The sequence below is a fragment of the Rattus rattus genome, chromosome 7, assembly GCF_011064425.1.
Source record: "Rattus rattus isolate New Zealand chromosome 7, Rrattus_CSIRO_v1, whole genome shotgun sequence".
Classification (NCBI taxonomy): Eukaryota; Metazoa; Chordata; class Mammalia; order Rodentia; family Muridae; genus Rattus; species Rattus rattus.
In genome coordinates, this window is record NC_046160.1 from 3119465 (window position 1) to 3191553 (window position 72089).

Here is a 72089-nt window from a genome sequence, read left to right on the forward strand (position 1 = left end):
CTAGCCAACGGCACCAGATTTTCATTGTTGATTCCCTCATGTGTCTATAGAGATGTTTTATACACAAGCACTTATAATTTTATGTCCTCCGAAACCTGTGGTTGAATAAAAGCATTTGTAGCCTGATCTCGAGGGTGTGAGCACCAGAATGGTTGCAGGAGTCTTCTGGAACGTGGGTTTGCGGTAGATGCCACAGTCAGCTTCATATTCTTCGACTCACATTGGGTCATGAAATCTGATATTTGGAATTGCTGCTATTTTGTACAAAAGTGCTTTAATGGAGTACAAAGGACACACATATAAAAGGGATATGGAAGGGAAAATTTAGAAGCCTCTTTTTCATAAGCTTGATTAAAGTTCACTTCACAAAGATACATGATTTTAAAAGAAGACCCAACATATTCAATTCTCTTGCTTATAGAACTGCTAAATTTTACCTTAAAGAATTGTTAGCATGTAATACGAAATGTATTTGGTACATTTTAATAAATCAACATATTTATTAATATGTAAATAGATCTTTAATTCCTAATATGGTCTATTCTAAAACTATCAAGACCCAATAAATAATGCTTTTCTGTAAGTTTATACTACACATCAAAATACAAATACAACTGTGTCAAATGAAAGCAGGGAATGACAATAATCTGTTATGAGCCCATAAAATATTAGGTTTTATGATATTTCTAAAAAGAATACACTGAACATATGTTTAAAATTTCCTTATATGTAAAACATTCTTGTCCACAAGAAATGAGCAAGAATGAGTTTATAAAGCTAAAGTAGAATGAGTCACTTGCATTTCCTTTACTTTCTTTATTTCAAAGAAAAGTTCCTTATAAAACTAAGCTTTCGGGGTTGGGTATTTGGCTCAGTGGTAGAGCGCTTGCCTAGGAAGCGCAAGGTCCTGGGTTCGATCCCCAGCCCTGAAAAAAAAAAACAAAAAAAACTAAGCTTTCAAAATATAGCATTGCTGCTCTGTCCACAGTGGCAAAGCATAAAAGATATCATTCACTAGGACGAGCTGTAGAGTTGGCTCAGAAGATAAGATCACTTCTCTTTCAGAGGACCTGGGCTCGGTTCTCAGCATGCACTTGGCCTCTCACAGCCATTTGTGGCTAGAGTCTGAAGGGAATCAATAACATTTTCTGGATTCCAAAGGCACTAACCCAGTATATAGGCTAAATAAGCGTACCCATAATTATTTTTAAATTTAAGGCTCACTGGAAAGAAGTATGTCAGTTTTGAAACCAGACATGGGAGGGCTTCAAGGGAGGGGCTGGAGGTAGGAGAGGGAGTGTTGAACCTGTTAGAATGTGTTGCAATTCTGTTTTAATTAAAACATTTTAAAGAAGAATTTCTAAGAGAAATAATCAAACAATAGAACATTTTCTACCAAAAATGCGTACAGATCATGTAAGTTACAGGAGCTTATGGGAGGGAGAAATCAGTGAGGGTTTGCAAGCTGTCATCCATCGGGCTTGGGACAATGAACTGAAAGAAGAATTCAGATCTCAGTCACATGAAGATGTTTAAAAGTGGAATGAGAGCATGGCTACCAGCTTGACTTGACTTTCCTGTCATACTCCTCTCTCTCCCCGCTCCAGGCCTTAGCTGGCTATAAAATGCAAACTGAGTTAGCTTTGCAAAGCAGAATGGGTGGGGACATCTGTTTCTATTAATAGTGTATAATTCTCTTTATATTTATAAACTATTTCAAATGTCTTGATGAATGATGTAATGAATTGGGATGGGTTTCAAATACGTTTGTTCTTTCAGAATGAGCCATTGTAGAAAGTGGGAGTCTACCTCTGAGACAGATGGCAGTCAGAGAAGACATGAAGTACTGCATTATTAAAATGGAGTGATTGCAGGCCATTAACAAATGAGCAAAGGGTTAGAGGGATGGCTTAGTAGTTAGGAGCACTGTAATTCTTCAGATGCCCCATGTTATTTCCTAGCAACTCAAAACCTTCTGTAACTTTAGCTTCCTGAGATCTAAAGACTTTTACCTCCTTGAAACTCATACTTACACACACACACACACACACACACACACACACACACACACACACACACACACTTGAAACTGAAATAAATATTTTTAAAAATGAGTAAAAAGACAAAAGGAGCACCTCAAATTAGCATCCAGAGAAACTAATATCTCTGAACGGGCTAGTTAGAGGGAAAAAAGATAAAACAGGAAATGTGTTGAGGAGAGAGGGCCCACTAGAGCTTATCATGTGCATTATAAAGAGCATTGCTATGCTCATAGCAATGTTAATGTGATCCTGTGGCTGCTAATGCTGAAACTGTTTTTTAAAACACAAAAATGAAGGATAAACATGATATATCATCTTGATTTTCCTTTCAGCTTACACATTAAGCAAATGTCCTTTATGGGCTTGCATGGATGACATCTAAGTTTATGCAATAGAGTTGCATTTTTTTTCAAAGTCTACTCCAGTCACTAGCTCTCAGTAAGAACCAGCTATTTTAAAGGTGTTTCTATATTAGTAGTTTTAACTTTAAAATGAAATATCTTAACTCCAAATTTGCATTGCCTCTAAATCTAATGTAGGTGACACAGCAAACCCTGTCCCTGGCTCTCTGCTTTTTGGCTAACTGAGTTTGTATTTTTTGTCTCGTGGAAGCAGTAACAGTTCACAGTGCAGGGAATACTCTGCAGACTTGTGAAAAGCAGGATAGGAACTTCTCCTTAAATAAAGAGTTGCAATATGGATGTTTAGTAGGAAGCTGAGAAAGGGAGTTTCAATAATGTTGGCTGGTTGGTTGAAATCCTAATGGGGATGCCAGATACTTCAAATAATGAAAAAGATGAATCAGATAAGTGACAGGACAAATATTACTTTATTAGGAGTCCAGTGACAGCTTGATCAATAAGCACTGAGACACCAATGGTTTATAGAAAGACTTAGCTTAGGTAAAAGGAATTCCCCCATAGAATAGCTCATGTACCTATGTAACAGAGCAGAAAGTGGTATCCATGTCTCTGTTACCAGGGTATCCGCCTGTCTGTGTCATTGAGGCTCTTCTCATGGCTGACATGGAGAATGAGGCAAAGGGGAGAATGCTTGCTTTCAAAGCTGTGTGTCAGCCTCGATTTCCTTATCTCTGTATGGCATTGTGATGGTTTGCATCTGCTTGGCCCAGGGAGGGGCACGATTAGAAGGTGTGGCTTTGTTGGAGGAAGTGTGTCACTGTGGGGTGGGCTTAGAGACCCTGTTCCTAGCTGCCCGAGGATGCTCAGTTTGTTCCTGGCTTCCTTCAGGTAAAGATGTAGAACTCAGCTCCTCCTGCACCATGCCTGCCTGGATGCTGCCATGCCTCCACCTTGATGACAATGGATTGAACCTCTCAACCTGTAAGGCAGCACCAATTAAATGTTGCCCTTTGTAAAACTTACATTGTTCACGGTGTCTTTTCACAGAAATAAGACCCTAAGACAGGCATCATGAGTGTCTCACTGCCAATTTTGACTGGCAATGCTATAATGAAACTCGTCTCCAAGCCAAGCAATGCGTCTGACAATTGCTAGATAGTCCCCACTACCCCATGACTGTGCTGTTGTGTTTTTTCCACTTATCTTTAATCAAAATGTATTTTAATTGAAAACCGACCATAGAGGTAGATAGTAGTTGTTCCACAGTCTCAGCCCCTGCACTTAATAGGACAAAAGTCAATATCTCACTTATTTTGAACAACTGTAACAATCATAAATGAAGGCAGGAGGGGCAGAAAGTTCATGAGATTAGTGGGACTGGAATGGATGTCGTCTTTACTCAGGCAATCTGCAGCACATGACTGAAATGCAAACCCATGAGCACATTTCCTCATGGCCTGGAAATCTTCCATGGGCCTCATCATCTCAGAGCAGATTTATGCAGAACTACTACATGAGACTCCCTTGGGTCTTGTCTAGTCTTAGCTCCCTTCACTAGGACTCACAGCTTCAACTGTCCGACTCTAGTGTGTTTTGAAGGCACAAAATTCTCTAGACCTTTTCACAATGTGTCTTTCAAATGTGCATTTCCCTCATCTTTTCTACAGACTCCTTTTGACCTCCTTCTGTCCTCTGATCTTGGACCTGCCTGTCACATTTAGGTCAATAAATTATATTTTATGTGTCCACTGGGCACTTTTCTTACAGATTAGAAAATAACGTTTCTGGAAGCTCGTTGAAGATGGGTGGCTCATAGGTTATGCTATTCTTAGTTTGGTGATTTTATTTCCTTCAATTTTAATGTAAGTGTTCCTAGATATATGCAAGGGATAGCGCCCCTCAAGAAAGTCTGCTCCTACAAGTCCCCATCTTGGTGCATTCGTTGCATCAGGCACACAGCCCTGCTCATCCACATTAGCTCTTGGCGTGTTGTGCTTCCCCTTTCTCTCTAACATTTCCTTAAACTGATTTGAGTTGAATGACCCTTAAACTCCCCTAAAACTGTTGTAACCCTAAAACGATTGACTAAATGAAGCAGCAGATGGGAAGAAGAGTAGTTTCGAGAATTCAGGATACACCTATAACACAGAGACTTTTAGTCTAGTATTCAGCAGAAACACATAAATTAATAAAAATTCAGAATATATTTCACTATCTCACATTATTTTTATTTGTTTTAAAATAGTTCTTCACATGCAATATTTTTAGAGAAGCTGTATACTTGTTATATCTAATAGTATTTTCTGGTGCATTTTTAGTTTAGATAAGTTTGATGTCTAACATATTATGCCATCTATAACTGCTGACATGTATATTCAATTTAATGAGCTCGAATAGAAATACAACAATGACTGTAGAATGTACTTGAGATATTAGAATATTAATGCAGTTTTATTATAAGCTACATTCTAGAAATATCTTCGAAACCAATATAAGCAATGTAAAAATGCTAAACCATTTTCTCCAAAAGGTAAAAGAAGTAAACAGGAAGCTACATAGAAGGAAATGAATGGTGCTAGCGCCTACATTGGTTGACAATAATCTACATAGAAGGAAATGGGTGATACTAGTGCCTACATTGATTGACAGTAAATGATATGAAGGGGACGTCCACGGAATTTCCTACCTATCTGCTTCATTTATTCCTTTTGCTGAAAAGAAGCATTTTTACCCTGCAGTACTGTAACCTGATGGTGTTTCCGGCACCCACACCTTTCTGTTTCTCCCTGCTTTTCCTCCTATTAGGATATACCCCATTTCTGTCTCTCATTAGAAAGACAGACAACTAACCAAACAAAAGTCTTCTAAGCAATGAAAATAAAATAAAGTATAATAATGAAAGGAAAAAATCTAATAAATCAGAGTAAGAAAAAAAAACCTAAGGGAAAAAACCCTAAGAAAGGGCAGATAAACCAGGTGCAGTCATAGAGACCTACTCTTTCCACACTTAGGAATCCTGTAAAATGACTAACTGAATGTGGATGATATATAAGCAAAGGACCTTCAGGGTAAAATTGAAAAAATACATAAATTCAATAAAATGAAAAATAAAATAAAACACAAGCTTTGACGTGGCATTTTGAGACATTTTGAATTTCCAAGGTTGTCCTTTCTGATGCAACTTTGTATTGGCCATATACTACTGAGCAGCCTGCCAGGAAGACAAGTTTCTTTCTCCTAGTTAGACTCCCTTGGAAAAATTATTTTTCATGTGCAAGTTATAAGGTTTTTGGGATAACAATGTGACATGTTTACCCGACCTTTTTTTTTTTTTAGCTCAAGAACCCCATCTGGTATAGACATGTGCATGTTGCTTCAGTCTGCTTTGATCCTGCTGATTTTTAGGGCTTTGTTTTCTTGGTTTTCTGAATCCTCTCTGTTTTTTAAACTCTTTTGACCTCCTCTTCCCTGAAGTTCTCTGAGCCCTGAGGAGAGGGATTTAGTTGACACATTCCACTTAGATCTGAGTGTTCTACGGTTTCTCATTCTCTCTGTAATGTCTGTCTGTTAGTCACTGTATGTACTCTCATTTCCTAGGAGGAAGCTTCTCTGATAATGACTGAGCAAGCAATAAACTTTGTGTATAGCAGAATATCATAAGGAGTTACTTTATTGAATATTTATTTATTCATTTATTTATTTTAGAACAATTTTATTTTAGAATGCTTTTTTATTTTATTCTAGGTCTCAGGTTCTAGGTCACCCAAGTAGTGTCAAGAATAGGCTTCCTCTCATGGAGGGAGCCTTAAGTTAAATCATGGTTATATCCATTAGCTATATGCCACCATTGCTCTAGAATATCTGGCAGGCAGTACACCATTGTAGATAAAGGGTTTGTGGGTGGCACTCTGTTTATCTTTCTCTTTTGATCTTGCAGAGTATCTTCCTATACCGAAGATAGGAAAGTGTGCCTCTATGTAGGCATCGGCTTGATTTCTCCATGTTTGTTGAGATGTGCGTGTGTTGTCTTGATCAGAGGAGTCTTTCCATCAGTTTGTGGAGACTAACCTATAGTCTTGGCAACAATCGGGAATATTTAGCGTTACCACAGAACACCTGTAACCCACCTCCAGTACTTCAAACTTCATATGGGGCAAGAAAAGTCCAGCTGAGGCTCTGCCTCCCTCATATTTTAGTGAATTCACTCAGATCACTTTCATATACCTACATATTTTATTTTCCAGTGTGTATTATTGGGTTCTTTATTAAAATCACATGTTCACAGATGGGTCAATTTCATTGTCTTTTATGTTCAGGAGTGTTTGAGCTATCCTGGGTGTTAGTGTTTCCATATGAAGTTGAAAGTTGTCCCATCAAGTTCTGTGAAGAATTGTATTGTTGTATTTTTTGTTCTGTGTGTATTTGTAATCTTGTATATTTGTAAATTTGAAGAATTTGTGTGTTTTGATCAGGATTGCATTAAATCCGTTTGTTGCTTTTGGTTGGATGGCTGTTTTACTTTGTTAATCCAATAGATCCATGAGCATGAGAGATTTTTCCATCTTTCTTCAATGTTTCAAGATTTTATCATATAAGTCTTTCTATCGCTAAAGGTTTCATATTATTTGCAGTTATAACTAAAGGTATTAATTCCTGGATTTCTTACTCAGTTCAGTTGTCAACAATATGTAGGAGTAATATTGTTTTTTGCTAGTAAATTTCGTATTCAGCTACTTCGATAAAAGTGTTTTGTGGAATAATTTGAAAACTATTATTAACTCTTGTTTGTTTGGAGTGGTGTTAGTAGACTTTTAATTATGGCTTCTATGTTACTGGGGCTGATTGTTCTGTTATATTGCTTCTTTGATCTTGATTTAATGTTAATAAGTTGTATGTATCAAGAAAATTACCCATTTGTTTTAGATTATACAATTTGCTGGAGGTCATGCTTTTAAAGTATGTCCTTAAGAATTTCCCAGTGTCTATTACTATGCCCCCTTTTCTTTTCTATATCTGTTCATTTGGATCCTCTCTCACCACTTTTAGTTAATTTATGTAAGGGTTTTACAATCAGTATGATTTTCCTGAATGGTAAACTCCCTGTTTCATTCTTATTTCTTTTTAATTTTGTATGTTTGTTACTATTTTATTGATGTTAGCCCTCGGGTTGATTATTTCTTGCCATCTATTCTTATTGGATATGATTTCTTTTTGTTATAGAGCTTTCATGCATGTGGGGAAGGTCCTAGTATGAGACATCTGCAGTTGTTTTATGTAGGCACTTAATTTTATGAACTTGCCTCTTAGTACTGCTTTCATTGTGTTCCATAAGTTTGGGTATGTTATGCCTTCATTTTCAATAAATTCTCAGAAGTCTTTAATTTCTTTCTGTCTTAATTCAGTAGTCAATCACTAGAGAATTGTTAAGTTTCCATAAGTTTGCAGGTTTTCTGTTGTTTCTCTCATTACTAAAATCAGATACTCAGTCTACTATATCTACTAAACCTTTCAATCACAATAAATGGGGAAAATAAGACCTTCCATAACAAAACCAATTTTACACAATATCTATCACCAATTTCATCTTTACAAATGGTGCTAGAAAAAACTTCCAATATAAAGAGGCAATTCATACTGAAGAAGAATCAAAGAATAATCCCAGGCATCAAAGCAAAAGAAGGGAGACACATACACACACAAGAGAACACACAAATGCACACCATAACAACAAAATAATAAAAAATCTACAAACACTATTCTTCAATATCTCTCAATATTATTGGTCTCAATTCACCAATAAAAAGATAGACAAATCTGGTTGGTGTAAGGTGGAATCTCGGAGTCATTTTGATATACATTTTCTTGATGATTAAGGACACTGAACATTTCATTAATTGCTTCTCGGCCATTCAAAATTCCTCTGTTGAGAATTCTGTTTAGCTCAGTACCTCATTTTTTAGTTGGGATATTTGTTTGGTTTTTCTTTTGTTGAAGTCTTCTTGAGTTCTTTATATATTTTCGATGTTAGCCCCTATCATTTGTAGGGTTAGTGAAGATCTGAGATCTTCTTTGATCTCTTTCTTCAAGGACTTGAAGTTTTTGTCATACAAATTTTTCAGTTACTTGGTTAGAGGTACACCATTACATTTTATATTACTTGTGGCTATTGTGAAGGAAATTGTCTCCCCAATTTCTTTCTTAGCCCTTTTATTTTTTATGTAAATTAAGGCTGCTTATTTGTTTAAGGTAGTTTTATATCTAGCCATTCCAGCTGTAGGAGTTCTCTGGTAGAATTTTGGGGTCCACTTATGTATTCTATTATAACAGCTGCAAATAGTGATCAAAAATTCAAGTGACAGCACATGCTGGTGAGAATGTTGAGAAAGAGGAACACTTCTCCATTGCTGGTGTGATTGCAAACTGCTATAACCACTCTGGAAATCAATCTGGTAATACCTCAGAAAATTGCAAATAATTCTACCTGAAGAACCAGCTATGCCACTCCTGGGCACATACCCCAAAATGTTTCACCTTATCACGAGGACACGTGCTGCACTATATTCATAACAGCCATATTCATAATAACCAGAAACTGGAAGCAAACCAGAGGCCCATTAACTGAAGAATGGATATAGAAAATGTAGTTCATTTACCCAAGGGAATGTTTTTCAGATTTTAAAAACAGGGACATCATGTATTTTGCAGACAAATGGATGGAACCAGAAAGTATCAACCTGAGTGAGGTAACCTAGACCCCAAAAATGCTCATGGTATGTACTCACTGATAAGTGAATATTAGCCAAAAGGTACACAGACAGCAAACTCTGACATCATTACTGGTGCCATGTTGTGCTTGCAGGCTGGAACCTAGCATGGCTGTTCTCTCAGAGACTTTACCTGCAGCTGACTAAGACAGATGCAGATACTTACAGACAACCACTGCAATGAAGTTGGGGACCTCTATGGAGGAGTTATGAGAAGGATTGAAGGAGCTGAATCGGACGGGATGCCCATAAGAAGACCAACTGTTTCAACAAACCTGGAAATGTACAAGCTCCCAGAGACTAAGCCACCAACCAAAGAGCATACACGGGCTGGTCAGAGACCCCAGCATATATCTAACAAGGAACTGCATTGTCTGGTCTTAGTGGAAGAAGATTCACCTAATTCTATAGAGACCTGATGTCTCAGGAAAGGGGGATGCTAGAGGTGAGGAGCACCCTCATGGAGGCAAAGGGGAGAGGAAGGGGAAGAACTCTGGGAGGAGGGACTGGGAGGGGCAATATTTAAAATGTAAATAAACAAAAGATATACTAATAGAATGGACCCAAAAGTGGGATCCATCCTTTTGCTACATTCAAGAAACACACACTTAACACCAATGATAAACACTACCTCCGGGTAAAATGGTAGAAAATATATTTAAAGTAAGTGGACCTAAGAATAAAGCAGGTATAGCCATTTTAATGTTTGACAAAATAGACTTCAAAACAAAAATAGTCAGAAGAGATAAGGAAGGGTACTATGTACTTATCAAAAGAAAATCTGCCAATAGGAGTTTGTAGAACATCTGTACAGGCCTTTCTGTCCTTTAGAATCTCCAATGAGCTGTCAGGTGTTATTCTAATATTTCTGCCTTTATGTGTTTCTTGATATTTTTCCCTTTCAGCTTTTAATAATTTGTTGTTCTGTACACTTGGTATATGGTTTACCATATTCTGAGGAAATTTCTTTTCTCGTCCAGTTTATTTGGTGTTCTGTATGTTTCTTGTATGATTTTAATGCAAATATTTACTTCTTTTCCATTTTTATTATTTTATGTGTTACATGTCAAATGCCTCCCTTCCTGTTTCCCCCCTGCAATCCCCATTTCATTCCCCCTCCATTTTGCCTCTAAGAGGGTACTCATACACCCTCCTACCACTCATGCCTCACCCTTCTAGCATTCCCCGTTGCTCGGGCAACACGCCTTCACAGGACCAAATACCTCCCATCCAATTAATGCCAGATAATGCAACCCTCTGTTACATATACAGCAGGAGCCATGGACCGACTCATGTATATTTTTTGTTTGTGGTTTAGTCCCTGGGAGTTCTGAGTGGTCCAGATAGGTGATATTGTTGTTTTTCCTATAAGGTTGCAGTCCCCTTCAGCTCATTTAGTCCTTCCCTAACTCTTCCATTGGTGTCCCGGGGCCTAGTCCAATGGTTGGCTGTGAGTGTCTGCATCTGTCTTAGTCAGCTGCTGGCAAAGTCTCTCAGAGGTCAGCCATACTAGGCTCCTGTCTGCAATTACTTCTTGGTGTTGGGGTTTGGTGGATGGAATGGATCCCTAAGTGGGGCTGTCTCTGGATGGCCTTTACTTCAGTTTCGACTCCATGTTTCATCCCTGCATTTCCTTTAGACAGGATCAATTCTGGGTTAAAATTTTTGAGATGGGTAAGTGGTCCCTTCCCTTAACTGGGAGCACTGCCTATCTACTGGAGGTGGTCTCTTCAGGTGCTATCTTCCCTCTGTTGGGCACTTTGGCCAAAGTCATCCCCATTGGGTCCTGTAAGCCTCTCACATACCTGATACCTGCAAGTGTCCAGTAGTTTCCTGTTCTCTTCCCACACCCACCCCCAACCCCCACTGCTACATATTTCTATTTATTCTTCTGGCTATCTGTACTTTTCTCCTGTCTCTTTCCATACCTGAACCTGGTTCCTTCCCTTTCTCCCTCTCCTCTCCCACCCAGGATAATCATCTCCCTCTACCTCCCATGATTATTTTATTTCCCATTCTAAGCAGAATTGAAGCATCCAAATTTTGGCCTTCCTTCCTGTTATGCTTCATACAGTTTGTGAGTTGTATCGTAGGTATTCTGAGCTTTTGGGCTAATGTCCACTTACCAGTGAGTTCATACCATGTATGTCCTTTTGGGTCTGGGTAACCTCATGCAGGATGTATTTTCTTGTTCCATTCATTTTCCTGCAAAACTCATGAAGTTTTAGAATCATCTAAAAATGATTACATTATTATTAATTATTATATTAAAATATTATTATTTATATAATAATATAAAATATTATTATATTAAAAATATAGCTAAGTAGTAGTCCATTGCATAAATGTACCACATTTTCTGTATCCATTCTTTTGTTAGGGACATCTGTGTTCATTCCAGCTTTGTGTCCCTGTTATATATTGGAGCATCTTTTGGGTGTATGCCCAGTAGTGGTATAGCTGGGTCTTCGAGTAGAACAATTTCCAATTTTTTTATGGAAACAACAGATTAATTTCAAGAGTTGTTGTATCAGCTTGCAATACCTCCAGTAATGTAGGAGTGTTTCTCTTTCTCCAAGTCCTCTTCAGTATCTGCTGTCTCCTGAGTATTTGATCTTAGTTATTCTGACTGGTGTAAGGTGGAATCTTAGGTTCATTTTGATTTTCATTTCCCTGATGGCTAAGGATGTTGAACATTTCTTTAGGTGCTTCTGGGCAGTTTGAGATTCCTCAGTTTTGAAATCTCTATTTAACACTTTATTTATCCCATTATTAATTGGATTATTCGGTTTTTGCAGGTTAGCTTTTTGAGTTCTTTATATATTTTGGATATTAACCCTCTATCTCTTGTGGAGTTGGTGAAGAAATTTTTCCCAATCTATGGATTGTCTTATGGACAGTGTCTTTTGCCTTACAGACGCTTTTCATTTTCATGAGTTCCCATTTATCAGTTGTTGATCTTAGAGTCTAAACCAATGAAGTTCTGTTTAGGAAATTTCTCCCTATGCTAATAAGTTCAACGCTCTTTCCCACTTTCTCTCCTATTCATTTCAGTGTATCTGGTTTTATGTTGAAGTTCTTGATCCACTTGAACTTGAGCTATGTGCAAGGTTTTGAATATGAATTATTTTCATTTTTCCACATGCAGACACCTGTTGAACTAACACCATTTGTTGAAGATCCCTTTTTCCCCCATTGTATGATTTTAGCTTCTTTGTTGAAAATCAAGTGTCCTGAAGTATGTGGACTTTTTTCTGGATCTTTAGTTCTATTCACTTGATCAACCTGTCTGTCTCTGTACCAATATTATGTAGTTTTAATCACTAAAGCTCTGTAGTACAGCTTGAGGTCAGGAATGGTAATTCCCTCAGAAATTCTTTTATCGATAAGAATTATTTTTGCTACCCTGAGATTTTAGTTTTCCACATTAAATTAAGAATTGTTTTTTCCATGTACGTGAAGAACTGTTGGAATTGTGATGGTATTTTTGTTGAATCTGTAGATTGCTTTTGGCAGGATGCCCACTTTTACTATGTTAATCCTAGCAATCCAGGATCATGAGAGAACTTTCCATCTTCTGTGGTCTTCTTCAATTTCTTTCTTCAAGGACTTGAACTTCTTATCATACAGATCATTCACTTGCTTAGTTATAGGGTTATTCCAAGATATTTTATATTATCTGTGGATATTGTGAAGGGCGTTGTTTCCATAATTTCTTTCTCAGGCTGTTTATCATCAATATAAAAAAGGCTACTGAATTGTTTGAGCTAATTTTATATATAGTCTCTTTGATGAAGTTGTTTATCAGCTTTTTATGTTCTCTGATAGACTTTTTGTGACCCTTATATATGATATCATATCATCAGCAAATAGTGATATTTTGACTTCTTCTTTTCTAGTTTGTATCCCCTTGATCTCCTTATAGTGTGTTATTGCTGTAACTAGAATTTTGAGTACTATATTGAATAGATAATGGAGGGAGTGGGCAGCCTTGTCTAGTCCCTAAATTTAGTGGGATTGCTTCAATTCAATTTGATTCTCCATTCAGTCTGATGTTGGCTACTGATTTGCTGTGTATTGCTTTTATTATGTCTAGTTATGGGCCTTGAATTCCTGATCTTTCCAAGACTTTTAAGATCAAAGGGTGTTGGTGTTTGTCAAATGCTTTTTCAGCAGCTAATGTGATGATCATGTGATTTTTTCCTTTGAGTTTGTTATTTAGTGGATTGCATGAATGTATTTTCATAAATTGTAATAACTTTCATTCTTGATTGTGGTGAATAATTATTTTGATGTATTTTATTCGGTGTGCCAGAGTATTTTGTTAAGTATTTTTGCATCAATATTCATTATCACAATTGGTCTGATTTTTTTTTCTTATTGGTGTCTTTGTGTGGTCTAGGTATCAGAGTAACTATGACATTATAGAACTAATTATGAAGTGTTCCTTCTGTTTCTATTGTATGGAATAATTTGAGGAGTATTGATATTACCTGTTCTTTGAAGGTCTGGTAGAAATTTGCACTAAAGCCATCTGGACTGAAGTTTTGTTTGTTATTTGATTGGGAGATTTTTTTAATGACTTCTTCTGTCTCCTTCAAGGATATGGAACTAATTAGATAGTTTATCTACTCTTAATTTAACTTTGGTACGTGGTATGTGCCTAAAAAGTCATCCATTTCATATAGTGTAGATTTTTCCAGTTTTGTTGAGTATAGGCTTTTGTAGTATGATCTGATGTTTTTTTAATTTCCTCAGTTTCTGTTCATATGTCTCCCTTTTCATTTTTTATTTTGTTAGTGTGGATTTTGTCTCTGAATGCTTTAGTTAGTCTGGCTAATGGTCTATCTATCTTGTTGATTTTCTCAAAGAACCAGCTTTTGGTTTTGTTGATTTTTAGTATTTTTCTCTTTGCTTCTAATTGGTTGATTTCAGTCCTGAGTTTGATTATTCCTCACTGTATAGACCTCTTGAGTGTGTTTGCTTCTTTTTGTTCTAGGGCTTTCAGGTGTGCTATTAAGCTGATTGTGTAGGAAGCTATGAAATTTGCTCTTAGCTTTACTTTAATTGTGTCCCATAAGTTTGAGAATGCTGTGTCTTTGTTTTCATTGAATTCTAGAAAGTCTTTTATTTCTTTGTTCATGTCCTCCTTAACCAAATTATCATTGAGTAGAGAGTTGTTCTGTTTGCACAGCTATGTGAGCTTTTTGTTGTTTTTGCTGTTACTAAAGTCTAGCTGTATTCTGCGGTGATTTGATAGGATGCAGGGGATTGTTTCAATCTTCTTGTATCTGTTGAGGCTTGTTTTGTGGTGAGTTTTACAGAAGGTAATGTGTGGTACTGAGAAGGTATAGTTCGTCTTAATGTGAAATGTATATGTCTGTTAAATCCATTTGATTTATAATTTCTATAAGCTTCATTCTGTCTCTGTTTAGTTTCCATTTCAATGACCTGTCCATTGTTGAGAGTAGGGTGTTGAAGTCTTTCATTATTATTGTGTGAGGTTCAATGTGTGTCTTGAACTTTAGTAAAATTTCTTTTATAAACGTGGTTGCCCTTGCATTTGGTGCATAGATATTCAGAATTGAGATTTCATCTTGGTGGATGTTTCCTTTGATGAATATGAATTGTCCTTCCCATCTTGTCGATAACATTTGGTTGAAAGCCTATTTTATTGGATTGTAGAATGACAACTCCCATGGGGCTGGAGAGGTGACTCTGCAGTTAAGGGTACTGACTGCTCTTCCAGAGGTCCTGAGGTCAAATGCCAGCAACCACACGGTGGCTCACAACCTTCTGTAATGAGATCTGATGCCCTCTTCTGGCCTGTCTGAAGACAGCTACAGTGTTCTTATATATAATAAATAAATTAATCTTTTTTTTTTTTAAAGCATGGTAACTCCCACTTGGAGTTTCTTGGAAGCATTTGCTTTGCAAACTTTTCCTACCTTTTACTCTGAGGTATTGTCTGTATCTGTCACTGAGATGTGCTTCTTGAGTACAACAAAATGCTGGATTCTGCTTGTGTATCCAGTCTGTTAGCTTATGTCTTCTTATTGGGGAATTGAGTCCACTGATGATGAGACATATTAAAGACATGATTGTTAGTTCCTGTTATGTTTGTTGTTGGAGGTAGAATTGTTTTTGTGTGAGTCTCTCCTTTTGGGTTTTCTGTGAGATGATTAATTTCTTGTTTTTTTCTTTGATGTAGATATCCTCTATGTGTTGGAGTTTTCCTTCTAAAATCTTCTGTGGGGCTCATTTAGTAGATATACTTTGTTATATTTCATAGATATATATTTGATGGAATTATTTGGTTTCTTCATCTATGATGATTGAGAGTTTTGCTTGGTATAGTAGCCTGTGCTGGCTTTCGTGTTCTCTTAGGGTCTTCATAACATCTGTTCAGGAACTTCTGGCTTTTAGATTCTCTGTTAAGAAGTCTGGTGTCTCTCCCAAATTTCCCTGGGACTAAACCACCAAAGAGTACACATGGAGGGACCCATGCCTCCAGCTGTGTATGTATATAGCAGAGGATTACCTTGTCTGGCATCAATGAGAGGGAAGCCCACAGGTCCTGTGGAGCCTTGATGACCAAGCATAGGGAAATGCTAGGACACTGAGGCAAGAGGGGATGGTTGGGCAGGGGAGTACCCTCATAGAAGATGGGGGAAGAAATAGGGCATTTAACTGGAAAGTGGGATAACATTTGACTTGTAAAGAAATAAAATAATAAAACAAAACGATGTCGTGTAATTCTGATAGGTCTTCCTTTATATGTTACTTTGTCTTTTTCCCTTAGAGCTTTGAATATACAGACTTCATTCTGTGCATATAATATTTTGGTTACTACAAGAGGAATTTCTTTTCTGGTCCAATCTATTTGGTGTTCTGTAGGATTCCTCTGTTTTATGGCTATCTCTTTCTTTAAATTAGGGAAGTTTTCTTCCATGATTTTGTTGAAGATGTTTTCTGGCCTTTGAGCTGGGAATCTTCTCTCTTCTATTCCTATTATTCTTACGTATGGTCTTTTCACTGTATCCTGGATGTCCTGAATGTTTTGCATTAGAGGTTTTTTTTTTATTCTTTGTATTTTCTTTGCTTATTGTGTCAATATTTTCTAGGTATCTTCTGTGCCTGAGATTCTCTCTTTCATCTCTTTTATTCTGTTGGTAATGCTTGCATTTGTAGCTCCTGACCTCTTTCCTGGGTTTTTCTTTTTATTGGCTATTTTCTTTATCTTTTCCTATTGATCCCAACAAGGCCATCTTCTGCTACATATGCAGAGAACCATGGGTCCCTCCATGTGTACTCTTCAGTTGGTTTAGTCCCTGGGATCTCTGGGGTATCTGGTTGGTTGATATTGTTGTTCTTCCTATGTTCTTCAGCTCCTTCAGTTCTTTCTCGATGTCCTCCATTGCAGACCTGGTTCCCAGTCCAATGGTTGGCTACAAGCATCCACTTTTATATTTGTCAGACTCTGGTAGAGCTTCTCAGGAGACAGCTATATCAGGCTCCTGTCAGCATATATTTTCTGACATCCTCAATAGTATCTGGGTTTGGTGACTCTGTGTGGGATGGTTTGGCAGTCTCTGGATGACCTTTCCTTCAGTCTCTGCTCCACACTTTGTCTCCATATTTCCTCCTGTGAGTATTTTGTTTCAGAAGGACTGAAGCTTCCCCACTTTGATCTTCTGTCTTCTTGAGCTTCATATGGTCTATAAATTGTATCTTGGGTATTACAAGCTTTTGGGCTAATATTTACTTATATCATAATATGTTTATGCATGTGAGGGCATATCATGTGTGTTATTTTGTGATTGGGTTGCCTCACTTAGGATGGTATTTTCTAGTTCCATCTCTTTGCTGAAGAATTACATGAAGTCATTGTTTGTAATAGCTAAATAGTACTCCATTGTGTAAACATATGACATTTTCTGTATCCATTCCTCTGTTGAAGCATATCTTGGTTCTTTCCAGCATCTAGATATTAAAAGAAAGCTGCTATGAACATAGTGAAGCATGTGTCTTTGTTATATGTTGGAGCATCTTTTGGGTATATGCCCAGGAGTGGATGCTTGGATAGCACTATGTCCAATTTTGTAAGGAACCGCCAGACTGATTTCCAGAGTGGATGTGCCAGCCTGCAATCACACCAACAATGGAGAAATGCTGCTCTTTCACTACATTTTTGTTAGCATCTGCTGTCAGCTGAGTTGTTGATCTTAGCCATTTGGACTAGTGTGAGGTGGAATCTCAGGGATGCTTTGCATTTCCCCGATGAATAAGGATGGTGAACATTTCTTCAGGTGCTTTTCCACCATTTGATATTCCTCAGTTGAGAATTCTTTGTTTATTTCTGTTCCCCATTTTTAAAAGGGTTATGTGATTTTCTGGAGTCTCACTTCTTGATTTCCAAGGTTGCCACTATTTGTGATTTTTATAATTATTTCTACTTTCATTTTTAATTCTTGCACCTTTTTGTTTAATTCCTTCACCTCTTTGAGTGTGTTTTACTCCATTTCTTTTATTTTATTATATTTTTCTCCATCTTTATTAAATTGGGTATTTCTTATTTACATTTCAATTTTTATTACCTTTCCCAGTTTCCAGGCCAACATTCCCCAAACCTCTCCCCCTCCCCCGCGATATGGGTGTTCCCCTCCCCATCCTCCCCCATTACCGCCCTCCCCCCAACAATCCTGATCACGGCGGGTTCAGTCTTGGCAGGACCAAGGGCTTCCCCTTCCACTGGTGCCCTTACTATGCTCTTCATTGCATTTGGAGCCCAGGGTCAGTCCATGTATTGCCTTTGGGTAGTGGCTTAGTCCCTGGAAGCTCTGGTTGGTTGGCATTGTTGTTCACATGGAGTCTCGAGTCCCTTCAAACTCTTTCAGTCCTTTCTCTGATTCCCTCAACAGGAATCCTGTTCTCAGCTGAGTGGTTTGCTGCTGGCATTTGTCTATGTATTTGCTGTATTCTGGCTGTGTCTCTCAGGAGAGATCTACATCTGGTTCCTGTCAGCCTGCACTTCTTTGCTTCATCCATCTTATCTAATTGCCTGGCTGTATATGTATGGGCCACATGTGGGGCAGACTCTGAATGGGTGTTCCTTCTGTTTCTGTTCTAAACTTTGCCTCCCTATACCCTTCCAAGGGTATTCTTATTCCCCTTTTAAAGAAGGAGTGAGGCATTCGCATTTTGGTCATCCTTCTTGAGTTTCATGTGTTCTGGGCATCTAGGGTAATTTGAGCATTGGGCTAATATCCACTGATCAATGAGTGCATACCCTGTGTGTTTGTCTGTGATTGGGTTACCTCACTCAGGATGATGTTTTCCAGTTCCATCCATTTGCCTATGAATTTCATAAAGTCATTGTTTTTGATAGCTGAATAATATTCCATTGTGTAGATGTACCACATTTTCTGTATCCATTCCTCTGTTGAAGGGCATCTGGGTACTTTCTGGCTTTTGGCTATTATAAATAAGGCTGCTATGAACATAGTGGAACATGTGTCTTTGTTATGTGTTGGGACACCTTTTCAATATATGCCCAAGAGAGGTATAGCTGGGTCCTCAGGTAGTGCAATGTCCAATTTTCTGAGGAACCTCCAGACTGATTTCCAAAATGTTTGTAGCAGTCTGCGATCCCACCAACAATGGAGGAGTGTTCCTCTTTCTCCACATCCTCACCAGCCTCTACTGTTGCCAGAGTTTCTGATCTTAGCCACTCTGACTGGTGTGAGGTGGAATCTTAGGGTTGTTTTGATTTGCATTTCCCTTACGACTAAAGATGTTCAACATTTCGTTAGATGCTTTTCAGCCATTTGGCATTCCTCAGCTGTGAATTCTTTGTGTAGCTCTGAACCCCATTTTTTAATAGGGTTATTTGTCTCCCTGCAGTCTTAATTCTTGAGTTCTTTGTATATTTTGGATATAAGCTCTCTATCTGTTGTAGGATTGGTAAAGATCTTTTCCCAATCTGTTGGTTGCCGTTTTGTCCTAACCACAGTGTCTTTTGCCTTACAGAAGCTTTGCAGTTTTATGAGGACCCATTTGTCAATTCTTGATCTTAGAGCATAAGCCACTGGTGGTTTGTTCAGGAAGTCTTCTCCAGTGCCCATGTTTTCAAGATTCTTTCCTACTTTTTCTTCTATTAGTTTGAGTATATCTGGTTTGATGTGGACGTCCTTGATCCACTTGGACTTAAGCTTTGTACAGACTGATAAAAATGGATCGATCTGCATTCTTCTACATGCTGACCTCCAGTTGAAGCAGCACCATTTGCTGAAAAGGCTATCTTTTTTCCATTGGATGGTTTTGGCTCCTTTGTCAAAAATTAAGTGACCATAGGTATGTAGGTTCATTTCTGCATCTTCAATTCTGTTCCACTGGTCTATCTGTCTGTCTCTGTACCAATACCATACAGGTTTTATCACTATTGGTCTATATTACAGCTTGAGTTCAGAGATAGTGATTCCCCCGAAGTCCTTTTATTGTTGAGAATAGGTTTAGCTATCCTGGGTTTTTTCTTATTCCAGATGAATTTGCAAATTGTTCTGTCTAACTCTCTGAGGAACTGGGTTGGAATTTTGATGGGGATTGCATTGAATCTGTAGATCACTTTTGGTAAAATGGCCATTTTTACTATATTAATCCTGCCAATCCATGAGCATGGAAGATCTTTCCATATTCTGAGATCTTCTTCAATTTCTTTCTTCAGAGGCTTGAAGTTCTTATCATACAGATCTTTCACTTGCATGGTTAAAGTCACACCGAGGTATTTTACATTATTTGGGTCCATTATGAAGGGTGTCGTTTCCCTAAATTCTTTCTCTGCTTGTTTCTCTTTTGTGTAGAGGAAGGCTACTTATTTATTTGAGTTAATTTTATACCCAGCCAGTTTGCTGAAGGTTTTTATCAGGTTTAGCAGTTCTGTGGTGGAACTTTTGGGATCACTTAAATATACTATTATATCATCTGCAAATAGTGATATTTTGACTTCTTCCTTTCCAATCTGTATCCTGTTGATCTCCTTTTGTTGTCTGATTGCTCTGACTAGGACTTCGAGATCTATATTGAATAAGTAGGGAAAGAGGGTAGTCCTTGTCTTGTGTAGTCCCTGATTTTAGTGGTATTGCTTCAAGTTTCTCCCCATTTAGTTTAATATTAGTTACTGGTTTGCTATATATGGCTTTTAAAATATTTAGGTATGGGCGTTTAATTCCAGTTCTTTCCAGGACTTTTATCATGAAGGGGTGTTGAATTGTGTCAAATGCTTTCTCAGCATCTAATGAAATGATCATATGGCTTTCATCTTTCAGTTTGCTTATATAGTGGATTACGTTGATGGTTTTCTGTATATTAAGCCCTTCCTGCATACCTAGGATAAGGCCTACTTAATCATGGTGGATAATTGTTTTGATATGCCCTTGGATTCAGTTTGGAAGAATTTTATTGAGTATTTTTGCGTTGAAATTCATAAGGTAAATTGGTCTGAAGTTCTCTTTCTTTGTTGGGTCTTTGTGTGGTTTAGGTATAAGAGTAATTGTGGCTTCATAGAAGGAATTCTGTAGCACTCCATCTGTTTCAATTTTGTGGAATAATTTGGATAGTATTGGTATGAGATTTTCTATGAATGTCTGATAGAATTCTGCACTGAACCTATCTGGACCTGGGATCTTATTGGTTGGGTGACTTTTAATGACTGTTTCTATTTCTTTAGGAGTCATGGGGTTGTTTAACTGGTTTATCTGTTCCTGATTTAACTTCGGTACCTGGTATCTGTCTAGGAAATTGTTCATTTCCTGTAGATTTTCAAGTTTTGTTGAATATAGGCTTTTATAGTAAGATCTGATGATTTTTTGAATTTCCTCTGATTCTGTAGTTATGTCTCCCTTTTCATTTCTGATTTTGTTAATTTGGACACACTCTCTGTGTCCTCTCATTAGTCTGGCTAAGGGTTTATTTATCTTGTTGATTTTCTCAAAGAACCAACTTTTGGTTCTGTTGATTCTTTCTATGGTCCTTTTTGTTTCTACTTGGTTGATTTCGGCTCTGAGTTTGATTATTTCCTGCCTTCTACTCCTCCTGGGTGTATTTGCTTCTTTTTGTTCTAGAGCTTTTAGGTGTGCAGTCAAGCTGCTGATATATGCTCTCTCCTGTTTCTTTCTGCAGGCACTCAGAGCTATGAGTTTTCCTCTTAGTACAGTTTCCATTGAATCCCATAAGTTTGGGTATATTGTACCTTCAGTTTCATTAAATTCTAAGAAGTCTTTAATTTCTTTCTTTATTTCTTCCTTGACCAGGTTATCATTGAGTAGAGCATTGTTCAACTTCCACATATATGTGGGCGTTCTTCCCTTATTGTTATTGAAGACCAGCTTTAGCCCATGGTGGTCTGATAGGACGTGAGGGATTATTTCTCTTTTTCTGTATCTTTTGAGGCCTGTTTTATGACAAATATGGTCAATTTTGGAGCAAGTACTATGAGAAGAAGGTATATCCTTTTGTTTTAGGATAGGATGTTCTATAAATATCTGTTAAGTCCATTCGTTTCATGAGTTCTCTTTGTCTGTGTCTCTGTTTAATTTCTGTTTCCATGATCTGTCCACTGGTAAGAGTGGGTGTTGAAATCTCCTACTATTATTGTGTGAGGTATAATGTGTGCTTTGAGCTTTAGTAAGGTTTCTTTTATGTATGTATGTGCCCTTGTATTTGGAGCATAGATATTTAGGATTGAGAGTTCATCTTCGTGGATTTTTCCTTTGATGAATATAAAGTGTCCTTCCTTATCTTTTTTGATGACTTTTGGTTTTATTTGATATTAGAATGGCTACTCCAGCTTGTTTCTTTAGACCATTTGCTTGGAAAGTTGTTTTCCAGTCTTTCACTCTGAGGTAGTGTCTGTCTTTGTCTCTGAGGTGTGATTCCTGTAGGAAACAGAATGCTGGGTCCTCATTGCATATCCAGTTTGTTAATCTGTGTCTTTTTATTGGGGAATTGAGTTCATTGATGTTGAGAGATATTAATGAATAGTGATTGTTGCTTCCTGTTATCTTCATATTTGGAAGTGAGATTTTGTTTGTGTGCTTGTCTTGTCTTTGTTTTGTTGCAAAATGATTAGTTTCTTGCTTTTTCTAGGGTGTAGCTTGCCTCCTTGTGTTGGGCTTTACCATTTATTATCCTTTGTAGGGCTGGATTTGTAGAAAGATATTGTGTAAATTTGGTTTTGTCATAGAATATCTTGGTTTCTCCATCTATGTTAATGGAGAGTTTTGCTGGATACAGTAACCTGAGCTGGCATTTGTGTTCTCTTATGATCCGTATGACATCTCTCCAGGATCTTCTGGCTTTCATAGTCTCTGGTGAGAAGTCTGGTATAATTTTGACAGATCTACGTTTATATGTTACTTGACCTTTTTCCCTTACTGCTTTTAATATTTTTTCTTTGTTTTGTGCATTTGGTGTTTTGACTATTATGTGATAGGAGGAGTTTCTTTCCTGTTCCAATCTATTTGTAGTTCTGTAGGCTTCTTTTATGTTTATGGGCATCTCTTTCTTTAGGTTAGGGAAGTTTTCTTCTATGATTTTGTTGAAGATATTTACTCTTCCTTTGAGTTGGGAGTCTTCACTCTCTTCTATACCTACTATCCTTAGGTTTGATCTTCTCATTGAGTCCTGGATTTCCTGTATGTTTGGGGCCAGTAGCTTTTTCTGTTTTACATTATTTTTGACAGTTGTGTCAATGATTTCTATGGAATCTTCTGCTCCTGAGATTCTCTCTTCTATCTCTTGTATTCTGTTGGTAATGCTTCTATCTATGGCTCCTTGTCTCTTCCTTTGGTTTTCTATATTCAGCAATCTTTCTTGATTGCTTCTATTTCCATTTTTAATTCCTTCAGTTGTTTGATTGTGTTTTCCTGTAATTCTTTCAGGGATTTTTGTGTTTCCTCTCTATAGACTTCTACTTATTTATTTGTGTTTTCCTGCATTTCTCTAAGGGAGTTTTTTATGCCTTTCTTGAAGTCCTCCATCATGATGATCAGATGTGATTCTAAATCTAGATCTTGCTTTTCTGGTGTTTTTGGATATTCAGTGTTTGCTTTGGTGAGAGATTGGGCTCCGATGTTGCCATGTAGTGTTGGTTTCTGTTGCTTGGGTTCCTGCACTTGCCTCTTGCCATCAGGTTGTCTCTGGTGTTACCTTGTTCTGCTATTTCTGACAGCGGCTAGACCGTCCATTAGCCCATGTGTCAAGAGTGCTGTATACCTGTTTTCCTGTCTTCTTTCAGTCAGTTATGGGAACAGAGTGTTCTGCCTTCAGGTGTGTAGTTGTTCCTGACTACTGGTCTTCAGCTGTTCCTGTGGGCATGTGTCCTAAGTCTACCAGGAAGGTCACTTGGAGTCGAAAAGTTGGTCTTACCTTTGGTCTCAGGCCTGACGTCGCTCCTTGGGGCTGGATTTCAGCTCTCTGTGGTGGCAGCAACCAGAAGGGCCTGTCCCACCTTCTCCCTGGTCCCTGTGCACAGGGGGCCCAGAAGACGCTTGGCGTTTTCCTCTAGAATCAGAAATGTGGGCAGAGAGTAGTCTCCTCTGGCTTCCCAGGCGTGTCTGCCCCTCTGAAGGTCTAGCTTTTCCTCTCACAGGATTTGGGTACAGGGAGCTGTTTGACTGGGTCCCTTCAGATCCAGGCATGGTCTGGACCACAGCACTCCAACAGCTTGAGTGCCCCTATCTTCCTGTTTCCAGAGACCCTATACAGTTTCCTCTTGGCCAGGGATGAGGGCAAGCATGGGCAGTACTGGCAGTCTCTCCTGCCCTGCAGTCTCAGGAGTGCCCACCTGTCTGGGTATGAGCTCTCTCTCCCACGGGGTTTGGGAGCAGGGAGCTGTCTTCCTTCATTTCTTTAAGTGAGTTATTTATATCCTCCTTAAAGCTCTCTTTATCTTCATGAGATCGGTTTTTATGTCAGCATCATACTTTTCAGGTGTATTGAGCTTGCCGTGCTGGGAAAGCTGTGTTCTAATGGTCTCAAAGTATCTTGGTTTCTGTTGTTTATGCTCTTGTGCTTGCCTCTTTCCATCTGGTTACTTCTGTGATTAGCTGGCCTTGTTGTCTCTATCTGTATCCTGCCTCATATGTTCCTGGGCTGCAGCAGGTATCTTGAGGAAATCTGTGTCTATAATTCCAATTGATCTCCCGAGAGACTTGCAGACTATTGCTCTGGTTGCAGCAAATCTGAGAGGACTGCAGAGTGTTGTTCTGGCTACAGCAGATCTCCTGGATGCTCTGTAGACTGTGTGGGATTGAGACAGAGGGAGAGACAGATAGATCTTCCCATGAGCTGGTGCAAAGCAGAAGGCAAATGGTGTTTGTGAGTATAGGGGAGGAGTCCCTTATCTGTTGGGCACCTGTGGAGTCCCTGCTGCTGCAATTGTTTGGGTGGCTATCTTACCAGTTGCTGTGACTGAGGCAGATCTCCTCGGAGCCCTGCACATTGTTTGTTGTTGAAAGAGAGGGGGAGACAGGCTGATCCATTCCCATGAAGATGCAGAAGGGAAGGAAAAGGAAGTTCATGTAAAGGGGATGGCTGAGTCCTCCATTCACTGGGCACCTTGGGGGGGGTCACGGCTGCTGTAATTATTTGGGCAGCTATACTACCTGTTGCCCTGGCTGCAGCAGACCTCCTGGGAGCCCTGAAGACTGTGCAGTTTTGGGGATAGGGGAACAGGCTGGTCTGCTCCAAGCAGGTTCAGACCAGAAGGAACAATATTTTCTTTATCTTTGACCTGGATTTCTTTTCCTTTCTCTATACCTATTATTCTTAGATTTAGCCTTTACATAGTAGCCCAGATTTCCTGGATGTTTGTGACAGCAGTCTTTTTGATTTAGAATTTTCTTTGACTGATATATTCATTTCTTCTACAACTTCAAATGTCTGAGATTCCATCTTCCATCTCTTGTATTTCATTGGTGAGACTTTCCTCTGAGCTTTTGTTCTAGTTCCTACACCTTTCATTTCTAATTCTCAAGTCGGAAATTTTTATTAACTCTTGTTCTACTTTCAGATCTTGAATTATTTTATCCATTTTCTTCTAATGTTTGTGTTATCACAGATTTCTTTAAGGAATTTATTGATTTCATCTTAAAAGATCTTTATCATATACATAAATGCTATTTTATGTTTTTTGTATTGTGCTTCAGCTATGATGCAATACCCAAGGCCTGTAGAAAGGTTGTGGAGCTATAGTTGAGATATATTGCCCTAGCTGTTGTTATGTTTTAACTCTGGTATCTAGGCATCTGAGTTTTGGAAGATTGTAACTGTAGATGCAGATGTCTTGTTTGTTGGGTGGGTGTTTTTGTTTCTTGCATGGTAGGGAGTGTTGGGATCCAGTGGTCTAATTATTGAAGGCTTCAAGTAAAATATATTTCTAGGTATTGGGAGCTGACACTTAGGAATGGGGATGAGTTGGGAGAGTAAATCTAACAGGTCCTCAGGTGGGAGGATAGCAGGGTTTTCTATAAGCATTTGCTTAATTCCCAATGGGGCAGAGAATAAAGAGAGGCCACAACAGGTAGCCTGCTAGAGAGCTGGGTATGAGACCAATGTCTTGGATTTTGAGTAGAGGAGCAAGAAAATATCTGGACTATCTCCTCAGCTTGCTTAATTGCTTCTCTCACAGGGTTGTCTGATGGGTTTTCAGGGAATGCTTGTGGAGTTAAGGGCTGGGGTAACAGGGTGAGTAGGGTGAAAGTTGGAGAAGATCTTCATGATCTTCTAGAGTAGGAGGCAGAGAGGAAGCCTCAGCATGTGGCTACAGAGTTTTCAGAGAGACCAGATGTTTAGATTTATAGGAGACTGGAGAGAGGTGAAAATTTAAAGTTAGGCTACCTACTTCCTTGGCCAGAGGAGCCTTAAGGTTACCAAGGTATTCTTGCTTGAGTTGGGGTCTAGAATAATGGCATATGAGTGGGGAAAAGGAAGCTTGAGAGATGAAGATAGGAGAGGGAAGAGTAGACTCTGACTATTGACTAATACTGCTATAGAGCTTGGGTGAGACTCAGGGAATGGATTTGAAAGAGAGGAGGGAGGGGTAACAGTCTGCACTTAGCCTACATGCATTTCTCGTAGGCTGCACCAATCTACTTAGTCATACTTGTGTCAAAAGTCGGAGTCCAAGACTTGATTGTAAATAACTAAACTTGCACAGACACAAGATGTCAGTGATATAACATCAGAGTCCAACCAGGTGCTGGAATCACAATAGCCTGCTCTATACAGAGAATTTTATATAGGCATTCGAGAACACAAACATTCAGTAGGAAAATTAAGAAAGAAAAAGCAAGCAAGCCAACAAACAAACAAAAAAATATGTTGTTGGGAAACAACCAGCAAGCCTTCAGGATTAGGGAGAGAGCTAGGAGGTGATACAGACATGGAAAGTCAGAAAAATCTGAAGGAAAGAATTACAGCCCAACACTAACACAATCAGCCAATGGGAGGATAACTCACAAAAGCTAAGGGAAGGATGACTTTAAGGCCCATCTTACTAGCATCATTTGTTAAAATCATTGGGATTCTTTTTTGCCTTTGTGTATTTCTTGTTTGACTTATTAGAGTCAGAAGTCACCCAGCTAAGAAGCAAATCAATACCCTCCTTACAAGACAACTTAACATTAAGTACTGCTAATGCCTCCACAAGCCCCCTGTAAGCTAGTTAGAACTATAGATACTTAGGAAGACGTATGACCTCACTGCCCTGAGACCTGTAACAGACCTCTAGAGATCCAGCAATTGGTAGCACAACAGTGCTTAGAAACCTGCAGGACAAAGCTGTTTGAATGATCCAATCTACTTTAGCTTCCTAGGTTCATTTTATATCACTTCCCACAGTCCATTATAAATTGCCGTATTGGAGTGCAGAATTATTTTAAGTTTAATGTCTGTTCTGTTCCTTATGGCTAGAGGCACCTCTCTCTCTCTGTGACTCCCATTTGGTGAGGTTCTTTTGAATCTTCTTCAAGCAGACCTTCTGTGAAGCTCAGCTCTGCTCTTTTCCACTTTCTCCTGCATTCTGGAGCACAGTCAATGCAGCACATAATTCTATTTGTATATTTTTGTGAATATATTTTAATCAAAATATTTCTCCCCCTTTCTCCTTCTAACTGCCCCCATTTATCCCTCTCTATTCTTTTTAAAAATTCACACCCTTTTACACTAGTTGTTATGGCATATGTATATAAATACATATAAATGTGTATGTATACATATATGCCAAACCTGGTGTGGCCCTGGTAGAGTAGAATGAAATGATTCCTACCCTGGTGTGAGCATTCATGAGTTTCAATGCATGCTGTGGGCATAAAGCTTGTTTGTGTAATAATGTATATATTTTAAATTTTTCTAACTAGTGTCCTCCCTGTTAGCATTAATGACTCCATAAGAATTAAAAAAAACACAAGTTCAGAAGTTGAAGTTATGACTATGTCTTGGCAAAATGTTAAAGACTGGAACTTTCAGGACAACTGTTACAGCTATGGGAAAGAACTCCAAATACATGAGTTTGAAATATATAATTTCTCAACTATGCAAACAATAAGGAATCAGTATGAATTTTGAGGCTTTTCACAACTCTAAAGGAAAAGAACCACCCTGTTAGAAAGATACAAAGATAAGCAGATATCTATATATGCAGGCAGACTCATGGTTCAAGGTAAACCTGGGACACAGCATGCATAGAAGTGATTATTTCAGGGCAGGGTTCCACCAAACTTGCTTATTGTCTGTGCTTAACAAACACAGACAGATCTCTGGGTTTTTTATTGTTAAGAAAAAAATGTATGCTTACTGTCTCTAAGAATCAAAGAGCTGGAGTCATGGCATGCTGATTCATAAGATAATCAAAAGGAAACATGGAGCAAACAACTGGATTGATATGTAAAATAAAAGACTAGAACTGTGTTCTGCAGGAGATAAACTATCCAGAGAATTTTTAGGATAAGAGAGAACAGCTTGGAGAAATAACACACACACACACACACACACACACACTCTCTCTCTCTCTCTCTCTCTCTCTCTCTCTCTCTCTCTCTCTCTCTCTCTCTCAGGGCAGTGGATGTGAACAGCCCTGATTCCTGGTTGAGATTGATCTAATCCCTGTGGACTCTAAAAGGGATGGCATGGCCATTCCAAGTCTCTCAAGAGAGCAGGTCTCTCTCATGCAGCTACAGCCCCCTACAGGCCCCCGTAGAGAGGTTTGAGACAGATCAGTTATGTAGGGCAATGCCCCAAGCTCTTCCTCCACGAGTGAGGACCTGACCACAGGTCACATAGGCTCAAGACAGATAAGTCACTTAGAAGCAGGACCACACCCCCAAACATGTAGATGAGGTCTTCCCAAGCTCTCAGGCCAAACTGATAGGAAGTACCTACTGCCAGACCCTGACCCATCCAAAAACTGTATTTAAGAATCCTATTCGGAAGGATTGAAGATGTGCAGGAATTATTCATTGTCAGAGAGCTTCTGTCATAAGAGCTGTAACACTGCCACTTGATGAAGAGATCTGCTTTTCTGAAATCACCACCAGAATCTCCCATGCACCCCTCACTGGCTAGCCAGTCTCCTGCTGGCTCAGCCCAGCCGAGCAATGGAAGTGGCAGTGGCAGAAAGGAGCAGCATCAGAGGTGGGAATAGAAGTCCCCCATCCCTGCCCAAGCTGTCTCCCCTTCTCCTGAACCCACGCACCTAGCTAGCCAGACCAAAGCTCTCCATGGAAAGCACCCTGCTCAGCAATGCTCACTTTCACACACACACACACACACACACACACACACACACACACACACACACACACACACACACACACACACCATACAGAAAGATCCATTAGAATAGAATGCAGCAGAATATAGACAGAGAAATCCCCAGTGAGGAAGCAGAACATGGAGAGAAGCAGACTGGAAAAGCTGTATCAAGCAGAACACTGGTTGTTTGCTTGGATTCACAGATTGACTTCCTGTCATTGTTTTCACTTCCTCCAGACACCCCTTCTCTCAGAAGCCTCTCCAAGGAGAGGCTGGTCTTGGCCCGTAAACACATATATCTATGTATATTTATATTCCTATATATAACCTGTTCAGCCCATGCCATATTACTTGCAGGTATGTTTTCAGGACTGACCACTTGGTGTGGGACAACAAATTGTGCTCATCCCTGGGAGTGGCCACGTCTCCCATTCCCAGCTCTACTCAGTTGCCTATAGATCTTTGTGTATTGTTGAGGCTTCATGGGCTTTTAATGTTATTGTATCAAATTTAAAATTGTAGCAATTATAATATACTATGAACATAAACATGTTAAACTATGATTGATGGTTTTAATTTTAGTTTTATTTCCTTTTAAAAACACTCTATTTAAAGTGTTTTCTTTTGTTTTTAAATTTTATTCATTTTTAAGGATGTGTCTGAGTCTGTATGAGTGCAGTGCCCAGAGGGGCCAGAAGAGGGCACGAGATCCCCTAAAATCGGAGGTATAGGTCATTACCATGTGGGTGTTGGAAATTGAACACAGGACATCTGTAGCCAATGTTTTTAATAAGGTACTGTTATTTCCTTATTATTTGTGCATTTGTTTTCCTTTGAGAGAGTCTCACTGTAGCCCATACTGGCCTCGTTTGCTGCAGTCCGAGAGCTGTTTCCTAAGAGCTGGTATTATCGGCATGTATAACCACACCCAGCCAGGAAGTTTTCTTAGTTTCAGAGGTAATTGGGTATAAAGAAAGTGTGTGTTTGGAATTAATAAAATGCAGGTTGGATGTAGGTCAGTGGTATAGTGCTTGCCTAGAATACAGAAGGCCTTGGCTTCAATTCCATGAATTACAAACAAACAAAACAGAATTAATTAAATGTGTATTGGTGAATAGAACTATCTGCCTTGAAGATGTGCAAGGTTTTGAGCTACATAAGGCAGGAAACATTAATTCCTTGTCTTATGTCTCCAAAACAGAGTATGGTGAAAAGTGGAGTGGGGCTGGGTACACAGCTGATCCCTTAGTAAATGTTAAAATTGGCTTCTAAACCTAAGGTGGGGAATTAAACTATATCATCAGCGTTAATTTTATCTTATGACAGCAGCTCATTCCACATGAGACCAAGCCATGGATACACCTGAGGTTTCTGTTTTGAAAGCCTCACAGATACATGGACAGGATACTAAGCACTATGTGGGTGGTTTGATTTGAAGATGATGGGACAGCCCGTGCTCCCAGACCTGCCATGTGGGACTTGTTTCCTGAAAAATCTCACCTAGGAAACCCCTCTCTTAGCTTTATCAGACAGAATTGTTATACGAATTAGTATACTGAGTCCTTTTAATAACAAGAAAAAACAACTGATTTCAAAAGAATTTAGAAAAGGTAGAGACCTACCAGGTTATTTCCAGTCCTGGTCAAGAGAGACAAATTTGCAAAAGAGGTTGGAGGGAGAGGACTACAGAAGTCACTAGTTTCAGTGATTCAAACAGCTGGAGTACACAGAGGACCAGACATCTCCAGTGGAAGCTGGTCCTTTCCGGTACATTCTATTTCTGAGAAATAGTATTTCTGTTTCATATGCTCCTGTCCTGTTGAAAATTTGTATTAATTATGTTCTGGCCCCTTTTGACACATTACCCATGCGAAAGGACTTGTTTTTCATGACGTCCTCTTGCACTGTCTCTGCAATGGCATTTGTCCTTTTCTTTCTGCGCCACTCTTCTTCCAACCCCTGCGTGTTCTGTGTTCTCATAGTATTAGCCTTCTCGCTCTAAAGTGGAATGTGAGAGCGAGGAGCGTGCCCACCTGATGATGCACAGAGCTCTAGAGCCGCTTGGCTTTTGCCTCAGCCCACGTGCTGTTATCCCTGCCCTTCCTTAGATCTGATTAAAATCTGGTCTTCATTTTCAGTGATACAATGAACAGCTTTCTAGTTAAACTTTGTTCTCCCGGAAAAAATGTATTTTCTCCCCCTTGATCCCATCTACTATGTGATCTTTCTGTGCTTTGAGTCTTCACAGATGTAAATGAATAGGCTGACTAAGCGTGCTCCTTCCTGCTTGACAGGTATTTGCCTTGGGATGCTCATTCCACACCTGCGCACTTTGTTTCCATTTCCTTACATGACCCCAGTTTCTGGCTGCCTTGTGCCTGTGAACTCTCCCCAGTCAGCGATGCACACATGTGGCCACGGAAATGTGGTTGCCAATAGCATGGGTAATTAGGCAATGCTTGACATTTGAACTTTGTCTAGAAGCCTTCAGTCCTGGTTGTCACAGTTCCCTCCTTACTTACGACATGGTAGTGCCTTTGCAGACATTTAGTCTTGCCTTTTCTAGAAGTCTTCCCTTTCTGAGTAGGGTTCATGTCATTATTATAACTATAATTCTGTAAGATCAAGCCATTAATTTAGAGATCTTTTTTTCCAGGTGAACTGTATTTCTTTCAAAACATCTTCCATTATCCCGCCTCTGAAACTTCTATTTAATCTTTGGAAGCTGAATGACTGCCAACATGTCTTTCATAGTTATTCCCCAGTAATTTCATAATCATAGTTGTCTGAATGTGATCAGCAGGTAAACACATGACTTTTTTCTTTTAATTCCTCCTTGACAAGGCACAATCATCCTTTGGATAATTACAAAGTTTCTGTCTCTGCTGTCTTCTCTCAGAGGAAGCTTTGCTCACCTTTTCCCGCCCCAATTTAATATTTCCTTCATTAAAACCTTAAGAATCGCCAGCTCTCTCTCTAATATTTGAATATTTCTCAATTTCTTTCATTTTATATATATTTATTTTTTATTTCTTTACTATTAATTCTTTCCTATGTGTCATATAAAGAGTTCAGAATGGGCTGTCAAGATTCCCACCTACTACAGCACATATCCCACACTGGCTTGTCCCCCTTAGGTGTACCATAGCATATCTGGAGTTACGGACATCCCTCTTGAATGTGACAAGGGATTTGATTAAATTTATTGTGGTCTAGTCAAAAGTGAGATGAGCTCAGTGATCATAAACTCATAGAGAAATAAAACCAATGTCAAGTTATCTTCTGCAAACCCTATAGGCACAAATGGAATGCAGTGAAATATGCTCAAGCAGAAAACTCAGGCAGTCTTAAAGGTGACTAGGGTGCTCAAAGGATATTTGAGTGGCAGGACACTATTGTAGGTTCCTGTATGTAGCCCCAGTCTGCCTCACACTTTGACAGTAGCTTGTAAGACCTGGAGCAGAGGATAACATTGTCTCATGCCTAGGTAGATAACTCATGGGGCAACTGCCAGCATTCAAAACAGTACTAGGGGCCACATAAGCACACCACCAGATGTTCTCTCTGATATGTTTTTGTTTGGTTGGTTGGTTTTTGGCTTTTGCTTTTGGTGTTCACTATGTAGTGACCATACTTCCACTCATTGTCCTAACTCCACTTTTTTCAGGACAAAACCCTATAGCGCCTGACCTTTCTTTTGGGAGGTTTACATTTCTTTGCTTTGATATCTTTTCCCCTTGATTTGTTTTCTCTTCCTGGGTCATTTTTCCTTTTATTTCAGTTTTCCATTCAATGGGCCTAATAATAGTCACTTACTGTCTCTCATTGGTAACACTCTGCTTCTCAGTTCTTCCTGGTTACTGGCATTGAACCTAAGGCAAAGTTGCTCTGTTGACTCAAGACCCAGGGCGCCAGTGAAGCGGATCCGTCCGTTCATTTTTCTCTTCCTTTAATTTTTTCCACTCAACAGTTCAATTGTCAGCTGAAAATGTCAGATAATCTCTTAAGAACTGTTAAAACATAAATAAGACAAACCCTTTGGTTCAAAAATACTCATATTACAGTACAGATAGCATGGTTGCCAGCCTCGAATAGGACTTTAAGAACAATGAAATTTAAGACATCATTGTGAGCCATGGTGTTTCATGCTCTTAAGTCCAGGAGTTGAGAGGACAAAGCAAGAGGACTACAAGTTCAAGCCATGCCTGGGTACAGAGTGAATCTGAGATTAGTTTGTCTTTCTTAGTAAGACATTGACTATAAATAATAAAGTATTACTATCAAGAATAACATAGAAGTATATCCATACATAATTAAAGGAGGTATTTTATACATTCTTGTGACAAAAAGAAAATGAGTTTAACATCAAATGGAGAAAGAATATGAATTCAATGTAATGATATTTTAAAGGGTTATTATACATGAACATTAAGGAATGGCTGGGAAGGCATAGGCAAGATATGCAGACATGGTCTTCATGTCTGTTTTCTTAATAGTGATCACATTATCCTCAGGTCTTGCGGGGCACTCTTGGGAATGCTTTGCTCTTTCCAGAAGGACAAATATGATATATGAGGACAATGACCAAGTATAGATCATGGTCATAGAATTAGTATAGTAGTGGCATGTCCTTTTTTGTTTTCTTTCAACAAGGAAAATTTGACATTCAACCTCCTTTTTCAGCAATGGATATGTAAATTATAATGGCCTTAGGATATGCAGTTAGGCATGAAGTCAAAAGAATGGCTATCAGTGAATTGGGATAAAAAACACTCCAGCCTGAACAGGAAACAAATACATTTCATTTAGGGAGTGTGAATTTTCCATGGAAATGAGAAAAGAGAATTCCTAAGAGAGCTTATTTCCTTGTCTGTTTATTTCTGCCCTGTAGGAAGATGGTAATGGGAAATATTTTAATAACATTGTAAGCTGTAACAAAGACAGTGCTATTTTTGAATGACAATATCATATTGTCACTGGAGACCCAAACATAATAACCAGCTCACTTTTGGGCCACGCATACCATTCTCACACCACATGGCTGTGGTGTTTAAATGCCTTGACCACCACATGTGTTCAGCGGAATCCAGATGTTCCTGCTGTCTGGTAAGGATTGGCACGCCTAACATCTGGGAGGACGTGGGAAACTGGGGAAACAGGGATGTTTTGCAAATGATTCTTGGGTGTCTTAAAACACTTTGTGTTACTGGGACAGAATATATGAAGATCAAAAATTTATTTTCACAGAGTCCTATGTCTAGAAGTTCTTAGACTGAGGTCCAGTGTCTGGTACAGGCCTCCTAACTCCATCCTATGACAGAAAAGCCTTTTCCCTAAGGAATGAGATGCTCAGGACCAATCAGGCTTAACCTCCCAATTCTGTTTCTCAAGGGTTTAAAATTAACTCTGATTTTGGAGAAATAAAACATCTGAACCATAGCCCTGGGTAACACCCTTTGGAACTCTGTGCTGCTTTAGCAGAAGGTTATCTTTCACAATTTCATTTACAACTACAACACCTCTCTCACACTGGGCTTGGCAACTGTGATCTGTGAAGAAGTGTGTAAGTGAGCAGCTGAGAAGAGGGACACCCATAGGGTGAGCTGTGAGCATGGGAAAGACTGCAAGGCTCATGTACTCTCTTTAGGCAAACTATGCTCCCAGCCTCTCAGCATGAGCATCCACTGAGAAGCTTGCAATGCCATTTTATTGTTATGTTTTAATTAGCATGCAAAATGATACATTTCATGGTGACATTTTCAAACATGAATCCTGTACTACTTTACGAATACTTTTCCCTACAGTGTTTCACTTTCCAGACTGCCCCCAATACTTTCTGTTTTGCTTTCATATTGTACATAAATGCATACTTAAACAGACATATTTCAATGTTACATTGCATACAAGGGAAATGTGCTAGTCTATCTCTGTTACATCTCAATATCTCTGCTGTGTTCCTTTCCTTTTATTTTCTGATTGTTCCAGTCTGTAGAGATCTTTAACTCAAACATCTGTGCATATGCACACAGATAGACGTACATAGGCACTTTGCACACAAACACACATGTATACATACAAACACATATGCACATATATACACACACAAATATCTGCATGCACAGTCATACATACTCACACACATATGGGCATTCACACACACTATTACATGAATATAAATACACATATATACACACTCACACACATACATGTGTGCATATATGCAGATACATAAGCATACATATACAACACTAAGTCACATGCATGTATACATACATGCACACATATTTGGGAACACATGCACACATACACATACACAAATGCACATACATATATGTGTACATATATGCACAAACATGCACACATGCACAGATACACATATGAATATACACCTGTGTATGTATACACGCATGTACACCTGCACACACATATATACACAACCTGTAAACACACACAGAGACACACACACATATATGGTAACTCATATACACATGCACATACACAAATGTACCAAATACCCACACACACATATGTGAAAAATATGCACAAACATACACACATGCACACATACACATATGAACATATACTTGTATATGTATACACACATGTACACCTGCACACACAAATATATACGCACAGGTAAACACACTCACACACACACAGATTTATTTTTTTAAATCTTGTTCCTTTAAAGTTTGCAAAGGGAAAATTTTCAAAGAAATGATTTTAGAATTTAAAGCAGTTAAGCTGGTCCTTCTTATAACTGGGGACATCTTAATGTGGGTTGTAAATGGACTCTGGTGTTGGCAGGTCTTTAAAATGAACCACCTCTGCATGACTCCAGAGCTGTATTCACGAGGAATCTATAAATGGCCTTTAAATTTTCACAGCATGTTATAGTCATTATCGAGTTAATTTGTGTGCCTCCCAGTGTGAGAAGTAAATACTGATATCCTTTTGTAACAAATGAAGAAAATGGGGCATAATGGAGGTCATTTTATTTTCGTTTTAACCCATTGTACAAATTAAGACTTTAGTTTTAGTTTTCTATCACTCATTCCCTTTCATCTTCAATGGAAATATAGACTGTAGCTTTCATTGTTCCAAATCACTAGCATCCAAATACAGAGACAAAGTTCATATTGTTTATATGGAAAATGAATCAATAAAAATAAGCTCTTCATAGGATTTTAATATATGTCTATAGAGTTCAATTTGTTATGCCATAACATAACATAAAATAAATAAATGGTATAATGCACAATATAATTCTGATAGTGGTGAAAGTAATTCTTCCATCAGATCACCTAACTTCATGATATAAGCTTTCTGTAACATCAGTTTCTAATGTAGTTTCATGTAACAATAATTTAAAAAATATCTCTTGCTGTAATGTTTTCTCATTCTCATGACAAAATAGCAATCAGATAATGGGATTGGCATTGAGTATAACAAAACCAAAGCGAAAGACAATGCAACCGTAGCTTCTGCCTTTGACTGTAAGACAAGTTTCTGACACATTATACTCCATGCCCAGAATGCACTTCCTCGTGCCCAATAACTGGACGACAATTGAATAAATACTGTCTGGTAAAACCGGCTCTACGATTACGTAATACAGCCAAATGACATTAGCTTAAAAGCAAAATTTTGAAAAACTTTTGCCATGCAAAAAAATATTCCTGCTATATAAATGCCAGATGAAATGTATTTATCAGAACAGTAACCTTTGGGGGAAATTCTTAATGTCACCATTATAGTTTGCCTCTAAAGTTACAATTTGACTAAAAGAATATTTTTGGCTTTCTAGATGATGATAGAGAGGGAAATTTTTCTTAAAACATTTGAAAGACTTTGTGTCTAAAATATACTTTTTATTTCAATTTTAGAAAAGTAGGTCATTTTATTAATATTTGAGGCAAGGTATTACCAGTTTCTTTATTATACTCATAAAATACACTTTAATAATCTTCTATAATCATAACTCTTAGTAGTATTAGAGAAGTTTTTGATAACAGATCTCTAATGTACCTGAGCCAGTTCTTTTTCATGATGATTTTGAGTAATAAGTGGGGCCCACTATTCAAAGGTAATTATTTGGAGAGGTTTTTTATTTATAAAACTGTAGTATAAAACAATTAAAAGCATATCATTTGGTAATTGATTCACTTAAATTATTAAACATGCTTCTCATCTGAAACTTCCTGGAGTGTGTACAATTCAAGTTATGTAATGAATCTTAGGCATAAAAATTAAAGTTCAGAACCTAGTCATATGAGTAGCACATTTTAAATGTAAGATGGGAAAAAATACTTTAACAATGAAATATGTTCTAAAAAGACAACAAAAATTTTAATAAGGTTAAGAAATAAGAGCTCAGTTGAACAATGCTCTACTCAACGATAACCTGGTCAAGGAAGAAATAAAGAAAGAAATTAAAGACTTCTTAGAATTTAATGAAAATGAAGGTACAACATACACAAACTTATGGGACACAATCAAAGCTGTGCTAAGAGGAAAACTCATAGCTCTGAGTGCCTGCAGAAAGAAACAGGAGAGAGCATATGTCACCAGCTTGACAGCACACCTAAAAGCTCTAGAACAAAAAGAAGCAAATACACCCAGGAGGAGTAGAAGGCAGGAAATAATCAAACTCAGAGCCGAAATCAACCAAGTAGAAACAAAAAGGACCATAGAAAGAATCAACAGAACCAAAAGTTGGTTCTTTGAGAAAATCAACAAGATAGATAAACCCTTAGCCAGACTAACAAGAGGATACAGAGAGTGTGTCCAAATTAACAAAATCAGAAATGAAAAGGGAGACATAACTACAGAATCAGAGGAAATTCAAAAAATCATCAGATCTTACTATAAAAGCCTGTATTCAACAAAACTTGAAAATCTGCAGGAAATGGACAATTTCCTAGACTGATACCAGGTACCGAAGTTAAACCACTAACAGATAAACCAGTTAAACAACCCCATAACTCCTAAGGAAATAGAAGCAGTCATTAAAGGTCTCCCAACAAAAAAGAGCCCAGGTCCAGACGGGTTTAGTGCAGAATTCTATCAGACCTTCATAGAAGACCTCGTACCAATATTATCCAAACTATTCCACAAAATTGAAACAGATGGAGCACTACCGAATTCCTTCTATGAAGCCACAATTACTCTTATACCTAAACCAGACAAAGACCCAACAAAGGAAGAGAACTTCAGACCAATTTCCCTTATGAATATCAATGCAAAAATACTCAATAAAATTCTGGCAAACCGAATCCAAGAGCATATCAAAACAATCATCCACCATGATCAAGTAGGCTTCATCCCAGGCATGCAGGGATGGTTTAATATACAGAAAACCATCAACGTGATCCAGTATATAAACAAAATGAAAGAACAAAACCACATGATCATTTCATTAGATGCTGAGAAAGCATTTGACAAAATTCAACACCCCTTCATGATAAAAGTCCTGGAAAGAATAGGAATTCAAGGCCCATACCTAAACATAGTAAAAGCCATATACAGCAAACCAGTTGCTAACATTAAACTAAATGGAGAGAAACTTGAAGCAATCCCACTAAAATCAGGGACTAGACAAGGCTGCCCACTCTCTCCATACTTATTCAATATAGTTCTTGAAGTTCTAGCCAAAGCAATAAGACGACAAAAGGAGATCAAGGGGATCCAGATCGGAAAAGAAGAAATCAAAATATCATTATTTGCAGACAATATGATAGTATATTTAAGTGATCGCAAAAGTTCCACCAGAGAACTAGTAAAGCTGATAAACACCTTTGGCAAATGACTGGGTATAAAATTAACTCAAATAAATCAGTAGCCGCCTTCTACACAAAAGAGAAACAAGCCAAGAAAGAAATTAGGGAAACGACACCCTTCATAATAGACCCAAATAATATAAAGTACCTCGGTGTGACTTTAACCAAGCAAGTAAAAGATCTGTATAATAAGAACTTCAAGACTCTCAAGAAAGAAATTGAAGAAGACCTCAGAAGATGGAAAGATCTCCCATGCTCATGGATTGCAGGATTAATATAGTAAAAATGGCCATTTTACCAAAAGCAATCTACAGATTCAATGCAATCCCCATCAAAATACCAATCCAATTCTTCAAAGAGTTAGACAGAACAATTTGCAAATTCATCTGGAATAACAAAAAACCCAGGATAGCTAAAACTATCCTCAACAATAAAAGGACTACAGGGGGAAATCACTATTCCTGAACTCAAGCAGTATTACAGAGCAATAGTGATAAAAACTGCATGGTATTGATACAGAGACAGACAGATAGAACAATGGAACAGAATTGAAGACACAGAAATGAACCCACACACCTATGGGCACTTGATTTTTGACAAAGGAGACAAAACCATCCAATGGAAAAAAGATTTTCATTTTCAGTAAATGGTGCTGGTTCAACTGGAGGTCAACATATAGAAGAATGCAGATCAATCCATGCTTATCACCCTGTACAAAGCTTAAGTCCAAGGGGATCAAGGACCTCCACATCAAACCAGATACACTCAAACTAATAGAAGAAAAAGTGGGGCAGCATCTCGAACACATGGGCACTGGAAAAAATTTCCTGAACAAAACACCAATGGCTTATGCTCTAAGATCAAGAATCGACAAATGGGATCTCATAAAACTGCAAAGCTTTCATAAGGCAAAGGACACTGTAGTTAGGACAAAACGGCAACCAACAGATTGGGAAAATATCTTTACCAATCCTACAACAGATAGAGGCCTTATATCCAAAATATACAAAGAACTCAAGAAGTTAGACCACAGGGAGACAAAAACCCTATTAAAAAATGGGGTTCAGAGCTCAACAAAGAATTCACAGTTGAGGAATGCCAAATGGCTGAGAAACACCTAAAGAAATGTTCAACATCTTTAGTCATAAGGGAAATGCAAATCAAAACAACCCTGAGATTTCACCTCACACCAGTGAGAATGGCTAAGATCAAACACTCAGGTGACAGCAAATGCTGGCGAGGATGTGGAGAAAGAGGAACACTTCTCCATTGTTGGGATTGCAGACTGGTACAACCATTCTGGAAATCAGTCTGGAGGTTCCTCAGAAAATTGGACATTGAACTGCCTGAGGATCCAGCTATCCCTCTCTTGGGCATATATCCAAAAGATGCCCCAACATATAAAAAGGACACGTGCTCCACTATGTTCATAGCAGCCTTATTTATAATAGCCAGAAGCTGGGAAGAACTCAGATGCCCTTCAACAGAGGAATGGATACAGAAAATGTGGTACATCTACACAATGGAATATTACTCACCTATCAAAAACAATGCCTTAATAAAATTCATAGGCAAATGGTTGGAACTGGAAAATATCATCCTGAGTGTGGTAACCCAATCACAGAAAAAACACACATGGTATGCACTCATTGATAAGTGGCTATTAGCCCAAATGCTTGAATTACCCTAGATGCCTAGAACAAATGAAACTCAAGACGGATGATCAAAATGTGAATGCTTCCTCCTTCTTTAAAAGGGGAACAAGAATACCCTTGGCAGGGAATAGAGAGGCAAAGATTAAAACAGAGACAGAAGGAACACCCATCCGGAGCCTGCCCCACATGTGGCCCATACATATACAGCCACCCAATTGGAGAGGATGGATGAAGCAGGGAAGTGCAGGCAGACAGGAGCCGGATGTGGATCTCTCCTGAGAGACACAGCCAGAATACAGCAAATACAGAGGTGAATGCCAGCAGCAGACCACTCAACTGAGAGCGGGACCCCAGTTGAAGGAATCGGAGGAAGAACTGGAAGAGCTTGAAGGGGCTCAAGACCCCATATGAACAACAATGCCAAGCAACCAGAGCTTCCAGAGACTAAGCCACTACCTAAAGACTATACATGGACTGACCCTGGACTCTGACCTCATAGGTAGCATTGAATATCCTAATAAAATCACCAGTGTAAGGGGAAGCCCTGGGTCCTGCTAAGACTGAACCCCCAGTGAACGTGATTGTTTGGGGGAGGGCGGCAATGGGGGTAGGGTGGGGACAGGAACACCCATAAAGAAGGGGAGGAGGAGGGGTTAGGGGATGTTGGCTTAGAAACCGGGAAAGGGAATAACAATCGAAATGTAAATAAGAAATACTCAAGCTAATAAAAAAAAAAAGACAAAAACCAACAAGGAAAAAAAATTAAGAAATAAGAGCTCAGCAAATGTTAGCAAGTCATTTATTGTTGACTACAGAGAACCTCAGATACTGAGAATGGTAGTCATCACCAAATTGATTGATTTTTGGTCAGAAGACTTTTAAGGACTTTACATAAACTCATTTTAATACTCAATCTCTATGAGGATATATGGCTACTTCTGTTACATATGTGAGAAAATCCATTGGCATTTTATTCCTTCGATGGAACTTTCATAAGAAAGACTGGTTGGTTTAAAGAATTGACATTTTTGCTTCACAAATTTGAAACTCAGAATCAGAAATCACAGTGATAACAGGATGGCTTCCTCCTGTGGTCTCCAAGGGGAGGATGATGTCCATATTTCTATTCATGACTTATACAAAGGCCTCTTCCTTGTATGTACATGTTCACTTTTCTCCCTTTTATAAGGACACTGGGTAAGTTGAATTAGGATTCTCAGAAAAGGTTTTGCTCTCACTTGATTACTCCTTGAAAGAAATTATCTCCTTAAAATTAGTCACACCGTGAAGTTCTGGGTTAATTAAATAAACTCTTTCAGCCTCTACTTCATGCTAGAGAATATGTTTAGCATGAGAAATAGAAGAAAAATTGATAGCATGATTTCTGGTAGGAGATAAGTATAAATGTATTAATTGAACACTCTCAGGACTAAAGGAGCTGAAGGGGTTTGCAACCCCATAGGAAGAACAATATCATCTGAGCAGACTCATTGAGAGCTTTCAGGGACTAAACCATCAACCAAAGAGTACACATGGAGGGACTCATGGCTCCAACCACATATGTAGCAGCGGATGGCATTGTCTAGCATCAATAGGAGGAGAAGCCCTTGGTTCTGTGAAAGCTCAATGCCCCAGTACATGGGAAAGCCAGGGTGTTGAGGTAGAAGTGGGTGAGTGGGAGGGGAAGGATCCTCATATAAGCATGGGGAGGGGGAACCAGGAAAGGGAATAGCATTTGAAATATAAATACATAAAATACCCAATAATAACTTTCTCACTGAAAATGAAGTAAAGACCATCCTAGATAGCTGAAATATGCCAAGGAGCAAGAAATTAAAAAATCATGGAGCCACATGATTGACACAGAGGATTTCTACTCAAGAGTAATGAAATGAAATAAGTGAGAAATGACAGACCATACACGGTCCAATGTGTAGGGAGACAAGAATCAAAAATAGGGTAGAACCCTATGAATAGGGTAGAACCCTATGAAACATGAGATGGCACAGTGGTCAGAAAATCCAAAGTGTCATTATATAGCTGAGAGGTCATTGTAGGACTGATTAGAACTTCATCAATTGGCAATAGCTTTGAGAGCAGAGTGATTGTGGTTCTCCAAACAGAGAAATGCTTTTGAGGTCAATTGATCCTCTAATTGAGGATCCAATTAGACCACTTGGGATTGATGATTACTAGACAGACCACTGGAGCATCCTAAGTTACTTTTCTTTTAATTTTTGTTTTGTATCTGTATGTTTATATGCATGTGTGCATGTGTTTGCACACATGCATGTATATGTGCTGGTAATGACAAGCACACACACACAGACACACAAGCACACACAGAGAGGGGGGGAGAAAGAGAGGGAGAGGGAGGGAGAGGGAGGGAGAGGGAGGGAGTGAGGGAGGGAGAGAGAGAGAGAGAGAGAGAGAGAGAGAGAGAGAGAGAGAGAGAGAGAGAAAGAGCTGTCTGACTTTGTTGTTGTTGCTGTTATCCAACTGAGACCAGGGGTTTGTTGACAGTTCATGCTCATTCACAGTCATTATGGATCTACCTATTTCCAGATTTTGGTGAGTTGTTTTAGAAATATTAGATTTCCCTGAATGAGTCTTAGTGGGATAGCAAACTCCTCATAAGGGAGGCTGCATAACCAGTAGTAGATGGGCAGCAGAAAACAGCTCAGCAGCATCTGTGGGAATTCCTTGTCTCCTCTGTTTTTACCCTACAGTTTCTTTTTGTACATGTTATGGCTTCCAATTTACTGTTTTTATAAGACTCTTCGGTGCTCATAGGATTGAGTCTCTCAGTCTATATATTTCATGTGTCTTACCTTGGGGTCTGTTCCCTTTGTTTCTTTGTTTTATTCAGATATGTTAACTTTTATTTTATCTTATTTTATGTTATTATCCCTTAGATGCCTGTTTACTTCCTAATGAGATGGTAACCCCCACCAGAGGGGGTGGTTCCAGATGGGAGTAGAATAGGGGATGAACTAGAAGGAATAGATAATGGGAAACTAGAATGAAATTTATTATGTGAGAAAATCAATTCTTAATAAAAGAGGAAAAAACAGAAACAAAACCAAAAAGAAAAGAAAGGGCAGAAAAGAAGTGAAAGAATGTTTTTTTTAAACTAGAAAAGAAATGACTCTGTATACCAGGTTAATCAAAAAATAGGCCAAATTGATATACTGGTTTTTTTGGAAAAGGGACAGAATTGTCTCAAGAAAAAAATCACACAATTCTTGAGGAATAAGGGAAAAAAATAAGAGAAATTGAAAAGTAAGAAAAATTTATTTTTGAAAATGATTAAGAAAAAATATGAAACTTTCTATCATAGAAATGGGACTGAAGCTTAGGTAAGGGTCACAAGGATACATTCTCAGAAGACAAGATGAAGGATTAAACACACATATGAGATCTTAGCCCAGAACACAATTAAATGCCCTGTGAGTGCACAAAAAAGCATAGGATGCCTGTGAAAAGGGTGGGTAGAAGCAACAATCCTTGGAGTTGTATCTGGTTGAGCAATTAAAAATTAGTTATGAATAAAGAAGAAGACTTTTATTGGGAACAAATTATGCAATATGGAGAGAAAAAAACAATTTAGTAAATTACAGTTTACATTATATTATGAAAAAAAATTATATAAATATCCATCACATGAAAGAGACTGACCAAAGAAGTAGATTCATAGTATGCGTATCGTGTAGGTGCTTATATCTGACTATGATACAAGATAGGTAATATTGAAAAAATGTTTATTTGTATTAATACCCCCAAAATAACAAGATTATTAATTATTACTATCACTAGACTATATTTTATTAATAACCATCATAAACATTTGATAATCTTAAAATGAATATTATTCCCATATAGTATTTTAATCCAGCTCTTTTCCATTAGAAGAAAAGATGTTTAGTAATAATGATTGTATAAATTTAGTGATATCTTAAATATTAACGAAAATGACCATAAAGTGTGTGAAAATGAGAGGTACCATTTTAGTTGGGATGTCATAGTACCTGCCTTTTTTAAAGACTACATTTAAAATGTTGCCATATTTGAAAGCAGACGACAGAAAATTCTCCCAGAATTCCCTTGACTATCTGAGCTGGAAATAAAAATATCAAGCATGAAAAAAGTGACATTTCAAATTATTAAGTGCAATTATACTTTCTATGTCATGCATTAAAAATGAGTTATTCACCCCACACAAGCCTAATTAACAACATTCACATTCCTTATCTGTGTTGGTAGCAGCTAAGAGTTACCTTTCATTTTTTTTTTTTTAAAAGATGGAAAATACTCCCAGAATTCCCTTGACTATCTGTGCTGGATAGTTTTATTTCAACTTCACACAAGCTAAAGTGAGAGGAGGGACCTCAATTAAGATAATAGCTCCGTTTTAACTAGCTGTAGGGATTTTTCTTAATTAGTTATTGATTTGGGAGGGTCCAGCTCATTGTGAGGGGTGCCATCTCTGGGCTAGTGTCCTGGGTGATATATGGAAGTAGATTGTGAAAGCCATAGGAAGCAAATAAGTAAGCAGCACCCTCCATGACCTCTGCATCAGCTCCTGCCTCCAGGTTCCTGCTCTGTTTGTGTTCCTGTCTTGATTCTCTTCAATGATGGACTATGACAACATGGAAATCTAAGTCAAATAAACTATTTCTTCCCTCACCTGCTTTTTGGTCATGATGTTTTATTACAGCAATAGAAACCCTATCTTATAGAGTGAAATACTAATTCTAGCTTTTGATTAAAATGTTTCTGGGTCAGTGTTTAAAAAAAAGAATTCAGTCCTGAAGTCAAGCAAGTGGTCTAAACCATTAGCATAATTTAGCTTTCCATTTTCTTCTCCCTCTTTCTATTTCTTTCCTCCTCCTTTTCCTTCTTTCCTCATTTATTTTCCTCTTTTCCCTTAAGTATATTTCCTTATATCTTCTGTCTTTATTTTTAATTCTAGGGATATTAAGATAATAATAATTTTAATGATATATTTATACAAAGTATTCTACCACAGTACAAATGAAATGATTTCTAATTTATGTACTTTTCTGCTCTAATGAATAAATCTAAGTAATATTTACTGGAAGGTCATACTTTATTTAAATACTTCTGGGGTTTTTTTGACATGGGTGTGGTGACTCATGTATTTAATCCCAACACTTGAGAGGCAAAGGGAGGAGAATCTCTGGGGGTTTTGCACCATTCTGGTCTGAATATCAAGATTAAGGAGAGCCAAGGATACAGACCCTGTGTCAACAACAGTATAAAGAAAGAAGAGAGAAAAGGAAAGGAGGGGAGGGGAGGAGAGATGAGGGAAAGGGGAAGAAAAGAGAGGAGAGGAGGGGATGTGAGGGGAGGAGACAGGACAGGAGAGGAGAGGAGAGGAGAGGAGAGGAGAGGAGAGGAGAAGACAAAGGCAAAGACAAAGACAAAGACAAAGACAAAGACAAAGACAAAGACAAAGACAAAGACAAAAAGACAAAGACAAAGACAAGACAAAGACAAAGACAAAGACAAAGACAAAGCCCTAAAGACATTTCCAAGAGGATTACATGAACGATTTCAATAGCGGTGGTTTTAGGGAATTAACAACTGATTGGTGCTACTGGCAGGTAGTGGGCAATAGGAGGCAGGGTGCAGAGACCCAAGACTCTGATCAAGAAACAGTATAAAGCTTTGGATAATGTGGGTTACACCTATAACCCCAGCATTCAGGCATCGGAGATAGGAAGTTTGTTATAAGTCCCAGGCCGGTTTATGATAGATTGTAGCACAGGAAAGGATAAAGTGTCATAAAGGATGTTTGGGATATTTAGATCCTATGAAAAGTGAGAAAAAGAGAGAAAGAGGAAGTGCTGATTGAAAATCATACACTCATCCTCTAAACTACAATAGGTACAATATCTAGAGAAATATTTTTCAAAAATTCAGATCTTACCCTGCCATAAAAGTGGATAGATCATACAGAACACAAGACAAAGCCCGGGTCTAAGCAGGTACAATTGTAGGCATTCCATTTTTTTTTTTGAGCTGGGGACCGAACCCAGGGCCTTGCGCTTCCTAGGCAAGCGCTCTAGCACTGAGCTAAATCCCCAACCCAGAATTCCCATTTTTGTTTAACACGAATTATAGATGTAACTGGGTGTAGTTAAATGGTCTACAAATAATCTCATAGAGACAGTTTTTAGTGTCCCCCCCCTTTTCCAACAAGTGTTTTTTCCATGCAACTAGACACGTTTTGTGCTACCTCCACCCCCATCTTCATTTAAGGAGTCCATATAATCTGTAAATGGAAGTATCACTTTAATTTCCATATTGACTATCTAAATGGACTACCCTGCTTGCTGGTCCGATTTAATGGCATGGGAAGCTTCCGCCAGCCCTGTCTCTGTGATTGCAGCAATGTTAAACTGAGTATTCCCCTCTGCTTGATGTTTTTATTATTTTCTTTGCCTATAAATAAGATGTCAACAGTTTTAATACTTCATGAGCCATATTCTATAAATTATGGTAATATGCTGTACGTCTTTGACCTTTTCAATATTGTGTGCTTTGGTTGGCTGGTCGCTCTATTTATAGCCCTGCTGAGTAGTAGAGAAAGAATGAATATCCTGCTTCTAATGAAAATATCATATATCGAGAGAGTCAAATGATGATACTGTCTTGATCTGAATGACTATATTTCACAAGCTATAGAGCAGTGCACATTGTAATTCTGATAAATCATTCCCCTGACAGAGGGTATAATGAGATTAGAAATCACCCAAATTAATGCATTTGCTGGAAAAGTGTGTGTCCAGGCCAAAAGAAATGGATTTTAACAAAATGTCATAGGCATGCATGTTTAAAGTCACATTATTTTAATCCTCTATCAGTGCTTGAGATATGTTTGTTATATGTGTATCAATAAATATAATTAAAACTGATAGGAAATTTCTTTTGCAGTGTTACATAATAACAACACAATATTTTCTCTCTAACTTTTACATAAAATTGTTGCCTTAATTTTGCATTTTGGAAGTAAAATTTGTTCTGTAAATCTTAAACTAAATGGTTTTAATGCTCAGTATAATGTAACAGAAAATATTTTCTAAAAAAATTATTTATAAATTTATCTTCCTAGCTACATGTATATGCTGACTCATGGTATATGTTGCCTGCCTAAGAAATAGTAAAACAGTATTCCTAACTCTGATGAGACTTTCACTAAATAAATGATTACTGGTATCTTTCAATTGCCTTCAGAATATGCTGAAGTAAAGGAAAATCAATTCTATTTTAACTGAGAAAACCTCTTAAGACTATGTCAATCTCTGTGACGCCTTACTTATTATTTGAAAGTAACTTTTGCCCTGAGAATATGAGGATGAGAAAATGAACTGTCTGCAGCCCTTGTTAATTTGTCATGATGCATTGTGCTAATGCAGGGACAATCCTAATTAATACAATGACATGGCTAATTTGCAGGCATCTGAACTCTGAACCATGATATGGATGCATTTTTGGTAACCCAGGCTTTTAGAAGCACTGGCATACTTACACCTACTCTCTCCTCATACTTCTTGTTGCTGTTTTCAATACAATTCTAAGTAAAGAACTTTTCCTTAGAGGAGACCTGCAGCCTCTCTTCTCAGAAGCAGCATAGGCAGGTTGTGCTGTACACGCTCATTTTCAATTAGTGTCTTGGATCTACTCATGTAAAAAGCTTATGGGAAGCCATTATATGTTAAAGGATTTTAGACAAGTTAGAAATGATTTATAGCATAAGGTGGAATTAGACAGGTTTAGTTTGATTAAGCAGCACATCTGTTGGTATAGTGGAGAAGAGATTTATGAAGTAAAATCAAGTCAAAGGGAGAAAAATGATATAGCTATGCATAGCATTAAAGAGTATACCCAGAACCTATATGATAGGCGATACTCGATCATATGGGCAAAGGTGGCTTTTTGAATTTGTAATACATTCAGAGAGACTTTGAAACCTTGTCTCATTTCAGACTCACAGCAATATTCCCACATAAACAGACTGTTGAGAGTCATGGAAAGAAGCTGAAGGTCTGAGAGCATGGGTAACTCATTTGACGACAAAAGACTTGGCTAAAAGAGCCAAAAATCAAACCCAGATTACAGCCATAGTTCCTGTTTTCTCTTTCTCTAATGCCAATGATGCTCTGGAATTTGTTGGTCCATTTCTCTCACACTGCTAATACATGGAGTGCCATGGATCACATCTGAAATGTTGAAGATACTCTATTCTGCCCCAATACTGGTTGGAATGCTTGGTTAAAGCGTGCACTGTCTGTGAAATGATGAGAGACCCACAGGGTAAAATAGAATTCAAGGTGTTTCTTCAGTATTTAACATCCAGATGCACCTTTACTTAACCAGTCACCACACAAACACACATTGATGAAAAGTCCTTATTAGTATTATCTAAGTTTGTTCACAAAGGAATTAAAAGAGCTTCTCCATTGACGTTCTGTATCTTTACTATAAATACTAGCATTTTTATTGGGATATAGAAGAATTGTGACAGTTAATGGCTACCCAAGTTTTAAACTCCAGCATAGTAGATTTGTAAAAATTTAGAAATGACAAATTGCATAGAAATTACCATAATTACCTTTCATTGCTATGAAGAGATGCTGTGATTGAGGCAATTTATATATAAAAAAGTTTATTGGAGCCATGGCATTGGACTGGTAGCAAGAGCTTTAATCAGATCTATGAGCACCAGGTAGAGAAAAAGCTACCTCGTAATGCATGGATTCTGAAACCTGAAAACCCAACCCCGGTACATACCTTCTCCAAAAGGTCACACCTTCCAACCCTACCAAAAACAGTTCCACCAACTAGGGAGCACATATTCAAACCTACGGGCTTATGAGTGCCATTCCCATTTAAACCATGACTGAGCTCTATTATAGGCTGTGAAAACAACTCACACAGCAGTATTAGAACTTACTTAATATCCAAATGACACCCAAGTAACATGTTTATGAGTTAAAAGTCCCTTTCAAATTAGTTTGGGTATTCAAGTCAAAGGCTTTGAAGCCTGAAACACTTGTAAATACTGTAACAAATACTCGTATAGAAACCTAGTATACAACTTGTAAAATTGAGAGGATGAAATTATTAGGCATGTGTTTACTTGTCTGATTTTGACTCCTCAACATGCATAAGAGATTTTTATGAGCTGTTCTACAAATTCACAGAATCATTTATTTTATTGTAAAAAGTGGCTATAAATCAAATTTGACTCAGTTTTACTATGTAATTTCATTTGGCTGGAATAATTGTTAGAGTATCAAGTTGAATCAAACTGCAGTAGATAACAACACACTACAATAAATTCTTTTTTTATATCACACATAGAACAAGTAATTTTCATATGGTTCTTTGAAATAATTTAGACACCTGTTATTGCTATTTTCAACCTACTGAAAGTAGCTGAGAAATCTAGGTGGTTTTGTGCTCTCAGATGTGTCTATTTAGAAAAGACTGAGTAATGAAGTCAAGAGAACACTTTTTATCTAAAGACAAAGTTTCACTAGGCTGAGGAGACTATTTAAGCATTATTATGTCCACCTTGTATGATGCTTGTCTAAGGCATTAAGGAAATCAATAGCATGACTTCCCAGTACTTTCTCTTGGGTATTTCTATTGGAAGCTCATTGCACCCAGAAGGATGGGCACTGAATTATTCAGTAGAACCTCGGGCAGCTCTTGCTTCAGTGGTGAACAATGAAGAACTCTGTCTCCTTTTACCATCAGTGGACTTCCTTTATGATGAGCTGGGCTTACTGAAAAATAGAACTATACATTTAACTTCTGCTGGAATGTGGAGAAGAGATTGTATGTAGTAATTTTTTCTTCATTACTGACTCTGCTTCATTAATGACATACAACAGCAGGGCTAGAAGTATCTGTCAGCAGTTTTATAGTAGTCAGCTCCTGTCAGGACCTATTACTTGACTACAGAAACATTGTCTCTCAGGGCCGGAATGTGACATTTAAGAATTTCAGTTTGAAGGAAGAGCAGATAGGAAAATGCACACAGGAGGCTCCAGTGGAATCATTCTGGATGCTTCAAGCTGTAAAATTGTTCAGAGAAAAACCTGGTAACTTACTGTCTGTCTTTTAGTTTAAAGGGAACAAACAAGAGAGAGGAATTCAATTTTCTGGCACATATATTTGACAACCAAGAAATAATTATTGTGATTAGATAGCATTAGAGTGTAGAATTTGGTCTCTTTTCATAGCACCATTATTTTATCTCTGAATCTTCCATTGCAAGGTCAGTAGGTGGCAGGTTCATGCTTCCATTAACTATGTCATTGTGTTAAATATTTTGATGCCTAGGTAAGCACCAAAGTTTTACTCTAAGAAGTTTGTGGTTTATCTAAAAAAAAAAATCACTTAATCACAACATATAATGTAAAATATGCTACAATCTCCACTTTCTCAAAATTCATTTAATTACTTCTCGAAGTCTTAAAAAACCAACCATTTTTCTTCTAATATCAAACATTCCTGTTCTTCTCCCCATCCTTTGTATTCAAACATTGGTAGGTATTATTAAAAAAATGAGGATACTGTAGGAGAATAATTCAACCTTTAAAAGAGTGTCTACCTTACAGAACAGCCCCATAAACACTAATTATGTATGCTTGCATTATTATTTTGTGGTCATTTTATTATCATATAATTTTAAAACACTTGAATGACTGAAGTCCAGGACTGAATTTGAGTATTTAGTTGATCACTAATTAAGCCTATAGAAAGGGCTATGTACTTTGAGCAGAAGTGCCCATATCACTCAGTGTTTATACAGCCTTTACTCTGGGGTATTTGCCTGAATACTGGGTCTCACTACTCATACTTGCACCAGTCAAAGCAAAACTCACATTCAAAGTTCTGTATCAAAGTGCAATCTGGAATTGATGTATTATTCTAATTGATATTCTGGTGACTCAAAGGTGTATGGAAATCCTACACATTTACAAAATCATATCTTTTCTTTTACTTACACTGGAATGATCCTTGCTGCTTAACACTTCATTTCATTTCAAATAGAACTCTACCATTGGCCCATATTTAGAGTACTGCCCTACATTTTTCAAGTCCTTTGCTATTCCCCATTTTCATGTCCTTCCACTTTTACTAGAGAAAAAGCCAGACAAATAAAGCTAGCTGTCTCATTGTTATCACTAAATGGTTAAGTACTTTGGTTTGCTTTAATTTGTAGCTCAGCAACATTTTGGGTGTAAATACATAAATAAATTATAAACAAACAAACAAACAAAAACTCATATGTTAAAATTTTTTAAAATGTTTCTTGGATCCCCTATCAAGAGGACCTTTGAAACAACATCTCCGGTATAAGTGAACTTTAGTGTTTTAAACCCATATACACCTTGAAATTTCATAGCTGGTGTCTTAGTCAGGTTTCCATTCCAGCAAACATCATGACCATGAAGCAGGTTGGGAGGAAACGGTTTACTCAGCTTACACTTCTACATTGTTGTTCATCACCTAGGATGTCAAGACTGGAACTCACATAGGGCAGGAAGCAGGCGCTGATGCAGAGGCCATGGAGGGATATTACTTACTGGCTTGCTTCCCCTGGATTGCTTAGCTTTCTTTCTTTTCTTTTTTTAATTTCTTATTAGATATATTTCTTCACTAACATTTCAAATATAATTCTCCTTCCTGGTTTCCTGTCCCATCACCTCCCTCCCCCCCCCCATATGGGTATTCCCCCATATATTCCCCTTTACTCTCCCCATATTCCCCTGCTCTGGGGGTCCAACCTTGGGAGGACCAAGGGCTTCCCCTTCCACTGCTGCCCCAACAAGGCTATTCTCTGCTACATATGCAGTTGGAGACCTCGGTCAGTCCATGTATAGTATTTCGGTAGTAGTTTAGTCCCTGGAAGTTCTGGTTGGTTGGCATTGCTGTTTTTATGGGGTTGCAAGCTCCTTCAACTCTTTCAATCCTTCCTCTAATTTCCCCCAAGGGGGTCCTGTTCTCAATTCAGTGGTTTGCTACTAGCATTCACCTCTGTATTGGACATGCTCTGGATGTGTCTCTCAGGAAAGTTTCGGCATGCATGTTTTAGTTTCATCAATCTTATCTAGTTTTGGCAACTGTATAGAACCCAAGACTGCCAGTCCAGGGATGGTATTACCCAAAAGGGGTCCTCCCCGCTTGATCACGAATTGAGAAAATGCCTTACAGCTGAATCTCATAGAGGCATTATATCAAGGGAGGCTCCTTTCTCTGTGATAATTCCAACCTGTGTCAAATTGACACACAAAATCAGCCAGTACAGCTGGTCATATTACATGACACTTGCTCTTAAATGCAAGTAAGTCAATCACTTTAACCAATACTCCAGTTTTCTCCCTCACATGACAGTCAGAAACCCATCCTAGAACTGGCTTTGCCCTACTTGATAGGATTTGAAGTTTCTATAATGTAAGAAGCAGGTTTATTTTGGAAGTAAAACATGAAAACAAAGTTGAATTTAGAACTATGAAGAAGTCCAGTTAAGTGAGGGAACCACCCTACTGCTTAAACAGTAGGAGGCCCTTGATGAACCTGAGCTGTAAGATTTAAGGATGCAGTGAATTTGGCTCACATATTTCACCACCAGACCAAAATAGTACCTTCTACCTTGTATAGGTTTTACAAAGATACCTCTAATGTTAATACCTTAAATAACAAGTGTTCAATGATCACAATGAAATTTCATTGTTCAAATGTTCACGATTAAATCAGGCTTTGATTATTCGTTATTTCAAAATTTCCCATACATGTCTGTCTGTCTGTCTATCTATCTATCTATATATCTATATCTACATATCTATCTATCTATTTTGAATTCAAGTGCCTTATCCAGGATGACATAGTCATTCAAGTACAATGCTTGCTTAGTCTGTATCCATCCTAATATTACTATCGTCTTCATGTCTTTCATAACCTTGGACACTGTTTTTGAAAAGTATTAGGTAATTATTTTATAGAACATCTTCCAACTAAACATTTTTACTGCTTTCTCATTGTTACTTTGAGGACTTATTTTTTTTTAGCAAGAATAAAACTGTGGTTGACCATCCTCAGTGCATCATATCAGGAAGTACATGATGTCAAGTTGCTCCATTTTAGTGATATTAATAATAGTCCCAATATTTTTATGGTTTAAATGGCCAACATAAATCTGAACTCTTTGTCTCCAGCTGGTGGCACTGTTGGGAAGGTTGTGATCCATTTAAAATGTGGGGATTAGATAGGGAATGGGCCTTTAGGTTTTTAGCTCATCCCTTTTCTGGTGTCTCATGCTTCTGTTATAGCCACCAAATGTTCCCATACTATGCCTTCCCCACCAAACTGGATAGTACCTCCTGAATCATGGGCCAACACTATCCTTCTTCCCTTCATTTGTTTCTGCAAAGTATTCTCCCACAGTAATGAAAAGAGCAACTGCTGGAAAGCCTTAGGTTAAGACAGCATCTGTTGGGCTTTAGAGGAATATAAACAACAGTCACCCTCTAAAACCAATATTTATGCATATCTAATGTGCCATTTCTTTCTTCATGTGTATGGATATGTGGATATACATGCTCATGGTGTAGGTCATCTGTCAAACTCAGGTGTCTTTTTTCAGGTGCTATCCACCTTGGTTTTTTTAAAGAAGATCTTTCACAGAACCCAGAGCTCTATTCTTTGGCTAAATTGGAGAGTCAGTAAGTGCCCATGTTCTATTTTTACCTCCCCATTGCTGGGATTATAACTGGGGATACCATAACCAGGATTTTTTTTTCTTTTAAAATGAGTTCTGGGGATGAAACTCCGGTCTTCTGGTTGGCCCAGCAAATATTTTTAACAACTGAGTTTGTCTCCCTGGCTCTGTAAATATTATGCTTATAATCAAACTTCTGCTCACAAATTTTTAGCGTTCATTTATGTCCTGCATCCATTGAGACTCGTCTAAAAAAGAACAATGACTGCTGAAGGCAAGATCCACAATTTATTTATTTGTTTGGTTACATATTTATTACACTGTGGACTCAACAATAAGGAATTTTCTCTGTGGGTTATATAGTATCTCCCTATCATTACTCATCTTGAGACTCAAATCCTTCAGCCTTGGCCAACAGGATCTATTTCTAGTTGGCTCCTTTGCCATAACTAATTTTGAAATAATTTACCTCTTATTTCTCTCAAATACTAGCAAAACAATATTTACTCTACAATTAAAATCAAATCTTAGGCACTGTCTGTATCATCTTTGTTTTCTCTATTTCAATTGTCTTTAACATGAAATATCTCTCTTCTCCTAAACATTCAAGCCTGGCAATTCTCTCATGCCATTCTCTGTGAGTTCAAGTCGTTATCTCTATCCTTTCTATTTGTTTTGCCATTACCGTAACCTTGGAGTGGTCCCTCTTATAAACTGTGAAGGAGGAGTGTAAAGATTGGAGGATACAAATTGGCTAAGCATTGCGGTTCCGTCCAATCCATCTCTGACAGGCTTTCATCTCTGACTTTCTGTGCTTGCCTTATTCCATCATTGAAAACGAAGAAACCATAGTTAAGTGAGTTGCTGAAATTAGCACGGTTAGTAAGCAAAAATTCATGGATTAAAATGTTTATCTGAATTTTTTGTTCTGCCCTACATAATACATATGTTATAAATTTGGGCCACTGAAATCTCTGTAATGTGGAAGTGGCAAGGACAGGAAGTAATAGCAACAGAAGAATGAGAAGCAGACAGCATCATGTGCAAATACAAGAATAAACAGATTACTGAATAAAATCAATAATATGAAGATGGTTCTTTAAGCAAGATATTTTTTGAAAATATATTACAGGGAAAAGGGCATGTAAAATCAAGAAATTAAGTTAGAGTTCCTTTAGGGAAAATTTCCGTGTACTTTTCATTCTAAGCAGAACTGAAATTTTGACAGATTCTGGTTACTTTTTTTTTTCAGAAACAAGGATGATTCTAGATTTGTGAGCTAATGGGGGCTTCACTTAGTGCTTTGAGGCAACAATAAGGAAAATTAAAATCTTGACTTTTTGAACCCCTTCCTCCAAAATTTGTACAGAAGCATATTAGTCTGTTTCTTTCAAAAGATAGAATTGTAATTGTTCTAACTTTAATACTTTAGAAAGTTGTAATTCATTTGAATATGAGGATATATCATAATCTATGTTATTCATCATAATGTCTTCTAATGCAAGCATATGTATTATATATACATACACATACAACATGTTTATATTTTGTAGTAAAAATATTCGAATGCTGTTCTATAAATATTTGTAATAAAGAGTTAATGAAGTAACCCTTCTTAGGATAGAAGTAATGACTACTAATATGAGGGTTGAAATTCCTAAAGATTCATGAAGATATGATCAAAAGACAAACGTTACATAAATTAAGGAGAAGACATACAATGGATGATGATATAGTAAATAAACCTCAGAGAAACAAGACCTATGATGCATGGTAGCACACTGTATTGAATGTAATTCTTTATGTCTGGGAACTCAGCCATGGGTTTTGAAAGAAATGGAAAGAACTTTGCCTTCTTTGGTTTTCTACAGTCAATTTCTCTCTGTAGAAACCCACTTCCTTCATATACATACATACATAGAAAAGGTGCCTCATTTCAAAAGAAAGGTGATTTGAGATGCACTGGGTATGGAAGGGTTTGTAAAAGGAAAACATTTAAAATACATCTTTAAGAATAAGATAAAGCTTTAGACATTTTTGAAATGACAGTGGGAAAGTAAAGAGCAAAAAAAAAAAAGATTACCAAGGCAAAATCATCATATATAGAAAGTGCAAAAATATAGAACATGTTCAAGGATTAAGGGGCAGTATAATGAGAAAAAGAAATCTAGCAAGATGCATTTGATTGTCTTGTCAAGCTAAAGATTTTCTATTCTACTATACAAGCTGAGATAAATCTTTATATATTTGCACACATTGATGTGTGTGTGTGTGTGTGTGTGTGTGTGTGTGTGTGTGTGTGTGATTTCAATAGTATAAGGATGTGGCAGAGCCCTAACTTAAAAATACAACTTTGGCACTAAAAGAGTGCAGAAGAAAGGGGCCACAATCAGCTACAGCCTGGGAAAGCAAGAGCTCTGTTAGACAAGAGCTACAGAGAAAGAATAGCTTTTGGTTAAAATTCACAGGGATTATTTACTTGTGCGTGAAAGGTTTGAAAACAATACATTTATTAAAAGTCATGAAAGTATTCCATGTAGTTTTTGGAAAGAATACAACATATACTCTTCATAAACCATATTTTACAAACAGATATCTACTGACATCAGACCCATCATTGTTGACTTTGCCAGGAGGAGCTTGCTGACAGGAACCTGGTGTGGCTTTTCCTTTGGAGGTTCAGCCAGCAACTGACCAATGCAAATGTGGATGCTCAACTGTCAGACTGAGCTCAGGGAACCTGGTAGCAGAGCTGGCGGAAGGACTGGAGAAGTGGGGATTGTAACTCCACAGGAAGAATATCATCAGTTGGCTGGACCACCCAGTGCTCCCAGAGACTAGACCAGCCAAGGAGTGCATAGGGAGAGAACTATGGCTTCTGATACATATGTAGCAGAGGACAGGATCTGACAATGATCAATGGCGTGGGAGGCCCTTGGTTCTGTGGAGGTTTGATGCCCCAGTGTAGGGGAATGGTGGATGAGTTGGTTGGGAGACAGTCTGTGGGTGAGGGAGCAACCTCACAGAGGCAAGGGAGAGGAAAGAGAGGGCAAATGTGGGATGGGGCTTTTGATGAGGAATGGATACAGAAAATATGGTATATAGGAGTACTACTCACCTTTTAAAAACAATGACTTCATGAAATTCATAGGCAAATGGAGGGAACTGGAAAATATCCTGATTGAGGTAACAAAATCATAAAAAATACTCACATGGTAAGCACTCACTGATAGGTTGATATTAGCCCAAAAGCTCAGATTACCCAAGATACAATCCACAGACCACATGAAGCTCAAGAAGAAGGATGTTTCACGTGCAGATGCTTCAGTCCTTCTTAGAAAGGGGAACAAAAATATTCATAGAAGGAGATATGGAGACAAAGTTTAGAGCAGAGACTGATCAAATGGCCATTCAGAGCCTGCCCCACCTGAGGATCCAGCCCATATACTTTTATCCACCAAACCCAGACAATATTTCTGATGGCAAGAAGTGCATGCTGACAGGAGTCTGATATAATTGACTCCTGAGAGGCTCTACCAGAGCATGACAAATACAGAGGCGAATACTCATAGCCAACCATTAAACAGAAAATGGGGTCCCCATTGGAGGAGTTAAAGTATTGAAGAACTGAGGGGCTTACAACCCCATAAGAACAATAATACCAATGAATCCGAGCTCCCAGGGACTAAACCACCTTCCAAAATGTTCACATGGACAGACCCATGGCTCCATGTAACAGAGGATGGCCTTGTTGGGCACTAATGGGAGGAGTTGCCCTTGGTTTTGCCAAGGCTGAATGCCCAAGTGTAATTGAATGTCAGGGTCCGGAGGCAGGAAGTGGTGGGTAGTTGGGGGTGGGTGGAGATAACATTTGAAATGTAAAGAAAAAGTACCCAATAAAAATTATGAGGTAAAGTGCTAACCAGAGAATTCTCTACAGTGTAATCTGTAATGGCTAAGAATCACTTAAAGACATGTACAACATCTTTAATTATCATGAAAATCCTAAACAAAAGGACTCTGAAATTCCATTTTATAGCCATCACAATAGCTAAGATCAAAAACTCAAGAAACAGTTCATACTAGAAAGGATCTGGAGTAAGGGGAACACACTTTGGGAGCAGAAATTTGTACCCAAATTTGCTTTGGAAGTCAATTTGGCAGTTAGTCAGAAAATTGCAGCTAGATATATCTCAAGACCCAGCCATGGCACTGCTGAGGATACAGAGGATGCTCTGTATCCTCATAGTAAGGATGCTCTACCATACTATGAGGACATTTGCTCAACTATGTTCATAACAGCTTTATTTGAAATTGCCAGAAACTAGAAACAATGTAGATGTCCCTCACTGAACATGAACTGAAGAATGGATAAAAAATGTAGTACATTTGCACAATGGTATATTGTAGTCATTAAAACCAATGACACCATGAAATTCTCAGACAAATGATTGGAACTAATCCAAGACCATCCTGAGTGATGTAACTAGACACAGACAAACATGGTACGTACTCATAAGTGGATGCACACAGTCATAAAGCGAAAGATAACCATGACACAATCCACAGACCCAAAGGAGCTAAGTAAGAAGGGGAGCTTAAGAAGAAATGCATGAAAATGGAAAATAGAATATACATGAGTGGAAAGGGGGGGAGTGAGGATGGGAAAAGAAGGAATCAGGTACTGAGAGAACAGAGGGAGGAAATACTGGCAGTCAATTGGAATGGGGTGGGGGCATGTCTGGGACTAATGAGAAACCTAGGGCAATGGAAGCTTCCAGGAATCTATGAGAGTGATTCTAGTTAAGATTCCTAGCAATAGAGGATATGGAACCTGAGCCAGCCTTCTTTAACCAGGCAAGACTTCCGATGGAAAGACTCTTCCACAGAACCTTCTACCTACATTATGTCCTGCCTATACAAACATGGGATAAGGAGGGAGCAGAAATTAAGGAAATGCCTAGCAAATGACTGGTCCACCTTGAGACCCGTGCCATAAGAAAAAGCCAACCACTGACACTATGCTATGCTTGCAGACAGGAGCCTAGCATAGCTGTTTTCTGAGAACTTTCATCAAGCAACTAATGGAAATACATGTAGAGGCCTACAGCCAAACATTAGACAGAATTGAGGAATACTGAAAGAGAGGGGGATGGAGGATTGTAGGAACCAGAGGGGTCAGGTACACCATAAGAAAACCTGCAGAGTCAACTAATCTGACCCAATAGGCTCATGAGACTCAACTACCAACTAGAGAGCATGGATGGGATAGACCTAGGCCCTCTGTAATACGGAACTGATGTGCAGCTTGGTCTTAATGTGGGACTCCTAACAGCGGGAGTAAGAGCTGTCTCTGACTTTGTTGCCTGCTGTTGGGATCCTTTCCCCTATGAGCTACCTCTTTAGTGTGACTAGGAGAGGATGAGCCCGGTTTTCTCGGTTTTCTCGCAACTTCAAACAATAAGGCCAGTTAATATCTGTGTGAGTCCTTCCCTTTTCTGAAGAGAAAAAGAAGAGTGGATGGTGCATGGAAGGAGAGAAGAGTGAAAAGGTAGGAAAATAAAGCTGATGTCTGTAAGTAAAGTAAATTAATTAATTAAAAAATAAATAGTTAAGCAAGAATACCAGAGGAGGCTAAATCACATAGATCTCATTCAGGGCCAACATCGCCTATTTTGAGCCATCAGTTTTCTTCAGATTTATTTATTAAACAAAATTTCATTTCCATACTAAGCAATATTACCCATAAAATCATGGAATGGACTGATAAATTGAGAAATCAGTTATACCCCTTATCACTAGATATGTAACTACTACGATTTTATATTATTTTAAATGTATGCTATGAAAAGTATTCTTCGGTAAATACAGCTATAACTAATGAGTTCTATTAGTCACTTAACTAGAGTGTTTTCCCAAATGTAACCACACAGTGGCATAAAGGATGATTAGAGGTGAGAAAAATCGATCTTTAAGCTAAACGCAATGTTAAGAATTAATTCTAAATTAGATGCTTTGGAAAGTTAATATGCCTGGAAACTTAAAGTTGGTGCCAAATTTTGAGCCTGGGTACCTGAGAAAATGATGGCGCAATTAAGGAAAACATGAGATCATCTAGAGGGAAGGGTACCAAGTTCACTAGGGGAGACATTATGCTCTAGGGACATGGTAGACAATGTGTTCAGAATAAAGGACTCCGAGTCCTAGTTGATGCTGACCTGTCAGTGACGGACGAAGATGCTTGTAACCATAGGAATAGCAGGAGCTTTTAAGGAGGAGCGTGCAGGAAGGAAATAGCAAATAACTAAAGCGGCAAGCTTGAAGGAGAGCCTGCATTTGTTGTGTGGAGTGAGGAAAAGCATCAAGAATGGAGCTCAGGACAAGAGATCAGTCATGTAAGGGAGAAAGTCACACTGTGAGTTTACATATACTTCAAAAAAATGGTCATTTAAGCATAAAATCCTGACCAAAATAACAGACCATATATAGGTTAGAAGCATTTAGGATTGTTCTAAAGTCCTTTAAATCTGGAGCCAATATCATAAAGGAATAAAAATCAAATCTAAACAGAAGATGAGAGAAAATTGTTAATTAGGTTAACTACAGAAGCAGGCTGCTCACGAGAAAGTGATTCCCATGAAGAGGAATGAATGTGGAGATGCTTGTGTACAAGCTACACTGATATTTTTATGGAATTTTTGAAATATAATGAATTTTGACAATGAATAAAACACGGCTTCGAAATCTCAAGTCATTAGACTATTGGCTATGCCTATGTGGAAGAAGCTGGAAAAGACATATGGTAAAGGGAGAACTTGTAGAAGGCTGAGATAGGCTGAATTTATTTCTCTTAATTGTATTCCACATTTCTCTTTTATGAGTATTCCCATATAAAATGGTACATAATATTTAATGAAAACAGGCCCATAAGATCCTTTAGATTTAAATTTTAAGTATGCACATGAATGGAGATCAATAAAATTATTTTATTGGTTCAAAAGAATGCACCCACAGATGCTTTCCTACTTTCTTGCAGCTTAATTTAAAAAAAACCCAGAATCTGCTAAGGAAATGGAGTAATTAATGTTGCCTGTCTCAGAGGCAAAGAATACTCAACAAATTTACAGCTAAAAACACAGCTCCAATCAATTCTTACTGTGCCTTAACACCATGTTTCTCATCCCTATCTCATTCTTTTGTTAATTAAATAAGATTTGTTATTTTCTAGCTTGCAATTCAAGGAGATTGTAGAACTTCACGAGTTCACAATTCAAAGGCTATGTGCTAGTTAGTTCTACATGGAAAAAAATGAATTTACTTTAGTAAGAGATTATGAGCATGAAGTCGTGGCAGAAACTCAGACTCGACGGTGTTCAAATATTGTAACTTTTCAAGAGCTTTCTCTTTTGGCCTTCTTCTCTAAACTGTTATCAAATGGAGAATATCAGCCATGAATGACAGAAGTGCCAGGAGATGGCTGCTAAGAGAGAACACAGTGGTAAACAGTATTCACATACAAGTGTGAGCTGAGCCTACAGGCAAATGCCAATTGTTTCCCTTCCAATATATTGTCAAGAGTACCTCACCTAAGCCAGATTACCTATTCATTAAATGACGGTTATAAAGTGTAGACTGGGTCAGATATCAGGAGTCAAATAGGTCATCTTCACCTGCTGCATTGGAAAGACAGATGAGAGCCATGCTGAAGCAGGGTTAGAAGTTCTTTTACAAGGTCCACATTACTCACGATCGTTGACCTCCGATACTTTCTCCAAAAGACCTTGCTAGAACTTAAAATTTCAAATATATTTCATCTACAGAAGCCAATTTTCAATGCTGGGAATAAAGCCTCAACTTCTAAAATAGAATACTGATGGAAGGTATAGAAGAAAAATGAAAATAAATGCCCCCTGAAACGTGAAGATGCAGTTCTTAAGTATTTTGTGGGGAAAAAGCCATTTCCTATATCATTCACATGTAGCTAAAAGCATTTTGCTTAAATGTCTTGAAAGTGTCCCAGGGGAAGTGAATGAAAACCTTGCCAGAAATACTAGTAATATAAAACTAGCACAAAGAAATCTTAACTCTCCTTTCCATGTTTGAAGCATCAGAACAGGTAAAGACATAACCTGTGTTGTGGTGACGAGATGCCTTGCTCTGAGAAGAGATGTGCTTACTAACCTCCTCCTCACTGGGACCAAGCACCTTGGAGAAAAAAAATTACAAAAGGAAGAATTTATCTAGACTCACAGCTTCTGGGAGACAGGGAGGATCCATCACCTGATTGCTTGGCTTCATTCACTTAGACTGAACATCAGGGCAGAAAAACACATGTGAGAAGATGTTTATCTCATGGTAGATAATATGAAGAGAGAAGTGAAGAGACTAGGGACAAGTTGCAACCCCTCCCCCAGAGGTCTGCTTCTTTCTGTGCCCCAGCTCCTAGGTTTCCAGAACTTTCTTCTGTAGCAGTAACTGTCAAACACAAGAGCCTAATCTGTAGTAGACATTTCATAATCAAGCCATAGCAAGAGGTTCCCCATTGTGGTGGTTTGAATAAGCTTAAACCATTGGGAGTGGCACTAGAAGGTGTGGCCTTATGGAAGAAAGTGTGTCACTGTGGGGGTGGCCTTTGAGGTCTTCTATGCTAAGGTTCTGCCCCATACAGATGATAATCTCCTCCTGCCTGCCTGAATGAGGCCATGTTTCCTACCATGATGATAACAGACTGAACCTCTGAAACTGTAAGCCAGCCCCAATTAAAATTTTACATTTATAAGAATTGCCTTGATTATGGTGTCTCTTCACAGCAATAAAAGTCTAATTAAGACACTAGCCAAGACAGTAGATGAATAAGCATTGAGGAGTATCCTTGAGATGCCTAGCAAGCCAGATCCAAACCCTTCTGAGTGGAACGAATGCAGAAGACAAGCTAAAATATTAAAACTTCCTATTTCTTTGAAACCGCAAGCTTTATATTTGAGCTGCTACCCTTTCATTGTTAGCTTCTTTGGAAAGAAAAAAATATTGATATAACCTAATACAAGGAAATCAAGCACAGTACTTTGGTCTTAGTTGACAAAGTTGTAGTCCTTCCATTTAAGCCCTAAGCATGAACTTAAATGTTTCCTACTGCCTATGTCTCCAACCATTTCTTTATGAGTTGGTTCAGTTATTGATGTCTTTGTTCTTTTCCTCTGTGGCATACATAATCCTCACTTGCAGAGACAAATTTGGTGTCTCTGGAACTCTCTTTTATATAAAATTAGTTCACTTCAAACAATTTAAAAACTTCAGCCTCCGGATTAGCCCCTTTTAAAAATAGCTTAGCTAGATCTGGAGCTGAGGCATATCCACCTTCCATTTAAATAGGGGTCACCAAACTATAATCCTTGGGCTAAACAAGGGGCATGTCCTGTTTGTTAAAAAAACATTGTAGGGATACATGCATGCCTATGTCAGGAGAGGAAGATAACATAGATAAAACAAAGCAATAGAACACACGCAGATCTACCCTATCAAGACTGACAGTAGGTCAGTTGAGTAGAAAATTCAAGGGCTTCAGATTGTCATGGGGCTCCTTCTCCTGGAGCCTAAAGCAATGGTTATCAAACAGTGGGTCATGATTCCTTTGGGGGTCAAAAGACACTATCATAGGGGTCACATACCAGATATCCTGAATATGATATATACAGTTTATAACAGTAGCAAAATTATAGCTATATAGTGGAAAGAAAGTAGTTTTGTGATTGGTGGTTGCCACAGTATAAGGAACTGTATTAGAGAGGCACAACCTTAGGAAGATTGAAAAAAATGTTTGGTTTGGATTGGCCTCTATTTTGATTGACAGATTAAATTCTAAAACCATTTCTCTATTACACATGTCCCTGTCATAGTATGTCTAAGATTAATCAAGTGTATGCCCAATTATGTGTAGGCATAAGATGATAAGTAATTTTCTCTAAAAGCTCACTTGGAGCTACTGCTTTGCCTTACAGTGTCTACAACCCAAACCAGACTAGGCTCAATCTGTCCTTCTGGTTCTTGTATGTGGACATAACCAAAATATGACTGAATAGAACCTGCTAAGATTGTGTGGTCATGTAGGGGAATGTAAACTTACTCTGTTATTTGAAATGGGTTGTGAATATAGTTTGATGAGGTCCAGGTTTCTTTTCTTTTTTCCAGTATTCAAGGTCTTTATTTAACTATAACAGCAACCGTTGGTGAGGATTTTTTCCCTAGTTCCAAACACCTGCTTCTTTGGCAGGACAGGGAAAACAAACTGGTCATGGAATCACACACGGTCTTAGGATGGCATTGCTGACAGTGACTGAGAGGAGTTGGGGGGTTGGGGAGACAGGACAGCACACAAAAGGAGGCCAGGGAAAGCGCTGGCTGGCAGGCTCTGAAACCCCATCCCACACAGCTGGGACTGCAGCAGTGAGCAGGGAAAGGTAAACAGAGAACATAAAGATGCTAAAAATGGATAACTGGGGACCAGAGTCCTTGGAGGCTCCTCAGGTCACCTTAAGGATTACTGGAGCTGGCCCGCGTGCCGTTACATAGGGTAAAAGCATTGGCGTGGGCCTGTGTGTTCCCCATGGGCCCTACCTCCTGCCGCTATCCCACAGCTCAGGGCTGGGCAGTTTTCAGAAGGCTGAAGTGGAGAGGAAGGGGTGCAGAGGCCAGCATGAGCATCCTGTGCTGGATCCATGGGAACAAGGTCTGAAGCCCTGGTAGGGGCTCCCTTGAGAAACACCAGCACAGCCATGTGTCTACCAGGCATCCAGCCTCTCGCTGCCACCCTCCCACCTCACGAACGTGAACAGGAGTCTGCATCCACTGGGAAATATCCCAGAGCAGGAGTCTTTTTCTACTGGGCGCATAGTATGGCCACCAGGGCTACAAGAAGAGCTGAGCAAGCAGGAAGTAACCATGGCCCCCTGAAGACTAGAGTTACCTTCTGCCAACAGACACCAGGTCAGGAGCCACCTAGAGGAAAGCTACAGTTTCAGAGGGTGTCGAAGGCGTCTTGGTTGGTCAACTGGAAAAATAAGGACCTGTCAGTCATCCTTACAGTCTTCAGTCAAGTTTCTGTGAGCTAGCCTCAATAAAGCCACCACGTGGAAACCCATTACCAGAGCAGGAAACACTGCTAAGCACTGAAGGACCAAGTCAACTGAGGAACCCAGATTCCCGGTATTAAACGCCAGAAGCTAAGGATTAGGGGCAACCACGCCTATTCCAAGTTCAGACATAACCTTCTTCTGCAAGAAATGGTGTTCCCCGCTACATGGGAAGGCCTCACCTTCCTGCAGGAAGGACAGGTCAGTGATTGAGTTTCGCAGATTGATAAATATCTGCCGTGGGCATGGAGTCCAGAAAACACATCAAAGGGCTTGAGCCACATGAAGACAGCGGTGCCTTCCTTCTGGAGGCAATGAATGGGTTCGGCACAACCCCCTCATGCAGCCAACATTCAGGCGGAGGTGGGAAGAAGGTTCCTTCCTTGATACGTGACTACCAGCACCAGAGCCTTGTACGAGCTGGCTGGACTTTCAGTGGAACCCAACTCGAGTGAGAAGGTCTGGGAAGCCCAAGGAGACAGTACCCAAGCCATCCCCTGCACCTCCTCAGATCAGAAAGAAACCCACAATCCACTAGTACCTCAAGTACATGCTAAACAAGTATAGCTACAGGAAAGAGTGTTAGCAAAGAACAATGCACCAATCCCAACATGAGCTTCTGCCTAAGGACAGTGAGACCAGCTAGCAGGAAGCAGCAGTCGTCCTGTGAGATCCGAGGCACTTGTGAGCTACCTTTCAAGCTTCTCTTACAGGTTCTTTTTTTTTTTTTTTTTTTTTTTTTTGGTTCTTTTTTCGGAGCTGGGGACCGAACCCAGGGCCTTATGCTTCCCTAGGCAAGCGCTCTACCACTGAGCTAAATCCCAAACCTTACAGGTTCTTTTAAAACACACTTCAACAAAACACCCAGGAGGCGTCACGCTAGTCTACATGCTGCACTGACCAGGGCTACCAAGTGCACGGACATGTGCATTCTCAGGTGTGAGGTCCAGTTTTCTAATGAGTTGCCATTTGCCTTGTTCAGGGTATGGTGTATCTGTAGGTAGTAAGTGTTCTAAAGCTGCTGGACATATTATGGGGGGAGAAAGATGCACGATCCAAGCCAAGTGGATCTCATAAATGATCCTATACACATGCCTTCTCTTTTCTTTCCTCCTTCATTTTAAAGAAAATCTGTATTATTGTTTCTGCTCTCAAACATATTACTATCACTATTGTAGTATAATGTGGTATCATATTATCTGAAGTAGAAGTGACTGACTATGTTATCTTCTACTTTATAATTATACTCTGAAGCCATGTATATTTTATGCTGTACAAATACCCTAGAATAAAGAATGAAATGCTACATGATGAAATCTATGTAATGAAATATTATGAGTAAAATAATTATATGTAGATAATAGCTACAGGAAAGATTTCTCATATTCATTCTGCCTGTCTGTACTCAAAATTGCCTCAGAGAAAACTAAGTACAGAGGTGGAATATCACAAAGTGAAAGGTGAGAGGCCTAGCTTGTTCTCACATTGGAAACTAGGCCATGGAGGTGAAACAAGCTGAAAACACTTGTTTAAACAGGAAAAACCACATGAATTGTATCATGAAAGATGTGAAGATGTTTCAAAGAAGGAATGCTAAACTCCATCTGACTTGTGCTGAAAGATTACAAAATGACAGCAACTTGGTCAAATGCAAAATGTGAGTAACTGCTGCCTTATGTAAAATGAGCATCTGTAAAAATTGATTTATGAACCTTACCAGAATGAGTACTGGCATTTGATACTTATGTGGCAGTATGATATGCGTCATGAGATAGGATAGGTAGAAGAATAAATGAAATATGAAGATGGGAAGGGACTCTGGGGACAGAAGAACGTGGTGAGAAGAGATGGTCAACAGCAGCAGACAGAACCAATAAAATGGGGAAGGGTGGAAACACCAAAGGACAGAATGGTTAACTTAGATGCTCAATAAAAAGCACATTTGAAACAGGAAATTCTGTTGAGAAAGGCTGCAGGGCTATAAGGCATGGGAAGCAAAAGCCTGAAGGTTCCATTCCAGCATGGAAATTGCAAGAACAGCATTGTATACGGAAGGGAATGAACCTTACGAAAGAAATTAATATTGCCTCAATCTGGATATAGTCACTGAATAAATAAAATCTTATGTGGGTGTATGGACCCCAGAAGAAATCTAAAGGAATTGATCTTGGTGAAAGGTAAGAAAAATTACTGTAATCAAAGGAAGGTCAGGATAAGCAGACACGGAGAGAACCCAACAGCTGTGATATTTGTCCCTTGCTTCTGTTTTGCAATAATGCATGAAAGAGAGTAAGAAGGAATTAAAGACTTAAGAGGGATTTGAAATAAAGTTTCTAAGAAATGAGCATTCTAAATTTATGGTAGAGAGAAGAAGGGCAAGTTACAGTCAGTGAACATGAACAGAAAGGCAGAACGATTCACATTTTCCAAACCTTGAATTGTGGCCACCAGAAGAACTAGATTGGTAATAGGTAATAGATTGGTAATAAATTGGTAATAGGTAATAGATTGGTAATGGGTAATAGATTGGTAATGGGTAATAGATTGGTAATGGGTTTAACTATACGAAGAGATTCCTTTGTGAAAGGCTTTCTCTTATTATTCCTTCTAGAGAAATGCTTCTTCCCTACAGCATCAGTGTTTGGAAAAGGTGGAATCGCAGTGCTGACAAGACAGTGGTGAAGAGTGGTTCAAGTGTGTAGAGGGAGCCCTGGTTTTGAACAACAGGTAGGTTCTACCACTTGAGAAAAGTTGGTTCTGGACACCAATCTAAATCCTTCTATCAGGCTTGGGTATTCTATTCATATACACACTGACGTGGTCTTTTTATGGATGTATAGGATAATATGCATATCCACTTCCCATGAGACAAAAAGGACAAAAAACTGACATCACAAAGGTCCAAAGGTTTCATGAAGGATATGATTCTTTGAGCCTATAAATCATACATCACTCATCTAAAGAGGAAAATGACTTAGCCAAGAGTAGACACATCACTTAAGAATGTTGACTTGGCTTCCAAATGTTTGGGAGAGGAATGTCACCAAGTGAGAACTGGAGGTGAAGCTCATTGGTGTGAGTTTGCTTTATTGGACTTTGGGTAGAGGGTTTCTTATACATGCTAGGCTGTCCTTGAGTCTCGAACTCACTCTGTAGTTGAGGGGATTCTGAACTCTAATTCTGCCTCCACTTCTTAATCAATAGTCATGCATCTCCATGCTGATTTGGATGGGATTAGCAATCCAAGTCAACCCTTCCTGGATCCGGGTGGGGACTGTCCTAACTGCACTACACACAATCCAAAGAAAGCGCTTGTTTCCAGCATGCGTTCTTGTAGTTGGATTTGACTCTCTAAATATATAAATACCCTTGAGGGATATTGATTTTGGTGATCTTGTATTTTCTGTGCTGGTTTAAATATTAAAATATTTTATGTGTGAATTGGGACATATTCTCTGCCTGCTGAGTGTTTTGAAATATTTATGTATATTTAGTAATACACTTTCCTTGCATGTTTATAGACTATGTCCAGGAAACTACCTGGCTTTATATTTATTTTAAAGAAAGTTTATAAAATATAAATTCAATTATTGACTTAAAACTATTAATTCTTTGACCTGTAATGTGCCCTGTCTTAACACTGATTCTGGTAATTTCTGTTTTTCCTTGATCAATATTATTACAGATTTATTAATCAAATTGCCCTCCAATAATCAGGTTTATAGCTAGTCATTATTTTATTGTTTATCTCATTACTTTGTTTGTTATTTCATTAGTATGTGTTCTGAGTTTCAGCAGTTCCTTCTCTGCGCTAATCACATGATTTAGTCTTCTTCATCTATTTTTTCCAAGTGGGAATAAAGTCATCTCAGTTAACTGACCATTTATCATAAGTTCTCAGGCCCAAACTTCAAATCATCCTTGTCATCTTACCTCTGATTCAACTGACCAGGAAATTTTGTTGGTTTCTGTTCATACTAATATAACCTAGAGAATATCACCCATATTCAATGTGATGAGCATGGTCCATTTCATAGAGAGCATTTGTCTGACTTACTGCAGTGGATTCCAAATGATTTTGGATCTGTCTTATCCAGCCTTCAATCTAATGTCAGCACACTGGATTCTTTTAGGTAATTTAAGTCAGATCACACTGCACTTTTGCTCAGATCCTGCAATGGCTTCTCACCACCCTCTATAAGACCTTAATAATTGCTGCTAAGCTGTAGTCCCTCTATTCATTCTTTGACCCATTACTTGACTTATCCTTTATTGCTGGCCATCTCAGACTGTATTATTAACACATAGAAGGCATGTTCTCTCCACTTATGCTATTTATACTATTTCCTCTGGAAAAGCATGTTCCTTCGGTCTGTGACAGCATGGTCTGTGACAGCATTTATTCAACTCTTCCAACTCTTTGTTCTGTTGAATGTTTCCAATTGTCTTTTACATTTAAAATGCTTCTTTATCTCCCTTATATAAACTCCTTCTCCTCAGAACTGCTTAGCTCTGTCTTGCTCTTTTTTTTGGTCCACATGTGACAATGCTTGCTATACACTGCAACTACTTTATTGTTTGGAACAACTTTCCATCTAGATTTGCAGACTGCTTTCTTGGACTTTGATGAAATTTCAGTGATCTATTGCTTCTTTCAACAACTTTTTTTTTCTGGGAACTGCTCTGGGCCTCCTGAATCTGTTTCACTACACAAACCAAAAGCTGGAAGGATCATTAGCCCACACCTGACTTTGCAGATCCGGGCCTATGAAAACCTCATTCTGGGCCTCCAGTTGGTGCAAACGTTAAGCACACTCACACCGCAGCACCGCTGTGCATATAACCACAGTGAAGCTCTCCTGAACTGTAAACTGATACGTGGATTCGTTCTCTTTTAAAATCTATTTTTTTCTATTCACAGACACTTTCGTAAATTCTTGCCTCAGAAAATGCTTCTGAAGGCTGAGCTCAGATAGTCTACGGAAATTTCATTCCTAGGATGTGAATTGCTAAATAAAGTACAACTCACACTTTGAAAGTTCTTGATCAAGTTTCTAATGAAGTTTCAGCCTGGGGGAGGGAGACTAAAATGAAGCGTAGGTGGTCTACATTTGGTTGAATGAATATGGTATCCAGTAGTTAAAACAGTACAGATTTCTAGTGGTTTTAAGTCAACCAGAAATGGATTATTTTCTGATATTTTAATTCAATGTGTTTTTGTGTAGATTTTTCTAATTTCATATTAAAAATAAAATATGAACTTTAGTAATACACAAGTCCTATACCCTCCGTTTTCTCTACTTAAGAGAACTTTGTGGCTTAGATGTGAAAATAAAATGGATTCATATGTGCATCATTAGGTAAATCATAACAAAGTGTTCCTGATGATGCTGTCTAGCCCTACTTAATCCATGGATTGTCAGCTGGATGCTTGTCCCAGGTCCCTGTAACAGAGACTAGCCAAAAGATCAGTAGGAAATGCATATTTACTCTTAGACTAAATAACTGGTCAGGAAGAAAAGCAGAAAAAGTTATTAGGGCCATGAAAACTTGCTACTTTGAAGAGTAGAAGGAAAATGAGGATGGTTGCTGCTTTTTGCACAATGATGTCCCACGTTAAAATCTTTGAGCATTTTTGTAACTGCAATTGTCTCTACATAGGTCAGTAAGACGATAGGCAGTGATGTCGCACATTTTTTTCACTAATCTAAATAAGAGTGCTTACAGCATTTTTATAATTGACTTCTGCATGCACACTGTGTGAAAATAAAGCAGAATCGCTGTTAAATGAAACAAACAGGAAGCCTTAGTGGCATCAATGAGAATGCTTCCTTAAGGTAGACATCACTCCTCCACTCCCTTTCTAAAGCAATCTATTTCTCATGAAATATAAGAAAGCATATCCACCTACAGCCAAAATGAGGTTTTCTCTTTCTTTGTGTTTTAGGTTCTCCATTCTTTGGCAAGAAAGCAGAGCCTTGAAAGCACAGAATGCATACACTATTTCTGTTTAATCCTCTTTGATTTCTGTTCATTTATTACAACAAAGAAATTGAGAAATATTTAAGTAAAACTACCAAAGTATTTGACAATGTATTTAACAATGCTAATTATTTATTTAATTCATCGATCTTTGTTACATTGTTAGTGATTCAAATTAATTGACTCCAGGCCAAAGCACATTAAACAAATATCTACTGGTGTACTTCTGTAAAAGCCTACCAATGTTCTCTCTCTCTCTCTCTCTCTCTCTCTCTCTCTCCCTCTCTCTCTCTCTTTCTCTCTCTTTTGCTCATTTTGTCTCAATGGCTGTTATTTTAATCTCTCTTGGCCTCAGTTTCCTCAACCAAGAGTAGAGAAAATAATAATATAATTACTATCAGACTCTGGATTTCATTATAAAATTACTTACAAGGGCCTGATAATTTCTAAGTGGTTTCTGGAAAACAGAGGCCCAAAGATGTCAAGGAAGATTATGGCATAAAGAGAGGATGTAGCTCTTTCCCATGTCTCCTGAAAACCCTTGACAGAATCTTAGCTTTTTAAAGCGCATATTGTGCCCCCATTATACTACCACATCTTCAGATATTCCATATTTCTCAGAAACAAACATCCAGCCCTGAGAATCAAGGCTTTTGGAAATACTGATTTTATGTAACTTTCAGACCAATCTATCACTTTACCTGTTCTGCCTCTGATAATTATTTTCTAAAAAATGTTAATACTGAATCAGATCCATAGCATTCACTTCTTTGACTTAAATTCTCACTCATCTTCAAATCTTATCCCA